The sequence below is a fragment of the Ruditapes philippinarum genome, unplaced genomic scaffold, assembly GCF_026571515.1.
Source record: "Ruditapes philippinarum isolate M1 unplaced genomic scaffold, ASM2657151v2 ctg667_1_1_1_1, whole genome shotgun sequence".
Lineage (NCBI taxonomy): Eukaryota > Metazoa > Mollusca > Bivalvia > Venerida > Veneridae > Ruditapes > Ruditapes philippinarum.
The window spans coordinates 339,361-408,776 of record NW_026859933.1 but is presented as its reverse complement, the minus strand read 5'-3'; the positions used below and the strand labels follow the sequence as shown (position 1 = coordinate 408,776).

The 69,416-nt window shown below is 31.6% G+C and overlaps 2 protein-coding genes across 3 annotated transcripts; both read left to right on the top strand.

Moving 5' to 3' along the window:
- The first annotated feature begins 12,954 nt into the window (after positions 1–12,954).
- Positions 12,955–61,660, top strand: LOC132758331 (peroxidasin-like). 2 transcript variants are annotated; one of them, XM_060749918.1, is made up of 22 exons: positions 12,955–13,673; positions 45,532–45,603; positions 46,157–46,228; positions 47,691–47,762; positions 49,870–49,941; positions 50,556–50,719; positions 50,835–50,909; positions 51,393–51,510; positions 51,741–52,030; positions 52,380–52,646; positions 53,102–53,218; positions 53,485–53,646; positions 54,150–54,419; positions 54,668–54,931; positions 55,068–55,301; positions 55,452–56,570; positions 57,067–57,240; positions 57,537–57,654; positions 57,952–58,160; positions 58,455–58,702; positions 58,870–58,986; positions 59,571–61,660. In XM_060749918.1, exons 1-22 carry the CDS (start codon positions 13,501–13,503, stop codon positions 59,661–59,663), a joined length of 4,500 nt encoding a protein of 1,499 aa, XP_060605901.1. In that variant the 5' UTR covers positions 12,955–13,500; the 3' UTR covers positions 59,664–61,660. The 2 variants fall into 2 exon arrangements, with proteins under 2 accessions (XP_060605901.1, XP_060605903.1); XM_060749920.1 differs by lacking the exon at positions 50,835–50,909 and having other exon boundaries at positions 12,956–13,673.
- Positions 61,661–65,283: 3,623 nt separating this feature from the next.
- LOC132758342 (uncharacterized) lies at positions 65,284–66,779 on the top strand. The gene is made up of 3 exons (XM_060749958.1): positions 65,284–65,290; positions 65,467–65,542; positions 65,924–66,779. Exons 1-3 carry the CDS (start codon positions 65,284–65,286, stop codon positions 66,588–66,590), a joined length of 750 nt encoding a protein of 249 aa, XP_060605941.1. The 3' UTR covers positions 66,591–66,779.
- Positions 66,780–69,416: the final 2,637 nt, after the last annotated feature.

The window sequence follows — 69,416 nt, the reverse complement described above, 5'->3', positions numbered from 1 at the left end:
TTAAAGAAATGAATTTAAGAACTACTACCGTGGCACGTGAATAATGTTTTATTGAACTTTTAATTAAACATAATTTTGATATATCTCATAATGAACTAATTTCGCTCCCAATATCATCTTACCGTGCAAAATCATATGAATTCCTTCAAATTGAACATATATCTTATGACCTGTTGACAACTGAATATCTGTCTTAATGAATGAATAGTGTGACTATCCAATACCTGTACTAATGAACTATTGAAGCACTTTCATGAGAATACATGTCTTTTTTAACTTATGCCATGGTTATATACTTATGTCTTATGTTTTTACTTATGTCGGAGTTTACTTTTCCTCAACACCTGCATAAAATGTCAGAATCTATGAAACGAGTACTGATTACACTGTTGACTTCACTCTATAATTTGATGCCATTAAAATAAGATTGTTACTTTAAAATATTTTATGCAAAAGTTCTCTTATATTGGTCAGAAATCTGGGGTTTACAAAAGCATAAATGTCTAGAGCAAATTCATAATTATGTACATTTGTATGTAAAAGATTTCTTTCTGTGCCACAATATGCTTTGTAACACCGCACTTTGGGGTCAAACGCACTTTGGGGTTCGACCCCAAAGTGCGTTAAACTTCGCACCGCACTTTGGGGTCAAACGCACTTTGGGGTCAAAATCGAGAAATTGACCCCAAAGTGCGTTAATATGCTACATATCAACGCACTTTGGGTTCCAGAGGTCCAAAGGTGTAATTTGAGTTCTGCTTAAATACTGAGAACTGACTTATTTTCGATCTGCGACATTGAAATATTTGAGGTGGAGTTCAAGATGGCGGTCAATACTTTGATGATTCTTAAGTAATAAAAGTTTAAAAGTTACCACTTGAAATATCCAAAAATTGTGGTCATACAACAAAATTACGGTGGCATAAAAGTGACATTTGCATTTTTTTTATTTAAGTTTTGCATACATATTTTTATTTAAGTTTTTTTGAGTTTTGCATTCATATTTTATTGTAGATTTTCGTACATATTTTATTTTTTGTACATATTTTAGCCAACAAACAGCCTTCACATCTCATAACAGTCCATAGTTGAGTATAAAACTAGCACAGTGGTTTGGTCACATTTCGGCCCATTTCTGGAATCGGTCCAGTCGTTTTTGGCCGCGCAAGTCTGGTTTCGCCCGACCTTTTTCGGTCCATTTTTTAAATCATATGTATTTAATATAATTATTGTTTTTTAATTATTATATGCTATTATAGTAGTGTCTATTTGGAAAGGGCTGTTGATTGGTGATCAGTTATTATTCCATGAATATGCACCACTCAACGTCACTCCCTGAGAATAGCGGGGGCATTGACTTTAAACCAAGCCGACCACTGGTAAAATCTTTGCCCTGCGGGGGATATTCAGATTATAACATTCCTGCCTTATGCCCCGGAACAGTGCAGACATCAAAACACGATTCCTTTTTAACCCGCACTCCCCCTGGGGCAAGGGAGTTGGTTACAAATGACTGGTGTATTACAATAATGCACAATAAAAGATCTAAATAGGTCGTTATATTTCACAGATTTAGAAAACAATATATATACATGTATATATATGTATATATACTAAAAAGTGTTGTTATCTTTTTGATATCTCCAGAAATGAAAATGTTGGTATTTGCAAATGGCGTTTGCAAATGGGGTACTGTAATTTACAGATGGCGAAGTGTTTGAAAATGGTGTTTTACAAATGGCGTAATTATCCAAACCTCTACTTTGCAAATGGCGTCATGTAAAAATTTGTACGAAAAAAGTAAAAAACAAAACAAAAAATAAAATATGTACAAAAAACTCAAATAAAATATGTATGCAAAACTAAAATAAAATATGTATGCAAAACTAAAAAAGAATTTGTATGCAAAACTAAAAAATAATATGTATGCAGAACTAAAAAAAGTATGTATTCAAAACTAAAAAAAAATATGAACGACCACGGATTTATATTATATATAAATCCGTGGTACGACAAACAAAAAAAACCCCAAAAATATGTACGAAAAAAAAAGTTGCAAAAACAAAAAAAAGTTGCAAATGTCACTTTTATGCCACCGTTGAAAATACTCTAGTACAGAAATTGTGTATTCCTAAAGTTAAAAGATGCTGGGAAAAATATCCCGTTCTGTCAGTCATTTACTTGATAACTTTTGGTGCCATGTTGAGCCCCTTTTTAAAATTTGTTGGGAATGAAATAAAATGCAGTTAATTTTTTTTTCCAAAGAACTTTAAATATACTCTATTGCAATGTTCTGGTGAAACATCAAGTTTTTCGATCGGACTATAAATAGTGATTTTTACAAATACATTATTAAGCTTATCAACACACTTAAGGGTTTTTTTTAAGCTCCGTAACAACCGTTCACCAGAGGCTTTTTTAATAGGAAATCTTACATACTTCTTTAGAAAGAGCAAACATGAATTTTATAATGTTAAAATAATGGTATCAGAGAAATGTAAGATGCTTGTTACCTGAATAAAGTAGTGATAGATGTGAAATTATTTTTCATAAAAATAGTCAAAACAATGTAATATTTCTATATCAAATACTTATTCACTATAACTGTACTCATCATTGTCAAAAAGCAACAGATGAAAAGGATGGTTCAGGTAATTGACCAATGTGTATTTTTCATAATATAAAAGAACATCAAAATAAAAAAGCTTTTAAGAAAAACAAATAAAAGCATAATGGGCCTTTAAAAGGTTATTTTTAACCCTCGGGGGGATCGATACCCCACATCACCTCTCTACCCCCAGTGAGAATTTTACATTATTCTGAAGCTCCGCTCTTAATGTGCGACTACTTAAATAGTTGATATTTTAGTAATGCCTGTACGGACTACTACTTAAAGCCGCATCTACACCTAGTCAAGTTTCTTATGTGTCACATTTAGCTAAATAAATGGCTATTTTAACATATTATCAGGCATTTTTTTTACTGAAATGTCTTACTAAGATTACCCAGAATTTATACCTTTGTCTATGCTAAGACTATCATATTTCTGTAAAAAGTGTAAATAACAAACGGGAAAATGATGCATTAAGCTAAAAACAATGGAGTTAATGAAAGGTGTACATTCTTTTAAAATAAATGGAAAATTTGAGAAAAACATATTTTAAGCTTAATAATTGATACAAATTCTTTATTTGGTGATTTATTTAGTGAAAGTCCTTCACTTACTAATCAAGACCATTTAAATCCCTATTGATTCAGGGCACATGTTTTATGTCTATTTAATACCTTGATTTTTGTTTACCATTGGTTTTGACTACACTATATTATTTAAAACATAATGAACATAAATTTTCTCTGACCCCAAAGTGCGGTCGTTTGCCTGATGTTAAAAAATGCATATGTACCTGTTTAACGCACTTTGGGGTCGAAATTAGACCCCAAAGTGCGTAACGCACTTTGGGGTCGGACCCCAAAGTACGTAACGCACTTTGGGGTCGGACCCCAAAGTGCGTTTGACCCCAAAGTGCGGTGTTACAATGCTTGCAATGCAGCTGTTTTAAGCGACTGTGGTCGATTTCCAATGTTTATATTGACTTGTAAACGTGCTGTTTGTTATTGGCTTAAATTGTTAAAAATACCAAAACATAGATTGATTAAACGTGTTATATCATGCTAAAATCACTAGATTCCGTAGGACATACAAATTGGGTAACTCATTTAAGAAAAAACTTATGTCAAATGGTTTTTCATATGTATGGAATGCACAATATGTGGTTTTGCATATGTATGGAATGCACAATATGTGGTTTTTCATATGTATGGAATGCACAATATGTTGTTAATGAAAAGTTTTTTTTGTCTGAATAATGTGCAAAGACTTAAGGATCAATATATAAAAATATGGACCAGTAAATGTTTAGATAGTCCAAAACTAATTTCTTTCTCTGGGTATAAAACATCTTTTGAGTCTGAATCATATGTAAATTATCTACTAATCAGGAAATATAGGAATGTATATAGTTGTTTAAGATGTTCTGCTCATAGTTTAGAAATTGAACGTGGGTGATATCAAAATGTTAATAGAGATGCTCGTATGTGTCCATATGGTAAAACAACTGTAGAGTCAGAATTTCACTTGTTGTTAGTATGTACTTTATATGATAATATAAAAACTGTGTACATTGATAAAAAGATCTATGAAATGCCAGATATGAATAAGTTTAATGCGCTTATGTCAAGAAGTAATGAAAATATTTAAAGCTTTGAAAATTACAGATACATTTGTAACAAATAAATTTTTTTAATACTATCTAAAATCTAACTTATGTTTTTAAATTAATTGAGATTGCTTGATAATTGTATTGTATTTACTAATTTGTTTATTTTAACTTTATCTACGCATAGTGAATATGTTTTATTCTCATTTGTTGAATATACTGCTGACATGAAATGTTTATATTTTGAAATGTACATGTTTGCATGGGCCGGTGGCCTTGAAGTTAAAAAATGTTTGTTTGTTTATATATCTGTACTAAAGGATATATATCATGTGAATATATATTGAACTGAAATATCTAGGGATTACATATCCTAACCAACATCTATGATGTGGTCATGTCTTTATGATATATAATATCATGCGAATACCGGACATAAATAACAAATATAATTCGAGTATTTTTCCTATCGTTCTATTTGCATGTGAAATCTTTATGAACTTTTATCAATTGTATACATGTCCTAATTAATATCAAACAAATGTCTGTCCTAATTTATTCAATACGTGTCTTTAACGAACGATTCTATGTCTTGTATGAATTAATACCGGATGCTCAAATTCTTCTGTCTATTCAAAAGTAAGTACGAAAAGATAGATACGGAGTCTGTGTCTTAGACTGCTTGGGAAAAAAAAATTTTTTTTTTGGGGTTAATATTTTTTAAAATTATTTACAATAAAAATTTTAAAAATTTTAAAAATTGTTTTTAAAGTGCTTCCATTTTAAAAATTAAGGGGGTTTTTTTTAAAATTTTTTTAAATTTTTCTATTTTTTTATTAAAAAAACTGTAAATCAAAATTTCCCTTTTTTGAAAATTTTAAAAAATTTTTAAACTTGAAAAAGAAAAAAAAATTTAAATTTTCCCAAAATTTTTAATAATTTTTATGGGTATTAAAAAAAAAAAATTTAAAAGTTTAAAAATTAAGTACATTTGGGTCAAAAAATTTTTTTAAAAATTTTAAAAAGGGTAAAATTTTATTTTTAAATTTTTAATTTGGGGGTTTTTAATTTTTATTTTTTAAAATTTTTTTTTTAAATTTTAATTGGGGGCTTTTTGAAAGTTTAAAATTTTTTTTTCCATGAAAAAAAATTTTTATTTTTTAATTTTAAGGGCGGGGGGTTTTTAAGGGGTTAAAAAATTTTGGGGTTTATAAAATTTTTAAAAAAGGGTTTTATTTTTTTTTTAAAATTTAAAAATTTAAATTTTCTGGGTTACATTTTAAAAAAATTTTTTATTTTTTCCTTTTTTTTAAATTTTTAAACTTTTTTTTAAAAAAAAAATTTTTCAAATTTTAAAATTTGAATTTTAAAATTTTTTTTTCAGGAAATCTTTAGAAAAAATTTTTTAAAACATTTTTTTTTTTTTAAAAAATTAAAAATTTTTTAAATTAAAATTTTTTTAAAACAACGCCCTTTTTTTTAAAAATTTTAATACCCAATGCAAATTCTTTTTCTTTAAAAAAAATAATCTAAAAAAAAAAAACCCGGGGCTTAAAATTTTTTTTTCAGTTTGTTTTTTTTCATTTTTATTTTAATTATTTTTTTTTTTAAATTTTAATTTTCAATAAATTTTTTTAAAACTTTTTTAAAGTTTTTTAAAAGGGGATTTTCCCCAAAATTTTAAAGGGTTTTTTTCCCCAAAATGATTTTATTTTTTTTTTATTTTAAATTAAAAATTTTTTTTTTTTAAAAAATTTTAAATAATATTTTTACTTTTTTATTTTTTTTTTTTTTAAAAAAATTTTTAAAAAATAACCTTATTTTTTTTGGCCCACATTTTTTAAACCACATTTATTTTTTTAAAATTTTTTAAAAATTTTTTTAAAAATTTATTTTGGGTTTTTAAATTTGGATAATTTTAAATATTTTCTAAAAAAAAATTTTAAAATTTTTTAAAAAAAAATTAAAAAAATTTTTGGGTTTCCTTTTAAAATTTTATTTTAAAAAAAAAAGGTTTTAAAAAAATTATTTTGGGTTTCAAATTTTTTTAAAAATTTTTTTTTAAAATTTAAAAATTTTATTTAATTTTTTTAAACTTTTTTTGGGGGGGTTTTTTTTTAAAAACCCCCCAATAAATGATGCCTTTGTTTTTTAAAAAAAATAAAAAAAAAAAAAGGTTTCCCCTTTTTCGTTACCCAAAAAAATTATGTTTTATTTTGTTGGGGGAAAAATTTTTAAAAAAGCATTTTTTTGGGGGAAAAAAAAATTTTTCCTTTTTTTTAAGGGTTTGTATTTTTAAAAAATTTTGTTTAATTTTTTGTTTTTTATTTTTTAAAAAAGGGTTTTTTTTTAAAAAATTTTTGGTCCCTTTAAATTTGGTTTTAAAATTTTATTTTAAAATTTTTTTTTTCGGCCCCTTTAAAAAATGTTTGTTTCTTTTATTTTTTTTTTAAAAAATTTTAACTTTTTTATGGGGGTTCTTTTATTTAAAAGGGTACTATTTAATTTTTTTTTTTTTAAAAAAAAAAAAAAAATAAAAATTAAATTTTTAAAAAAAAAATTAAAAAAAAATTTTTTTTTCCCCAAAAAAAGTTAAATTTTAAAATTTTAAAATTATTAATTTTAAAAAACCCCCCCTTTAAAAATTGAAAAAAAATTTTTTAAACCATTTTTTAAAAAATTACTTATAAATATTGTCAAAAATAAAAAATTTTAAATTTTATTTTTTTAAAAAACCAATTAAAAAAAAAATAAAACACCTTTTTTTTGGGTTTTTCCCCCTTTACAGAGTTGAAAAAAAAATGAAATTTTTTTTCCCTTTAAAAAATTTATGATTTTTTTCACCATTATAAAGTAATTTTTCCCCCATTAAAAAATTTTTTATTTTTTTCCCCATTTAAAAATGTTGTTTTTTTAACTTTTTTATAAAATTTGAGGGGTTTTTAACCATTTATTTAAATGTTGATTTTCACCATTTATAAATTTTTTTTCCCCATTTAATTTTTTTTTTTTGTTTTTTCCCTTTTAAAAAATTTTTTATTTTTTTCCCATTTAAAAATTTGTTTTATAATTTTTAAAAATTAATTTTTCCCCATTTTTTTTTAATATTTTTTCCCATTTTAAATGTTATTTTTTACCTTTTTATATTTGTATGATTGTTTACCTTTTTATAATTTTTTTTTTTTAATTTTTAAATTTAATTTTTTCCCCCCCTTTATAAAGTTTGGAATTTTTTTAATTTAAAAATTTGTTATTGGTTTTTCACATTTAAATGTATATTGTTCACCTTTATAATTGTTTTTTTCCCAAAATTTTTTTTAATGTATTTTTTCACCTTTAAAAATGTTATTTTTAATTTTTATTTTTTGTAATTTATGAGGGGTTCCACAAAGTAAAAAACCTTAAAAAAAAAATTTAAATTAAAACCAAAATTTAAAAAAATTTTTTGTAAATTATTTATCTTTTGTGCAAAAAGTTGAAAAAGGATACAAAAAGTAAATTTTTAATTTATCCCCCCAAAACCCAAAATTTTAAATTTTATTTTTTGTGAAAAAAATACAAAATTATTTGACGTGCAAAGAATTTTTCTAAGGTCAGTAGGATCTGAGTCATCGGAAGAAATAATGTGTATTTTATTTGGAGTTGTTTTCGTACTTGTTGAATTGTCTTAAACTTATATTTGATAGTTAATTATAACCATTTCAAAGCAAGTCTTCGTTGCACAAACTACTAATGCTATACATAATATTTAGATAGAATAAAAATTGTATAAAAGCATCAATCTGAGTACCTTTGTCGTGAATACACAATCTATGTAATACAGTGCATTTATTATGTTATACTTCTTTCTTTGATACCATTTTCTGTTGAAAATAGTTATATAAAAGAAACAAATAAATGTCAATAAAAATGTTAATTCAGCTAGAAATCAATTCAACAGGATACGCGGTTTAACGCAGAAATTATGTTGTCTACAAACATTACTTTCACCATCTCTGCAGCCACAGCCCTGAAATTCACTAAAGAAAGGTACTTTCGTGAACTACATATAGCTTGTGTCAATGTGGTAGGCTGAGTATTTCCCGTCCTTAAAACCAAACACTTTCTTAAAAGTCTTTTTGTCGTTTTTTTAACGTTTCGTTTGATATAGTACAGTTTAGCATTCGAGTGAAACGTTTAATAGAGAGAACATATTGTCCACTCTTTTCTATAATTATATACTTAATTGCTTACCATTTTATTCCTATGAATTAAGTAAGGCTAAATTTAGAAAACATTACAACATGACAATTGATTTACTTCGACCATCAATGCACAAAGAACGTTTTCATCAAAACAATACAGTATTTTATTATCGTGAATGTTAGTATATATATTTAGTCAAACATGTTTCTATGGGAAATAAAACGAGAGTTAGTGTACGTTAGATAAATATTTACTGATCTTGGCAATTACAGAGACATGTTGTGACTCCTCATTGTTGAATCTCTTCCTGTATATATAATATACGGAGTGTTTAGTCAACACAACATATAGAACCTTGTCATATAATCTAAGATTATACAGTAGAGACGTGGCATTTAACACAAGCTCCCTTAAATGTATCAAATTTAAATTATACTAGAAGGTCCAGGAAGTATGTGTCGAATGCGATGTTATTGCAATGAATAGAGTTACACCAAATTCCATTTCCTTCAAGGTTTTTTCCACTTATTTAATCTATTTTATTTCATATGTTATTTTATAGCAGTTGTTGTTGTTTTCCCTGTTCTATTCTGACCTGTGCTGCTGTAACAACGTATCTCATTTTCACTTTACAATTGGTCCACAAGCCTTTGATAAAAACTGCCATTTCTGAACAAAATGCATCTTAAGGTTCGTACCTTAACTTTACTGTAATCATCATGGTCACCATTACTTCCACCACTATCATCATCATCATCATCATCATCATTTTATTATAATCATCCTCTAAACACATTCATACAAAGTTACATTGTTTTTATGTACAAAAGTGCAATAATTAAACCCTTCCTTTTTCTAATTACAGCTGCTTTAAACGTAAATAGGTAGAATATACAAATACTACTATTGAATGACCTTTATACTCATTAGTAAATGTAACGCTCAGTATCAGATGATGAACGATGGAATTGTTTTAGCAGATTTTTAAAAACTTGACAGAGGAGCGTTCCAAACATTGAACGCTGCTCATTTTTGACCAATGACATTGTGACCTGCTACCGCAACATATAGACTTTGGACTGCTTATTTAAGGGTAAGTAGCTTGTACTTTACTAGGTATTTATAACTAGTAACCAATTAAGTTCCTTCAGTATAGAATACAAAATGCCTTATTAAACACCTTTACACTGTCTTATAACTGTATGCTCTCTCACATGGAGGTATTTTAAATCAGAGATATAAGACATTTATCCCTCTGTGTTAATGATACACCTTATAGTATTTCTTTTGTTAATGTACAAATTAGTGTGTCCTTTATTCATTGTATGATATAAAATAAGTTACTGTAACATGAGAAGTGACCGTTTAAAAATGAAGGTATTTACCGTATAATTTAACAAGTCAAAGCTATATATATGCGGTAAAGGTTCATAATAAGACTTTTTTTCTCCCATATCTTAGAACAGTTTTAGCACATTTTTCATTTATATTTACAATGATTATTTTCATTAGATGTTTATTAGTTTAGGATAAAAATATTTTATGAGATGTTTTACAGTTATATTGTTTTAGTGGTTATAAATATAAATCATGTTGTATTGTAGGAGTCGAGAGCTCATATTATCATGTATGAAAAGATTGCACAAACGAATTACTGACATTACTAAAATTACTTGATCAGCTAGAATACTAACCTGAGAAAGACTAACTTCGTTCTGAGTGCTGCTTTTGTTTTAATAGGCAAATATTTTATATAAATATTTTCCAGACTCGGGAGGATTTTAAAAATACGTCTATTTTGCTGGCTCAATTAATGACCTCGTATTATATGATCAAACAAAATTTATTTAAATAAATGTGCAATCCCCGAAGGCGTATATAAATCAGTTAAAGTTACAGTTTCAGTCACTTTCTTTTTATACGATTTTGAGAGACAGTATAATAATCTCACGACCATCTGAAAAACTAAATAAAGGTTTCACACTTGTTACTATTCTTTTCAGACAGATTGACTGTTGCAAATTTTAAAGTTGGTCATCAAGTGTGTATTTTACTTGTATTATAAAATTATAATCACACATTCTATTGACCCGGTCTGTAAATGTAGTATAGCATTATGTAAGAAAGACCAAATTGCTTTAATGTTTAAAAGACTGAAATGGAAAAAAATCAAATATTTAGAGAAAATTAAATGTATGAACTTATCGCAAAGTTAACGTCAAAAGTGTTAATAAGCTAACTAACAAACCTAAATACTTAGTTTTCAAACGGTTCTTTTTGTTAATGTCTATTTAAAAGTCTATATTTAAAGGTTTGAAACAGAAGAATATATAAATAAATTTAATTCTACGTTTACGTTTATTTTTTCAAATGGTTTTTCGTGAAATTTGTTATGATAGGATAATTAATTAATTATTATCAACATTATTAATATGCTCGTTATGAAATATTTTGTTTGTGAAAGTACTTAGTACCCAAAAACATGTAAGGGGCGACTACTATGGTTTGATTTTTTTTCAGTTACTACATTCATCGGATTCACAAAAATTATTTATTCCGATAAAATTTCGTTCCTCTATCAAAGTTTCCTAACATTGCTCTTCTGTTTATCTTTCTATTCAAAAGAAATACTTATTTAAAAGATAAACTTATCTTAATTAAGCGTAAACAGTGTTTAATGTGTATTTATACATGCATTAATCTAAAGTTGATAACACTTGTATAAAAGTGATATCAATTAGAAACGATTACAAATATTTTATTATAAGTTATCAATTGGCAAGATGTGTAATAATTTAACAGAAACGAAAATCTTACCATTTTTAAAGAAAAATATATTTCGTTCGTTCGTTCGTGCTTGCGAGTGTGCGTACGTGCGTGCGTGCGTTCGTTCGTTCATTTCAGTTCAGTTCAATTCAAGTCATTCATTCGTTCGTTCGTTCATTCATTCATTCATTCATTCATTCATTCATTCATTCATTCATTCATTCATTCATTCATTCATTCATTCATTCATTTTGTAGTAGACATATAATTTTGTGACTAAGTTGCTATTACAGATCGTAGTTGCACTAATAAAAGAAAAGATAATGTACTTTCCGTTCACTGACCCACCGTGTAATGCTACTTGACACCGCCGACAGATTGACATGTTAAATTGTGAACATGATCAAAAAATTCAATTCGTTAGTCAGCTGGGTTCAGTAACCCAAGAAATCTTCTAAAATAATTCTTTGTTATTAGAGTTTATAAGGAGCGTTTTTATCTTACTTTTTATCAAATAGATTCAGAGAATTTCCAAGCATTTCGTCATAACAAAACTTCAAATGTGTAGAAAGATATCAAAACAAATTAAGATCGTTAACGGATATGTACATTTATAGAAATACGTGAAAATAATACATCTTTAATATAGAAATCAATTAAAACACAAAAATTGAACAACTGTCAGGTGCTCTAACTCTATATATGAACTGTATAGCTTCATTATTATTTCATGTGTGATACCTGACAATGGTGAAATAAGAGCCATTAAAGTAACAAAAAATGTTAAATTATACACGACCTATTTGGAGAATTTGAAAATGAAATAGTTAAAATACAATCAATTATTATTATTTGATACTTTAACAAGGACTATTTTGTCCACAAGTTGACAATATGTTTTACATATTGTATTTTATGATTATTTTATGAAGGTAATTGAAGGGTGTCAGTAGAGCTGTCATAGTGGCGATAAGGATCTAAGAAAATAATACCGCCCTATGTTTATCAACTTCTGTCCCCTGTCAAAAACCAACAAGATACGCATACAAATACCGACAAAATCAAAGAAAATATTTTGACACGCGCAATGAAAACATTAGAGAAAAAAATAGAGAAAGACCAAATGAGACATTGTAATAACAGGTTACAACTTTTTCGCCTCTAATTAAAGACTGTTCGCCTTTCAGAGGTAAATTTAATTGTAGAAAAAAGTGACCTGGTCACCGAGGCAAGCATTTTATTAAAATGAACGATAAAAGCAATAACGTTTGCGGCGTTCCTCGTCGCTTGTTGTGATGAGCCGTTTGGAGAACATGGTTGATAAGGGTTTAATCAACGGGTATTCTATTTAAATAAAGGGACACGGTGACATTAGAACCTGTTTGAAATGACACTTAGATTATTTGAATATTTCATTGAACATTTTGGCTTATCGCATTTCCATTGCTGTTATGATAATGAATTCTTTAGACGTCAGTACGTATAAGTATTTGATCAAATATATACATATTGTTAGCAGTGTTTGAATGTCTGGAGTTTGTCTTTGTAATCCATCTATTAGCCACTCGCCACTTTGACCGTGTTTGACCCCCTATAATAAGCCGGCTCCGTATTTTAATTAATTTAGCTTCTTTGTAGAAATTTTGTTCTTGATGTGTGTGATTTATCCCCAACGAAATAAAGTCCAAGTGGAGACGATCGGGAGATTAACGGTTAAGTGAATGACATCCGTATACTTGAAATGGTTTTAAACATATACTGAAGATGATTCATAATATTTACAGTAGGTGAGCGTGAAATTATACCGCTTCAATCTTAGTTCGTCAGTAGTCTCTCGTTGGGTACATTTCTCATTGATGAAGGCAGTACTTTGTTAGGATTTAAGATATTATAGCGAAGCCGACATCGAGAGAGAATACGTTGTATTATCAAGAATACTTGTAATATAGATAGATAGACGTACTCTGCATGTTTTGTGCAGTGAATAAGACGAGTGCGGAATGTGGGAGATAAAACGACTGGCGGAGTTTAAGTCATTACATGAGTATTTTTACTGATCGTAGGTGGATGTGGGTATTTATTGCGGAAAATAAAGTGATTGTTTTAAAATTTGAAGGAATATGTTCATTATCTGATAAGAAAATGATAAATGTGAAATGATGATATTCTGATTTACGAATATTTTATTGATTGATCTGTGCGTAAAGGTTATTGGAAATATTAAATAGTTTAAATAGACGTGAAATAATATCACTTTACAAAGTGGTACTAAAGTGTAAGTGATTAAGCTAAGTCAGGATTTAGGAACGGTGAAGATTAATTCTGTATAGATATGAACGGTTTAAACGTAATGAAAGGCTGTGTTACGTTGAGTGTATTATGCGGTCTTATGTTAGCGGTTCGAGCCCAGTGCCCGAGCAAGTGTCAGTGTTTTGGCACGACTGCACGGTGCATGTTTCTGCAGTTGGAGACTATACCTGACGTACCGAGGACAACAACAATTCTGTAAGTATTTAGACTTAAGATATAAAATTTCCCCAAACTTTTATTTACACACTTCTTATATACAATCAATACATTTACGACCCGGTGAAGTGATATTAATGATAGGGACATTAAATAAACGTGCAGATTAAAGGTAGTGTGTTTTTGGAGGTGTATATAGTGAAACTTTATTGAGAAGATTTACACTATGTACATGGTGAACATATTACAATTTAATAAAATAAAATCATAGAGTGCAGCTTATTACATACCCGAGTAGACATCTTGGTTAAGTTTTATAAAACTAGAATCCTGTTTAAATAAGTATGTGTTAATTAAATGTTTTCTCGTTTATATATAAAGTTTGTCATGTTAAAAAGTATGATTGCATGTGTTTTAAAGTAATTTATCGATGCTATCTGAGTGAAAATAAAAATAAAGTAAAAGTTAGTGTGTGGCAAGGAGGGGGTTACCATGTTTTATAACATTAACTTGTGTAACCTTAAACATGTTAAGCTATGCTATTAAACGTGCTGATAAGATCTTAAAACATAATGTAACCGATAGTTAAATACGTTCACCAGACATACACATTATATCCACCTATGACATGAGCTACATGCCAACGAAAGTTGTAATGAATAGAAACATTTGTTTTAGAAATAACATCGACCTTATTTTGAATATATTGTAGGGGCTATTTAACTGACAAAATAAGAAATAACTATTTATATCATTTAATATTATTATTAACAGTAATAGGATAAGGAGACCATATTCGTGCTACTTTTCTCTCTCTTTAAATTAAAAATAGTCGAATAAACGCACACAATGCCGATTTTATTGAAGTAACTCAATAAAGGTTTATATTAAACATAGAGAGTGTTTTATCTTGACATTGAGTGATGGGTTTTACATTGTTTTAAACACATTTTCGCCTAACATGCTCCGGGTTAAGAGGTAATTAGTAAGGCAAGCAGTAGTTAAATACACCAGTCTAAATGTGTCTGCTTTCATTAAGCTACGGAGCGAGTTTATTAATGAACAAAAAGTTACCGCGAATGACTCATTTCATTGCACAGTGTATTACCTTTTTTCATTATCAAATTCATATGCAAATTTATGTAGTTTTAATAGGTTGTTTGTCGTTATAATTTAGAAAATTCGAACATTCAGCTTTTTTGCACAAACTATGATAGCCATCTGACCCTATCGTTTAAACATTTAGAAAGGCATGGTTACATTTTGATAAAATCAGATGTCAGAGATGTTTCAAATTGTTACAAAATATTTGATATGAAACAAGCTGGTTTGTAAGGGAATGTTCTGTCGGTGAGAGTTAATTGTATAAGTGTTAGTTTTATTATGAAGTAATCATGAAGAAATGCACGGTTTCATTTTGATATAGCTCCTCATTGCCTTGTCCACAACTCAAAGTTCCTAAATTCTATATGCTTGTTTGCTCCAACTGAAAGTCAATAAAGTACACCGGATAGTGACCATCTGCTAATTTTATGGGCAATTCTTCTAGTTTAAATGCTAGTACTTCATGAGTAGTGCGTACTGAATGTGCCTACTGCCAGTTATGTCAATATGGTTTGACTGAGTCAATGATTCGGTGATAAAGTCTATATGAGCCGCGTCATGACAAAACCAACATAATGGATTTGCGACTACCATGGATCCAGACCAGCCTGCGCGTCCGCGCAGTCTGATCAGGATCCATGCTGTTCGCTATCAGTTTCTTTACTTTTTTAGGGTATGTGTAAGCGAACAGCATGTATCCTGATCAGACTGCGCGGATGCGCAGGCTGGTCTGGATCCATGCTGGTCGCAAACACATTATGTTGGTTTTGTCATGGCGCGGCTCATATACATGTACACGTTTACGAAATGTTAGATGGGGCGTTGGTATTGGTGCCTCATATAATTATACTTGTTTTGACTCACTCAAAGAGACGAAAGCAAAAATTATTATATTTTCTTAAGAAGATTTAAAACAGAAAAAAGAGTATCTAAAGAATTCCCAAAACGACAAAATGGAAAAAAACCTTCATGCTCGGTTTGATTGAGCCTGTTCATGAATGGTATAATGGTAAATGTAAGTTCTGTCTTTGCTATATACAAATATATCAGGAACTTGAATTGTTTTGTCATTGCGATATGCAAACCTTATTTTAATTCGTATTTTTTTTATTAATAAAACATGTTTCGCTGTATGAAATACTCAGCAACACTTTATTTTTTCTAGATTAAATCTACTATAAAACTGTAAAATAAAATGAATTTAATTACATCCCCACCTATATAGTAAAGACGAAACATTAAAACAATCTTTTTCTTCTTTTTTCTCATTTTTTTTAAATGCTCTTTTCTTTAATCCATAATGTTAAATTACACTTGAACTGCGCTTGTATCAAAGTCTATTCACTTAGTCACAGTATGGTAGAGGTTTTCGCATTCCCTCACCGAGAGTATATTGACTTTTGATCCGGCTATGATTTTCATAATCTTGTGTGCTGTCAAATAAATCATAGCAAAGTTGTCAGCTTAAAGTTACGTTCAAAAGAATAATTTTATATTAATCTGTAATATTGACACGATTAAGATAAAACCTTGATAACAGACTATCTAATAAAAGTATTTGCTTAGGGAGAAGAAAAATATCATTCCATTAAACATTGTTTGTTATATTTTATGAAATGATAATCTATTATTAAACTTGCAGACGACAAAATAGTTTTTATAAATGTATTACATTATGTGTATTGATTGACCTATAAAGATAGTATGTCTTAAAATGTCAGCGTTAAGCCTTAACATGCATTATCATTCAAATTTGACATGTTATCATTAAATTTCACGTCGTCTGCTGTGTTGAAACATTAGTCAAATTACCAGCTTCCGGAATGTCGTGTGTGTCTATAACTTCACTGTGAGAATATTACTGGAAAAAAACAACCCACCATTATTCACAACACGTGAAAATAGGGGCCAGTATAACAATTTCTGTGTCAGCGTCCCAGAAACTTCCACTCCATTGTAAAACGTTGATAATCTTTACTAAATGGGCTAGATATTTAAGTTTAAACTCTTTGAAATCAAATATTTAAAAAAGCATTCAATTTTCCCAGGATTTGTTCTTTTTAAATAGAGCATAAATTTCAAATATACATAACACGTTTTAAGGTACAAATTGACATGAAAGTCCAGATTTTTTTTATCTCACATGGATTAATGTTAACCAAAAAGGGTAATTTTGACTGACAGCAGCAACATTATCAGAAGTCAATTAAAATTAACTGTGTTGGTCGATCAGATGTCTATAAATTTAACAAGATTGATAGGCTAAATTAGACAGTCATAAATAATGCATTATTATATTTGCATACAATCAATTGTTAGCCTTGAAATTCACTTTTCCCACCAACAGTTTTATACTCATTTGCATACACACTGCGCTATGAACCAAGAAGCCTAGCTAGTGACGATTTGCTATGTTGTCGTATGCTATAGAAGGATTCATTGACTTGTTTATTCATCCGATTGTCTGTTCCTAATTATTAAAAATAATACTGCCAGGAATAATTAAATTATATTATTATTGTTTTATTATTTATTATGTTGTCGTTTGCAGCAATTTGTCCCATCATTACAGTGTGTGCCAAAATCCATGGCAACTTACCATCCATGTCTACTTAACGTCCATAGTCCATAGGACGATATTTATAGTCACAACAACATGTTAACATTTTGAGATGAAACCTTCGAACATTAACAAAGATAATTTTAGACCGACTTTGGTCCGTAATGGAATAAATGCACTTTTAAATCATAATGGTTACTGATTATCATGTAAAACACTATATAACTAACGATAATGAGATAATGGTTTGTCGTTCCAAATCTCCTAAAATGATACATAAACCGATAACACCGTTGACTTTTCTTCAAGAAAGAACATCTCACCACGTGCTCAGCGGCGGCTCAGCACGAGATCCGATTCCAAAATATATAGAGACGTCAATCATTGTTAAAGATACATTTGATGAGGAAATATGTTTTATGTCAGATTCTTGGACAGGTTTCCCCGGATTTCCTCACACCTGGTTTTTAGTTTCTTTGTAGTTAATATTTTCATAGACACAATCTGTTGTTCTGTTCACAGATTACTTGCTGTGCTGCTTGTTGAGAAAGGTTAACAAAACTCAGATAATCGGAAATTGGAAACTTGATTATAATAGGTATACAAGAATTTTGAGGATTTAGCAATACAATCACGTGTCCTTTGTTTCATCAGTCCTTTTCAGTCTTCATTCGGATGATTTGCTTGTTTGTGTCAATTACCACAACACATAATTATAGTTATTTCAATCAAATAACGTCAGACGGATTAGACTCGATTCTTTATCAAAATCTAACTTATTTTAAGAACATGTCCTGTGCTTTCGAATGTAATCAATTCAGACCAAGACAACAGCACAATTTGCTAATCATACCTGAACACACTTATTCACAGACATACATGCAAAATATTGATATACGTAAACGTGAAAGTGATTGACATTTTGTAGGATATGCAGAAATGCAGACCAATAATAATAACAATTGCATGACGGCTTAAACAATTACCTGTTCGAGTATATAAAGACGCAATTCATTAGCGAGGATAAACTAGTTTTGTTATACGTTGTATATCATAATATTGTAATGATAATATCATTTGATTCCGCACATATTTCTTCACATACTGTAGAAAGCTCATGTTACATATTTGTTGCCTATATACTTCATCAATCTAGAAGTAAGTCTACTGAATTTCATTTTTAATGTAACACTTAATGTAAAAAATCATGTTTCGGTACCATATAAATCTTTGTTAAAGTCTTTTCTCTCACAAAAATAGTGTTTTTTTGTGAAATAGTCCCCCGGTTTCTTTATCTTTTAATCAAATTTCTTAACAAAGCGTCTCGTTTAGCCCATTAAACTGTATCAAAATATGAAACTAGATACTTTCTTTGGTATGGACACATTTCTCTAAGCGTTTAATGTGTTCAAAACTAATTCATACATCTTTATAAATATGAACGGTGCATTATAAGATATTCATATCAAAAGAGATGTTTGTCTGTATTTCAATCACTTGAATTATGAAGGAGAAAATATGTTTCAAACCAGTAGGTGGCAATAAAGAAATTTAAGCTGCGCAGTGAAATTCATTAAACCTTCTTAACTTGTATAATAAACGGTTAGAATACTGGAGTGTTCGTGACATGTTCACATTTTGCTGAGTTGAAAATAACAGGCAATTCAGTTATAATTCCTTTAGTTCTTCAGTAAAAACACGGCAACAGTCATTCATTTATTGGTAAGTGAAAATCTTTATGCTTTCAAAAGTGTAAACCTACTTAAATAAATGTCCCAAAATCATTGATCAGACGTAATGCGATACTTAATGTCCCAGATGTTATAGTCATATTAAACCTAAACAATTGTCCGTCATTTTGTACGTTTTCAATCGTTCCCTTCTCATACTACAGCACAACGCCGTTCTTTGTTATAAAGTGTTACAAAAAGAGAAATAGACGATTATGTTCATTATGGAGCAAATCAGTGCTAAAAATGTAATACATTATAAAAGTTGAGCTTCAAAGAAACCTTCAAACAGCCAGTCATATTCATTGTTAATTCAACCTCTTTACTCACTAACTTTTAAGAAAACATCTAAGTAATAAACAAAACAAATAAATCTTCAAAGATTAATGAGTAAGTAATCGTCTGTCTTTGTGTCTGTTTTTGTGTTGTTTTACCTGTAGTCGATAGACGTAAATAAATAGATGAGGCTGTGTTGTTAGGCAGATGTAACCTAAGTTGTTGAGTGATATAATTGAAACATGAGGTAATATTTGCATTTATATCATACTTTTGAAGTGATACAAAAACTAGAAAATATTATTTGCCAAGTTTTTTTTATATAGAAAACCGTAAAATCTGCGTACAATATAGCCTAACAAAGAAAGGTGAAACGAGAGCACTTTTATGTGTAGAAACGATTGGTAAATAATAATACGACCTAGTGAGACATGATATTTTGCTGCTTTAAAGCTTAATTTCACTCCACAAAATTCGTCAGTTACCATTTATTTTTGATTATAAGTGGTAATTTATGATATAATAATTCTTGTGGTGTTCAATATTGATTGAAGCAGAACAAATAACTTACTTGAGCCTAAATTAAATACATATGTATATACAAACTAGATTTGCAAATGCTTGACATATAAAATGAAAAAAAGTCTTTTGATTCTTTTTCCTTTTTAACCATTTAACTTCCCCAACATTCTTTATTGACAAGAGAATACCATAATGCGACATCGAAACCGGCACAGATCGAGCCGTTGGCATTTAAGTCTTAGGGACGATTGAAAACAATACACTTTAAATTTCATTCTTTTTTAGATTTTTTTTCGAAGGAAAATAACACTATGTCGAGAAGTTATCTCAAATAATGATCTCTGGCGCATTAACAACACATAAATTCAATGAATACTAATAAACAAAACAGACCTATTCCGAACTGATTGAGTTTTTTAAGCTAAAGTCAATAAGCACTTAGAATAAATCAAATAAATCTCTTGAACAAAAATATTAATATCTATGTCTGTTTACAAAATATTCAAGCATTCTACGAAATGGTAAAAAGAAATGTATTTTGCATTGTTAAGTCACAACAGTAAAATAATACAACAATTTAGTAAAAAGATAAGATAAAATAAAATTTACTGAACAGTGGTATTTTAATTAAGAAAAAATTATCTCAACAATGTACTTGATAAGATGACAGTCAACCTTTTGAATGCGACTTTGGTGCGAGATTCTAGGCGTAGTGCCTCATGAGCAGTGTTCCAGAATCATACATCGTAATTTCTAATCAATTGAGAACTATTAATTTTTCTATTAGACATTGTTCCAAAATTAGATTTATTGAATAAGGAAAAGTGTCCGACTAGCATTTTGATTGGTGATATTGGTACATAACAATTATGACATCCTGCTATCTAATATCACATCGACACGTTGTTTCTTTGAACCTTGTCTTATAGGGCATGCCCTTGTCCCCTACATGCATTAAACTGTTTTTAATTGTGATACGTACATGGAAGAAAACTTGCATATTATTTCTTGTGCACGTATAAGACAATTTTTATGTGTACCATCGACTACAACCTTACAAAATGTATCTAATAACTAAGACAATTTACATGTAAAATAGAGAAAAACAGAATCCGAACGTACGAAACTACAAAATTGAAAATGTTGCAGGCTCGGTTTGATTGGTTTGATTGAGCCTATTCATGGACGGTAAATGGAAAGTGCAAATTACTGTCCACACCCCAGCACCGGCTTTAGTTAGAAAACTTTCATTTTTATTTTAACCACGAGTTATCTACAGATACTGAAAGCATGCATGCATGAGAGTTTTGTAACTGCTGTTTTTTGTTTTTTTGTTGTTTTTGTTTTTTGTTTTTTTTTCATTTTACGTGGAAAAATCAGAAGTGTAATCTAACCTTGTAATATTTGTCAACATTGTTTACAAGAAGTTACGTAATAGAAATGAACATATTCAAACAGTGTCGTACCTGATGTAGCTCGAACAAGGCCTCCTACTAGGAAGGAATGTGAACTTTTAGATCTAGCCAATAATACGTGCCACGTGTATGCTGATAAAACTAATCTTTTACCTGTAATTTGTTACCTAAATCTAAACTTAAATAATTAAATAGATTTATCTGTCTGTAAAAAGTGTAGTATCGTAAATGTTATAGATGAATCTTAATTGAATTAACAGTTAAATACGATGTTGTCTCTATTTGATTAAAATTGCATGACGATTGGGGCATGTTCTGTATATCAATGGAATATTTATTAATTTCACTGGACCTTTAAGTTGGTATCTTTAAGGCTGATATAAATTCAGATAATCTGCACGAGAATTAAATTTGCGATATGTGTGATCATGTCATCCCAGACTGTGTAGAAAAATCTATAATTATGCTATATTTATCATTATATTTTGTATTATTAATAAAATATGATAAACAAGATCAACAAGGAAAGGCGGCGTTCAATGAACGCAACCCCCACATGACCCAGCAACAAGAATCACAGTAATGTGCAAAAGAGAAAACGATAGACCAGAGATATAATTCTTATCTCGTCTTAGACGATTTTAATAAAATCTATAACGAAATATTACTTCCGTTGGTGACTAAAAACTTCATTTTCTTAGAGCAAATGAGAGATTACTTTAAAAATAGAGAGACATGTAGATACTTAGTTAACTTCTTTTCCATTTTTATCTGGAGAGGAAGTGAAAAAATAGTTACTCAAAGCTACCAACATTTTCGTACATTTTCAAGTATTGCTGTTCATCCTTAAATGATAGAAAATATACCAACACTACTTCATAACATGGCAAAACTTATTTTGACAATACTTTAAAAGCAGCTTGACATAAGCCAAAAAATTTATGTTTTGCAGGAATTGTTCGCAGTTCTCAGAGTTAATATTATTTTTCCAGGAATTATTTTATTGTTGTCTGCTTCTAAAGTAGCTCTTGAAGGATTTATAATTTCCTAATTTTATATTCCTGGATCTCTTGTCTATCACTTGATTATAGTGTAGAAAAAAACACATTTTGAGAAAGTATTAACGGGACTTAACCATGACAATGTAAGAAAATATGGGAAACACATTAAGAGATCCTTATGCATTCACTTAAAATTAACGTTTTACCATAAAATTGTGGTTTTGAAAAAAACGTTATCGAGCCTGTTACAACTCATGTTTTACAAGATATCATCTTAATATGTAACAAAAACACGTTCCTTAATAAGATAACGTGTATATGTCTTGCTATATGACTTTGATGTTGGCAACAAGTATAGATTTGAGATTTTTTTTTAATTTCAGTTTTTGTAATTGTTTTTTTTATCGGTTACGATTTTACATTATTCATGTTTCAGATCGGAGTATGTTTAATGCGAACATACTGATGTAACTGATTTGTATTGTATTATGTGTATACATGTTATATAGTTAGTGCAATCTCAGACAGGACCATCAATGTAAGGTCTTTGTATATGGGTTGATGTTTATACTAAGTTGTATAAGATGCGGATACTGGGAAAATGTTTATATTGAGTTTTATAAGATGCGGATGCGCCTATATTAGTTTACCAATGCCTCTAGCTATATCTAGTTTAACATCGTCTATCTCCTGTAAATGTTCTTTATCACAAACTATCTCTTTATCATATCTAACAAGTTAATTAACACTACCGCAAAATGATTTGATTCATGCATGGATACCCTTGTATTTATCTACGCCAAATCCTCTAATATACCAAAACTGTATAAATAAGAAGTGTCTCTAATGAATCTAATGTATTATTTAATCGCTATCATCTAGAGTTTCTGAGAAACCAGTTGCTCACATCCAGGTTATAGTTGATTTCAAATTATCATAATGACTAAATGATTAGATGTAAGGCATCAAATTAGTAAAATAACTATGAAATAATGCTTATCTCAAGCAACAAATTTGAAGTAAGTAACGGCAGTTGTGATATATTTTGGCATGTGTTGTGGTAGATATTTACAAGGTAATTATGTCGTGTTATAAAATGTTTAACATCTTAATAGACTTGGCAATAACAAAATAAAATCTAATAAGGAATAACGTCAAACATGTTTGTCATTTTATATGATATATTATATAATGAAGTCTACCCCAACTTGTGTGGTATTACCTTACATTACAAATTAATTAGATACACTTAAAATGAGGAAGGGTTAGATTTAGGAATGTTTCAAGTACATATACGTCATAATTATGTATGTTTATTATAATGTTATAATGTTATTCCTTTCGGTTACATCAATTGATATTATTTGACATACGTAAAGCGCAAAAATGACCGCACAATTAATAGTTTATATTCTCCGAACTTATATACATGTATTTCTTTAAGTACATCAACTTCACGAGTTCAAAGAGAACTTTTCATTTTCGATGAAAAATATATGACTTATGTTTTACAAGTGTTTATAAACTGACATCAATCTTACAGTTATAACCAGTGAAATGCAACTTACTTTATTATCTTTTTTAATGGAAAGAGCGAGAAAATAGGCAAGAATGTATTTAAATAAACATTTGACTGCTGCGTTATTTCCTCATTTTCAACATTGAAATGATAATACTTTACTGGTATGCAGTTCACTTGAAAAGTAAATTAGATAGTACGTGCATTACAAGAGTGTTTGTAAATAGCCAGATGTTTTTTGTTGGTTTTTTTTTTAAATAAAAAAACTATGTTTGAAGATAATCAAGCCGTTATTTATTGCTGAAAACCTGATTGTTAGCAAGATGGGGCAGATTTGTTTTTATTTTTGTAGAGAAGTTTCTCATCTAAGTAGTATGACTTTAAAAGAGAAAACTTAATTCTTGCCAACGCTGCAATCAAAATTTAAAAACAAATATCTTTTCTCCTTTTTTTGTTTTTTTCAGAAAAATATGATAAATTTTAACTGTATTCTTACACGTGCATTTTAAAAAATATTATAAAAGAATGAAATTATCACAAAAGTCCAATGAACTTATGTACAGAAATGCTGAAATACGAAGTTTATAAATAAATGATTAGTTTTGACATTGTGGTTGGTTTCAATAAAAATCAGAGGTTACAGCTGCGATTTCCTACTGAGTCATACCATTATAATAAATATAAATAAATATGATCTAGTATAAATTGGTTATTTCCTGCATGAAGGTGATAGGTCTTTAGGTATCGAAGTCGGTATGAGTATATGATTGAAGTAGGTAAACATGTAAATATCATTTCAAGTTAACCCTGCCATGAGTTTAGATTACCTATAAAACTGACAGATTTTTTTTTCAGCCGACGCTATAATCAAACATACTTCATAGATCCATATTTCAACTTCGTTATTAGTTTAAACATTAAAATGTTCAACGCTGTTTGGAGTGTCACTAATCCGTAATTTTCTTTCCCGGTCAGGGCCTTGATTTAATAGTCAAATGGAATATTACTTTTTTTGTGAATATATCATTGAATGTATAGGTATCTGTAAGTATACACATTCCATTCGACATTATAAATATTCAGGTATGCTGAGTTAAGTCAAGAGGAGGCATTTAAAGATATGTGGAAACCCCGGTAATGATATTCAAATTAAACATTCTTATACGAGCATGAAATTGTTCTGAACCTAAAAATGATTTTTCTTTTCTTTTCACCATTCGAGTGAAAACTATTTCTCTTGTACAGGTTTGTAATTAACTTTCGAAATCAGGGAAACATGCAATTTACAATCAGTGGTTACCAGGTTCTATAGAAATTGACTGAACACTTGCCAATTATTGTCGTGCTGTCGGGTCACACAGTGGATGTCTATCTAACACTCTTGAATATGCCAATATCTAAACCCATTGATGACCCTGCCTTAAGTAGCTTTCCTTTTGTTGAAACGTTTGATATAGACATAAGTAAGTTCACAGTGGAGACTTTGTCTATTTCAACATCACTGAAATAATTTATTGATGACGATATGAAGATATTTCCGTTAACATTCTTCTGTTAACATTGATGGACAATTGTTAAGGCCAATGTATAATATAGACGGCATGGAAAGATAACAACAGAATGAGACATTGAATCTTGGGCTGTCATCTGCCTTATTATATATATCATGACAGATATGTGAAAGATGCTCGTGCTATTCATGATTTGCATGTCAAGAAATAAAGTTTAGTGATTATTAGTAACAGGATATAATGCATTATTTGACTGCAGGCTGTATAAACCTTAACTTACTCGTCTTTTTAAGAAAACTTTTCTGCATCTTTGAATATTGTTTTGGTAACCATATACACTAAGACAGTGTGTCTTATCTTATCTGAATTGCCATCTTAATTGGACGCCAACGCTCATGGAACTGGTGCATCACATGTAAATGCTCCTCCATTATACGTATTCATATACATCTTCATTATATTAACATACTTCTGAATGAAATTAATTGAAAATGAAGACAATCAACATACAATTACTGTTTTTAGTGATTCACTGGGTCTATGTTGGTAGAACTTGGATGCCTTCAATGATATCATCAGCAGCCAAGACATTGTCATGTTTGGTGTCTGCAATGTCAGTTGCACTATACTATATGTAAAAAGAACTAGTTCCTAACTTCGGGAACCTGAAAAATAATCTGTAAGCGGACGATGAGAGTGAAACTGTTTCTATAGGAATAAGAATATATCTAGTTGAACTTCTATCATAGGTGATTAATATAAAAACTGAGTTAGCAATAAGTTGGCATCCGAATGTTTCTGTATTGACTTCATGAATAAATAATTGTACAGAAATTAATCTGGTAAATTAATACAAGTGACTCATATGCATTGATGGTAAAATATCTCTTTTTCTGATATTCCCTCGAGACTTTTGGCATTGCACTATGAAAATGTTAATTTTGTAATCATAGAAAGTGCATTTTGCTCAGTTTTAACAAAGCAAGATTTACGGCACCGAAACAAACTGAAAAAAGTACAGAAAATTCATGAAACATCAGTATTTGGGAAGTTAGCAGTGAACATTTATATCATTTAAAAGTATCTTAAAAGAATTACCTATCATTTAAGCAACTATCAATTCAATGCAATTATTTTACAGATATTTTATCTGGTTTTGGAACGTATATCATTTAATAGAAACCTTTGAAAAAAGTTTGATGAATTACATTGGTGTTTACCTTTTTGCGTTGATGTGTCTTTTTCCAGCATTGTGAAAGGATTGTTCTCCAGTGTAGTATTGTTTTGGTGTCCGTGGCATGGACAGGGTGCTGTAGGAGGCTACGTTCTGTGAATGTTGTTCTAAACGTCTCTTAATGAAGCCTTCATGTTTATACTAATATCCTGTTCAATCGTCACAAAAATAAGTGAAGTGCAAACAACAGCAATTTTCTGCACATGCTAATGGTATATAAATGTATAACAAATGTCTATCATTATGTTGTAACAATAATAAACAACAAAAAAGAGTGATATGCATGTGGTTAAACAAGTTTGTAATAATATTGAGTCTAGCTGTACCAGGATATAAGATAATAAAAATTCAGACATAATAGTCAAACTTTGCTTCAAATATCGTATCTATGTAATACCCTCTAATTTATGCTAACGGTTATTTACAATAAGCACAATGGTCTATGATATATATTTATTTATTTCACACCTTATACAATGTAACTAATGAACTTCCAGCACGTGATGTTCCAATATAAATCATTATTGAATCCAATCATATCGATTTATCCTTGTTTTCTTCCCGTTGTTCGAATGCATCTTATTTAAATGCATATTATTCCATCTAGGCTCGTTTTCATTTTCCGAGTCCAAATACATCGAATCTATATCAAACCTATAGTGTACTCTATTTAGCCTCGATTTCATATTTCGAGTTAATAAGTTCTATATGAAATCCATTTTGTTCTGTAACTATATATTTAATGTTGATTTTGAGTGTTTCCTTAAATTTAATATGTTTTCTCCAAGTAAGAACTGGTGGTTTGAAATAAAAACTGTACTGATTCTATTGGACTCGTATACAGTTTCAAAACCTATATCTGAATTGAATCCAATATAAGTTTTAGATCTGTCAACCCCTCCAGTAGAATTCAATATTGTACTCAACAATCTTTGCAAACCTCATAATGTATGAACAAAACAATGTGTAGAACCACTGCCTACAGGGATGTTTCATTTGCATGGGAAATGTAACAATAACAGATGATATTTGGAGAGGAAACACAGTAATTCTGGAATGCATCACAAATTCTCCAATAAGCTTGCCAGATTAAGCACCGTGTCATTCCTTTTGTTTTTATCAGAATCTGTTTCTTCGCACCGTTTAAGAAGATTAGCTAAGAATTAATTGTGTATGGTAACTCTGAGTCGTTTTTTCATCCATTTGTCAAGGAATAAAGAGGGCAAAAAAGAACATCACAGTATTTTTATGCTTATTGACAGTAAACATGTGGAAATAAGTGCTTTTGTTGTTTTTTAAAAGTTTACATGATTATTCATAGCATATTCTGTTCTCTTAACAACTAAATGTAGTCATACAATAATGTCAGAAAATGTAAAACTGTCGCAAATTAGCATGCATTTAAATAAAATCATATACATATGATTTAATGAATTGTTATTTAATAAATATATTACATCGCAAATATATTTTTATTGTATGAATATTACATCGTAAATATATATGTATTTTATGAACATATTTTATCGAAAATATATTGATATTTTATGAATATATTACATCTCAAATTTATTTGTATTATATGGCTAAATTAAATCGGAAATAAATAACCATTATATGAATATGTTAGGTTATCAATATATTGTTACAATGTACTATATTAACACATTACATCGCCAATGTATTGGTATCATATGCACATATTAAATCGCTAGGATATTTTTAAAATGTTAAACAGACAGTCTTACTTCACAGTACGGGTTCCTTACAGAATTTACAGCATTTTTACGAAGATTAAATATTTCAAATACAGAAAGATGAAGCTTATTTTTGATTATAATTAATCCAGTTATATCTAGGATGCTGTCTATTAAATAAAGCCTGGCTTATAAAGGATCACCATAAAATATGTTGTGTATCGTGAACGTAAGTTTTCCTTTCTAACCTTTGCTTATTTGTTTTAACTTTAAAATATGAGTGAATGCGCTATCTGAGAGAACTCGATGGATAATGTTTGTAAAGTGAGGGTCCATTAAAAAAATCTTTGCAGGAACATATAGGTAACTGATAAGTAGATATATAAATTATATACATTAGATGTATTATTTATTTTTATTACCAAAATCGTACACATAATTTAATTTACCAAGACTAAACAAGCATACAGTTAGATATGAGTAACAAAGAATATTTTATGGGTCGTCATTTCATTATCATATGTGAAGATAAAATGGTTTAAGAAATAGATCTATCGACTTAAATTATAGCTTAACATGCATAACGGCCACTATACCAACAAGTAATAATTAAACGTTAAAAAAATGAGTGTGCAATAGCAATTGTGCTACGAGGATACGCGTAAGACTCAATCTCTTATAATGAACACATGGCTTTATATTCACATTGTATTTTCATGTTTTTATGTATGTCTAAATAATCATTTTCCTGTTTTATTTACAAATTTTCCTCATTTTGGATCTAAATAAATCATTCTCTAGCTAACAATTGTAACATTCATGGATTTATTTGAATGATTTTCCTACTTGTGTACTTATTTTGATCACTTTTTTGCGGATGAGGAACTAAGAACCAGTCCAAAATAAAATAAACGTTTTGTTTTGAGTTGTTCTGTTATATCATGATATCTTAAATTGTTTTCACAATTTAACATATTTATAGATGATTCATACTGACGTCGTTCAGTCTGTTAATAGCTATTTGATGTTAATGAATAAAGAATGCATTTTAACTTATATGTTGAACACATATTTAGAAACATTTCAATTATCTTAATTACAATACAAAACTGCTGCACTCGTTTATTTTGTTTAGAAACATCTTACAATCTCAAATTATATTCATTTTGATAAATCAAGTTTAATATTACAAGGCATGTTAAATGATTTATGTCACGTCTATTAAACACTTAATATATGCAAGGAATTTGGAATTTCATAATAATGATTATTTTATTGCTTAAACCTGCCAGTCATTATCATAATAGCAATAAATGAAACCGCTAGTTAACCACGCTTTTTAATATTGCAAGGCGCTTGAAACATTTTCCTTTTTTTTGTAAATATTATTTATATATTTATTAAATTTCTATCTATAAACTTTGGATAAAACAATAAAATTATGCCACTAAGTGTATACAATTATAACTTAAACGCAACATATGTTAACCATTTCGGATTATTAATATATGTTTGTAGCTTCTTTAGTACTAATAAGTTAAAAGCGTAAATATAACCAAATATTTTAAGCAAAACCCAATGAGATTCTAAATAAATAATAATTGACCGAATATTTTGCAAATATGAACTCGTTTTTTGTGTGTGAAGGGAGAGGTGGAGCACGAAACATATAAAAGTAGTCATTTCAAATGTACACTTTAAGGAAGCAGTTTCTGCAATTCATTCACATACACTGCATTTCCGAGACAAGCGTTCAATCACGATAATCACGTGCAAAATCTTATCTTTACCGACATCTTAATTAAATGCCACGTCTAATAAATCTACCGTATCCCTACCACCACCAGCATGCACATTACTCACTTCTGAAGAAACTCGTGATATCTGAGTTGTCTTTGTAAACTATAGTTATTGTGAATGCATAAATTCGGCTAAGAATCTGTGTTTTTATATGTTGTTTATGCCTTGAAAATTCAATTTCACCGTATTAGTAAAAATGATATTGTAAGAGTGATATTTGACAAAAGAACGAAAAGCCTACATGACCTTTTTCATCACCCCGAACATTTAAGTTTAGAACTTGTTTTCAATGTATTGAATGACTTATTTTCACTTACTGCTTTCAATGTAAAGTTTACTACAATAATTATTATCATATCAATAGAACAAGAGCCAAGTACAGCTGACTTATATATGTTGTAGACATGTTGTAGACAATATGGCAGACGTTACTGTAGGTGTAAGTTATGTTGTTATTTATAGTAAATCATTAATAAACACGTCATTAACACGTGTTAGTTTCTGGCTATCTGTTCTTGTAAATATACAGAAACAGACAATTATCATTTCACGAACAGATTCAATAAAAAAAATATATTTCTTGATAATAAGCGATGAAAAACCCTATTATAGTGACTTGTCTAGTCAAACTACGAGTATAAAACGTGAAGTCTATAAACTTTCAAGTGAATAAGGGATTCAGGACTCTTCTGTAAATATATCACACAAATATTAATACTCATACAATTATGAAGCAATAAAATCAAAATGCTTAACTTTGCAATACGTAATATAACTATCATAAAACCAACAGTACATGTTGTGATACTTTTAAAAACACTTTCTTTGCATTCAGTGATTAAAACTTAAACTAAGTTTGTATAATAAAAATAATACAATGATTAATTATTAACATTTCAAGGACCTAACCATCATCTTCTGACCTTTCCTATGGACAACTAGAAATGCTATATATGGTAATTTCAAAATGTGACTAATAGTATTTTCTCTAATAACCATATTACGAAACTAAACAACATAATTATTTGCTGTTTACTTTTGTTTGCCCCTTTTCCCCATATATATATCTTTAATGAATACAGCCAGAACATCAGTAATCGAAATTCTTAATCTGATCATTTCTAACATTGTATGGCTTTTAAAAAAGCACACACTTTATTCAGATACATAAACTTGCGCAGCAATCAATTAAGTAAAGTAATCTTTATAATAAATTGGTAAAGATATCAAACATGTTAAGAGAATGTTACAAAATAAATCACGTGCAATAAACAGATTTTTATACAGCCAGAAATTTGAAAAATGTTACGTTTGAAGTCTTTCCTCTCGATGTTTTTTGCTTGTCAGTTTTCATCAAGAAGGAGACTACTTCACAGCAAGCCTCATTTCCCAGTGTTATTACTTAGGGGATTCTTCAAAGAAAACAAAATATAGATGTGTTAAATGTTGAAAACAAAGGAATGTCTTCATAATGCTACCTGCGCACAAATTGTTTGTTAATTGTCTTCATAATAACATACAATTAACTGCGTGCATTCCATTTCGATTTTTTGTTAAGCGTATAACATATGCAGACGAATATTGTCAGACAAAATATTTTAAAAATATAATGACATTAACTATATTACAATAGACAGACCTTGGCATATGGACAAGTTAATAAAGTAATAATGATATAAAATGATGATGTTATATAATAGTATTTCAGTTAAGTGAAAAAGACATAGTAGGAAAATATAGAAGGTAGTCCAGTAAAGGCCCTGTCACACTAGAATGCGCTTTCACTGCGTTCGCACGGCGTTGTTAAATTTTACAAAGCGCCGCGAGGTCGCAATAAAAAATGTGATATTGTTGATGTCATGAAGACTTCACGGCGTCTTCACGGCGTCCTCACGGCGATCATGGCGATGCTACGGAGCTTCGACGGCGTTTTAGTTGGCGATTGTCTACGTTCGGACTGCGCTTCTATGACGTTCTTTGCGCTTTCACTGCGCATTTATGGCGCTCATACGACGCTCTCGCGGCGCTCACACTTCGTTGAAATCTTAAAGCTCCGTAAAAGCGTCGTGCACACGCAGTTTAAGCGCGGTAAAGATGTCGCACAGTCTCCGTACAAGCGCCGTTGATAACCACGGCGTTCATTCGGCGTTCCTTTTGCGCTTTCGCAGCGCTCCTGTTGCGTTGTAGGAGATGCTACTGGGTTGCTACGGCGTCCTTACTGCGATGCTACTGCGCTCATTTTAGAACGCCGAGTGACGGCGTTTGTTTTGAGCATGTTCAAAATGCGCGCCGTTGGTCGGCGTTTTATGCGATGCCACTACGATGCTACGGCGATGCTGTGGCGATGTTTGCGATCTTACTGCGCTCACCTTGGCGTTCTGAATTTTCTTTGGACGCCGTGAGAACGCCGTCCTAGTGTGACAGGGGTTTTAAATGTGTAATTCTTTTATCCTACTTTTTGAGAATAAAAGTATGTGCAGTATATATTTTGTTCAAACATAATAATGTCAGATATACGAAAATATAATAAGGTTTCAACAAAACATTACACAAAATTTCACACGTTAGAGACTATGTAAAATTTATGCTAATTTATTCGAAAAAACATTTAATATGTTTAGAAATCTACCTGTCAAAAGATTATTATCACAAATGTATTTGTCATATAATGAATTAATTCAGCAAGAAATAACATAATATCGGTTTATCTGATATAAAAATATATTTACGTACATACTACTTTGTTAGAAAGAACTCAAACAACAAGGGTTTACGGTGTGCTTTTATTCCATAGCCTGTTTATAACAGAGCTGTGTTAGGCCACATGTGTCACAAATCACATTCGTCACAAGTTTTTATGAATTTGTGACGAATGTGATCACATTCGTCACAAATGACTTTTGTGACGAATGTGATTGACCAAAATCGGGTAAAAATGCCAATCACAAACGTCACAAGCAAAATTGAGAATTTTTAAACAGGCGAATCACAAATGTCACAAGTTTATTTTTCAATATGTGATACACGGAATATCATAAGGACAATCGTGGTTATATCAGTGCGATAGTACAAGGGCGACAATGCAATAAATCGATATTGTGATGTCGACATCACGATACCAATATCTTTTCACCACCATTGCATTATCGCCATCGTACTAACTTGTTGCAATATCGTATCGTCGGCATTGTATTGTCTTCATAGAACTGTCGCATTGTCGTAATGGTATTGCTATCAAGTCGTCTTACGTTCTCGAAACCTTCAAAAAATTTTGGTGACAATGCACGGCATAGTATCAGACTTCAACTGGAAGTGATCTTTTACCTCTGTGAACCCTCAAATTTCTTCCCACCATACAGCGACAGTCTAAAGGAATCTCACAGACTTAATCTTAGTTTCAGTACAAATTTATGACCATATTTACACCAATGAGACCATATATGATTGTTTGGGAAGTAGCTGAGACCCCCGTTGACTTTTCAGGATATCTAATTAGAGATTAGGACCTTTTGACATCAATGAACCTTTTTTGGTCTGACAGACTTTTGACTTCCGCAGACTTTCAGGAATCTTGGTTCAATTAAAGAGTATGACATTTTGACATCTAGGAACCTTCTTTCCTGAGACGATTTTGCAAGTCTGTGCCAATTGCTTGCAGACGCTCTATGGAACTTTCCATATCTATTCCACTAGTAATAATAATATAGTTAATTCGTTTAAACAGATCGTGTCTTTGTGGCGGGGCCGCTTTATCGTTTCGACGCGTCTTAGCTTTTTTCGCCTTTTATGATTAGATAGTTTCAAACGACGGTGTTTAGTGAATTTTATAGAGGATATTTGTTTGTTTTGAGTGAATATGAAATATATTTCACTGAGAAGTGAGAAAAAAAATGAAATATGTATCACGAGCGCGTAGCGCGAGTGAAAATATGAACATTTTCTCACTTCGATGTGAGATATAGTTCATATTCACGAAAAGCAAACACATTTTCTTTTTATTTTATGTGCCTTTTGAAAAGTGCTTTTAGACCGTTTACTACTGAAGCGCGGAGACTACGCGCGCGTAAACAATATGACGGCAAACGTTAACGCTGCAAGCAAATAATCCTTATTTATTTATATTTCTTTTTGCGGTCTCATTGTCAACAATCTTACAAAATTACGGACATTTGAATCGAGAAATATGTCATTTAGAATGAAATTAAACAGTTATTTTTAATGCATGTTTAGGGAATCCAGACTTATAAATACGTACGCAGAGTGGGCGTGGCTTATATCACCCAAATCTATATCACCACACTGTGACTGATATAATATGAATATATTTCATTGATAGAACAGTATTTCATTAGTTAGCATCAAATAAATATAGGATATTACATGAGTGTCTTTTCATATTGAATTTATTAAACGAGTTTGATAAAATAATAAATTGCGAGGCTCTGCCGAGCATTTTATTATTTTATTCAACGAGTTTAATAAATTCAATGTTAAAAGACACGAATGTAATATTCTTTTTATCACAGGTAAACTTTTGCCGCCGAAAAAGCGAAAACTTGTCGTTATTTTCCCTTATAAGCGCGGTAAAATTAAGCAACGTCCGCTAACGTAGATAGATATTTTATTTCCTTCAGTATACATGAAGAGCACGTCAAAACGATATTACACTAGTGTAATATGGAAAATATGTAATGGCTTTATTCCACTCCCAATGGCCGGATAGTGCGGAAACTAAATCTGGACTGACAGGCGGACGAACACGCTAAAACAGTCCCATCACTCCCGATTTCATCAGCGGGGGAGGGGATAAAAATGTCTGTAGTTTTAGTTCCAATAATTGATTTCAGTCCTAAAAATTTGTGACGTTTGTGACTCAGTGAAAAGCATTGAAGAAAACAATATTTATCTCAAATTTGTGACATTTGTGATTTTAAACTCGTGACGAATGTGATTGTCTAAAACATTGGATCACATGCATCACAAAATTTGTGACGAATGTGATCTCATTCTTCACAATTGTGACGAATGTGATTTGTGACACATGTGGCCTTACAGAGCTGCAATAAAAGTGTATGGCGTCTAGTGCAAAATTATTATAATATAATCTACTTGACAGTGTAGTGATAATATCACGTCACAATATTTTCTGCTGGAACCACTTGTGTAATGTGTAAATGCCGGGTCCTCTTTTACGGGGTCTTTAAGTGGTTCTTCAGAAAATATGTTTATAGCGGTAAACAACGTTGATATCATGTTTATAGCACGAATATTGTTAGAAAGTGACAACTACAATCGAAATGGCACAAGAGTATCCTCAGATTTAAGTTATCGTTTGAAATTAGTATGATTTGATAGATGATAAAGAAAATTGGCAGTAAAGCTGAAATTTGTATGCTATACAATGGAAACATGATTTGTCTAGTGTTTCTGCTCTAGGAGGTAGCTTGTTTAAAAAGATTTATAAATATTTTGACATATCCCACAGAGGATAGTCCGCCTTTGCCAAATATCACGAATCGTAATCAAACTTTGCTCAACAGAAAACCATCGTCTGTGAAGACAATGAGGACTGGTAAAGTTTTAGAACATCTTTTTTCTGGTGATGTAACATTCAAGGCGGAACGATAACATTTTTACATTTATATCAACATCTGTTAAACATATAAAGCAGAAATATAAAAATCACAGATAAAATAAGGTATCAATTCTCCATAAATCAAAGGGGGGAAAAACACAAGAAAAGTAATGGAATGTTTTGTACAACTGTTATGATAGACCTCTTCAATGTAGACTTAAATTGTACAAAAACGTATCCGAACATATAAATAATTTAATTAGAATTTCAAACAATACATTTCCACAATGAATCTCTTCAGTATTTTGAATTTCAAATTTGGGGGTACATTCATAGTTTCAAAGTTCTACGTTTATTTCAATTTATTGACTTATACGTACATAACATCGTCATAATTATATACTAACTTGAATTATATATAACCATAAAGTCGCTAAATAAACACTTTTTCAGTTTGTATGATAAGATTATCCTTGATAATCGTAGATGCAGTTAACATTAACAAAGTTATATCTGACATCCGAGGAAAGACAATATGAGTATATCATTCAAAATATTTGGCAATGTCTTGACATTGGCAAGATTTTTTCTTGTATGGAATGTTGACGGGAAAAGAAATCACTGACTAACATTTTATTTATGTTACCGTAACATACTGTCCGCTGCATGAAGAAAAACGTTAACTATAGTAACTAACAGTGGAATAAGATTTGCCTTATTGCTTAGTTCTACATGAACCCATTTTATTGAATAAAATGTTGGTGTTTTTGTTGTTGTTTTTGTTTTTTGTTGTTGTTTGTTTTTTGTTGTTGTTTGTTTTTTGTTAATTGCTATTATTATTATTATTATTATTATTATTATTATTATTATTATTATTATTATTATAAATACTTTAAAACGTGAATCTGATTAGGTGTGTTGATAATGAACAATTACGGACTCTATAAAATATTTCTTTGTTAAAATACACTTTTGATGACTCATTGGTATGAGATGTTTCGATGACGTCACCCACACATATGAATAATTATTGAAAAATATGTGTTGTCAAGGATTTAGTTACAATAAATTCTTTGAAGTTTGTTTTATTGCATGCTAACTATATCATATCTTTATTAAGAAAACACGTTTTCCAAGCTGACATCTTTTCCCCTTCAAATTATGAACACTTTTCTGCCTTCATACGTAATCTTTAGTGATCGTTAATCTGATAGTGGTAGAAGCATTACTATCCCACGATGAAAACATTCCTAAAAACTCAACCTTTTTGGGAAAGAAGAGGAAAAAACAACAGCTGGCAGGACATTTTGCCAGTGGGTTTTGTTATTTATTTTAAATAAATTTTGAAAATCAACAATTTGACAAGGCAGGGTGTAGGAAGTAAAAAGTTTCAAGTTTGATACTGTGCCTTTTGTGTTATTGTCTGCTTTAAAATTTTACGAGAGTTATGAAAAAGAGTAATTAAAATAAATTTCAAAATATCTGAAAATTTTCAGGTTCATAATCAGTGGAAATAACTTAAAAAAAAGGAAATTAAACGTTAAATATAAGGCTAAATCTTTATAATGCAAAATTAAAAATGTAAAATAAAAAACCACAAGTGGAACACCCCAAAAAGCAAAATTGTGAAAAATTATTGTAGGGACGATTTGTTTAAGTCTGTTTATGCACAGAAGTGCAAGCTACCGTCCACGCCTCCTTGCACCGTTTCAGCAGAACCGGCGAAAAGGGGCATTTGGTCCCCAGATAAATTAATGCTTATAACCTTAATAAATTTGACACATTAAAACTAAGTAAATATTTATTAGTTGCATTATAATTAACTTGTGAGCAAAACCTTTTTATGTTTCCTTAAAGTAATTGCAAATATTGTTAAAAAATTAACTATGTTTTGAGGCAGGTTTCAAGATAAAACAGAAAAGTATATTTTTGAAACATCTTGCTTTTTGAAATGTATACATTTTAAAATTCTTTTTACCAAATCTGATGACCTATTTGGATTCTTTCCGCCAAACATATGTTCTTTACTTATTTCCATAGCACGTTTAATATAAACAATATAAAGAGATAAAGTCTAATAAAATTGATGTTATCTGGTTCAAATCTTTACATAGGAAACAAACATCTACTTGAGACCGTCCTGATGTTGCCAGGTCAACTAGTGGGTGTCTGTCATCACACTTGAAGCTGTCAATATATAAAGCCTATTGATGGACACACTTAGTGGATTTCCTTTTTAGTTGGATTATCGTGTTTAGTAACAAGATCTTTGAGTAAACGCTTTGTTGTAACAAAGATAACATGTTTATGTAGCAATTCTTATGTTTGAGAATGGTTTGTTAATTTATATAGATAGTATATACACGCATCCTTATATTTCTAGAACTATGTGTGCAAAAATAAAATAAGGCAATTCAAAAAAACGTAGTGCTTAGCTATCATCATTGCAATTAATCTTGATTTGTATCCAAATATAAAATGCCCCACTTTTACTGAGATAATTAAATTGTCTTTTATCATTCTGTCCCAAGAAAGGATTTTCTTATATCTCACAACTGCCAACTTGTGCTGTTTCTTCCATGAGGAAATTAAGAAAGAAAAAATATGATTATGTGATTAGAAAGAATGTAATGTTGTTATAGAATTAAAAATGTAATGAATTGTTAGGGATAACTTTCAGATACTCCAGAAAAAACCCGCAATACTGGAACATAGAAATCTAAATTAAAATACAACGTGCATTTTGTTTTAATGCGTCGATATGTATTTTTTCATCATTAAGCAGATAATATTCATTTCAGATGTTTATCATAAAATGCAAGATGATATGTTTAAAATGGTACATTCTGTGATATTTATTCACAAAACGTGATTATTTTTCATAAATATTATATAAATTGATAAATAGAATTTTGAAATGTATACATTTATAGGGCAAGACGTTTGAAAAGTATTATATTCTTCTTATTTTTTTTTGGAAAAATGGCCTAAAACATAGCTGAATGTGCAATAATAAATTCTTGGGTTGTATATATAAAGCGTGAGTATTTTATTAAAAATGCCAACTTGATTTATGTTTTTATTCATCTTTCAATATTATGTAACATGATAACATCATGTTATTGTTGAGCTTATTCCAAAGATTTGGGTGAATGTTACGGTGTTCCGTTTGGACACGTTTGGACAATTTATTCTGTACCCGCGATGCACGATGGTACGATGGTGAAAACGCGATGGCACGATGGTACGATGGTGAAAACACGATGGTACGATGGTGAAATCACGATGGTACGATGGTGAAATCGCGATGGCGCGATAGTACGATGGTGAAAACGCCGATGTTACATCGCGTTTTCACCATCGTACCATCGTGATTTCACCATCGTACCAATCGCGTTTTCACCATCGTACCATCGCACCATCGCGCCATCGCGCTTTCACCATCGTACCATCGCGTTTTCACCATCGTGCCATCGCGATTTCACCATCGTACCATCGCGTTTTCACCATCGTGCCATCGCGATTTCACCATCGTACCATCGCGCTTTCACCATCGTGCCATCGCGTTTTCACCATCGTGCCATCGCGATTTCACCATCGTACCATCGCGTTATCACCATCGTGCCATCGCTTCCGGTGGACATGCGCATTGTAAATCTTTATCAACAATGGATGAATGCATAACTATGTATAATGTGAGAGGCTATACGTATCGAGACATTTTAAATATAGTGAGGCTTAAAACGGGATTTGATCTCACTATTAATCACAGACTATTTAACCCATTACGTTATATACACGCCTTTTAACGCCTTTTTCAACCCCCCCCTTTTTGTTGTCTCAATTGGTAAAAAAATGCCTTATTTAGGCCCCCAACACTTGTTTTTGTTTTAGAAATGTTGTTAAAAAAAGTGACCTCTTTTTCGGCGCGGCCCCCCAACCAAAAGATACCTCAGGGGGTTGCCAGAAGGGGGATGTGCCCCCTTCTGTTTGGGGGGTTTGAACGGGGGCGGAGTCCCCTCATCGCCAAGAAAATTTTGGACTTGTGAGAGGCTATAAATGACCCCAGATTGATCATAAGGTAACGTGTAACCAACGCTGAAAAGCATTTGACTCTATCTCAATCCATTGAGAAGTTGCAGCACTTTGAAATCAATTTTGATGAAAAAACATCAACGCAAAATAGTGATTTTTGGCAATTTTTTGAGATGTCCCCTCGTTGCCATGGTAACAGAAAATTTAAGCCTGAACATGTTGTTGCAAAGGGCAATGGTCCAGTCAACATTTGTGCCAAGTTTGATTAGTGTTGAAGCATTTTTTATAAGTATTATAGCAATTTGAACTTGTAACGGAGACTTTTTCAATGAAAACAGCCATATTTCACAAAATGCTCATGAAGTAATGGGTTAATAAGTGTTGTGTATTAAGATTCAATCATTATACAACCTTTATGCACTGTGCTTAATTCATCTTGTTACGGTAAACAAGATGAATTAAGCAACAGTGCATAAAGGTTTAAAAATGATTGAATCTTTAATACACAACACTTATTAAATAGTCTGTGATTAATAGTGAGATCAAATCCCGTTTTAAAAAGCCTCACTATATCTAAAATGTCTCGATAACGTATAGCCTCTCACATAATTTACATAGTTAATGCATTCATTCCATTGTTGATAAAGAGATGTACAATGCGCATTGTCCACTCCGGAAGGGCGATGGCACGATGGTGATAACGCGATGGTACGATGGTGAAATCGCGATGGCACGATGGTGAAAACGCGATGGCACGATGGTGAAAGCGCGATGGTACGATGGTGAAATCGCGATGGCACGATGGTGAAAACGCGATGGTACGATGGTGAAAATCGCGATGGCACGATGGCGAAAACGCGATGGTACGGATGGTGAAAGCGCGATGGCGCGATGGTACGATGGTGAAAACGCGATGGTACGATGGTGAAATCACGATGGTACGATGGTGAAAACGCGATGTAACATCGCGTTTTCACCATCGTACGTATCGCGCCATCGCGATTTCACCATCGTACCATCGCGTTTTCACCATCGTACCATCATGCCATCGCGTTTTCACCATCGTACCATCGTGCATCGCGGGTACAGAATAAATAAAATGTCACGATTGTCCAAACGTGTCCAAACTACGGTGTTCCGTTTGGACACGTTTGGACAATCGTGACATTTTATTTATTCTGTACCCGCGATGCACGATGGTACGATGGTGAAAACGCGATGGCACGATTGTACGATGGTGAAAACACGATGGTACGATGGTGAAATCACGATGGTACGATGGTGAAATCGCGATGGCGCGATAGTACGATGGTGAAAACGCGATTGTTACATCGCGTTTTCACCATCGTACCATCGTGATTTCACCATCGTACCATCGCGTTTTCACCATCGTACCATCGCACCATCGCGCCATCGCGCTTTCACCATCGTACCATCGCGTTTTCACCATCGTGCCATCGCGATTTCACCATCGTACCATCGCGTTTTCACCATCGTGCCATCGCGATTTCACCATCGTACCATCGCGCTTTCCACCATCGTGCCATCGCGTTTTCACCATCGTGCCATCGCGATTTCACCATCGTACCATCGCGTTTTCACCATCGTGCCATCGCCTTCCGGTGGACATGCGCATTGTACATCTTTATCAACAATGGATGAATGCATAACTATGTATTATGTGAGAGGCTATACGTATCGAGACATTTTAAATATGGTGAGGCTTAAAACGGGATTTTGATCTCACTATTTAATCACAGACTATTTAACCCATTACGTTATATACACGCCTTTTAACGCCTTTTTCACAACCCCCCCCCCCTTTTTGTTGTCTCAATTGGTGAAAAAATGCCTTATTTTAGGCCCCCAACACTTGTTTTTTGTTTGAGAAATGTTGTTTAAAAAAAGTGACCTCTTTTTTCGGCGCGGCCCCCCAACCAAAAGATACCTCAGGGGGTTGCCAGAAGGGGGATGTGCCCCATTCTGTTTGGGGGGTTTGAAGGGGGGCGGAGTCCCCCTCATCGCCAAGAAAATTTTGGACTTGTGAGAGGCTATAAATGACCCTAATTGATCATAAGGTAACGTGTAACCAACGCTGAAAAGCATTTGACTCTATCTCAATCCATTGAGAAGTTGCAGCACTTTGAAATCAATTTTGATGTAAAAAATCAACGCAAAATAGTGATTTTTGGCAATTTTGAGATGTCCCCTCGTTGCCATGGTAACAGAAAATTTAAGCCTGAGCATGCTGTTGCAAGGGCAATGGTCCAGTCAACATTTGTGCCAAGTTTGATTAGTGTTGAAGCATTTTTTTATAGTATTATAGCAATTTGAACTTGTAACGGGAGACTTTTCAATGAAAACAGCCATTTTTCACAAAGTGCTCATGAAGTAATGGGTTAATAAGTGTTGTGTATTAAGATTCAATCATTATAAAAACCTTTATGCACTTGTGCTTAATTCATCTTGTTAACGGTAAAACAAGATGAATTAAGCACAGTGCATAAAGGTTTTAAAATTATTGAATCTTAATACACAACACTTATTTAATAGTCTGTGATTAATAGTGAGATCAAATCCCGTTTTAAAGCCTCACTTATATTTTAAAATGTCTCGATACGTATAGCCTCTCACATAATACATAGTTATGCATTCATCCATTTTTGATAAAGATGTACAATGCGCAATGTCCACCGGAAGGCGATGGCACGAAGGTGATAACGCGATGGTACGATGGTGAAATCGCGATGGCACGAAGTGGTGAAAACGCGATGGCACGATGGTGAAAGCGCGATGGGTACGATGGTGAATCGCGATGGCACGATGGTGAAAAACGCGATGGTGACGATGATGAATTCGCGATGGCACGATGGTGAAAACGAGATGGTACGATGGTGAAAGCGCGATGGTGCGATGGTACGATGGTGAAAACGCGATGGTACGATGGTGAAATCACGATGGTACGATGGTGAAAACGCGATGTAACATCGCGTTTTCACCATCGTACTATCGCGCCATCGCGATTTCAAACCCTGGTCCCCTCGTGATTTCCCCCATCGTACCATCGTGTTTCACCCCTCGGGACAAAGCGTGCCATCGGGGGTTTTCACCCTTTGTACCAAAGTGCATCGCGGGGACAGAATAAAAAAAAAATGTTTACGATTGTCCAAAAAGTGTCCCAAAGGGAAAACCCGTACCAAAAGGGCCCGGGAGGAATGTTGGGAAAGCACTAGTCAGGTTTAAATTTGTACCAAAAACCAAAGTGAAAAGAGGAAAATTTAAAAGGGTTTCGCAGTGGGCCCAACACCCTTTTATAAATTCCATTAAGTACTTTATTAAAAAAATGATATGGCGTGCTTTTAAAAATATTTGGCCGTGCACAAAAAAACCAACAAGGGGGGTTTTGGGCCCGCATGGATTCCCGACCAAACCTGCGATCCGCCATCAGCCTTGATTAGGATCCATGCTGTTCGCTATCCGTTTCTCTACTTGTAATAGAGTTGGTAAGCGAACAGCATGGATCCTGATCAGACTGCGCGGATGCGCAGGCTGGTCTGGATCCATGCTGGTCGCAAATCCACTATGTTGGTTTTGTCGTGACGCGGCTCATATGTTGATATGTTTGATCTTTTTTTAACAAAGGCTTATATGATATGGAACATCGGTCACTTGGTGCGTAATAGATCATTTAAGTATTACATCATCAGTGTATGAAATAATGATCATTATTCCCATTAACACGTGCTTTTGTTAAAAGAATTAGAGATAGTTTAAAGTTCAAGTAGCCACCTACAAGAAACAATAACGCTTTTTCCTAAAAGTACAGCGATACACATATTTCCGTTAACAGATATTTGTTGTATGACGAAGACAAATATGTTATGTTGTAGCATATTGATACCAATTTTCGTTGAATAAATTCCTACACCTGTTCAAGCCTAACTATATCAACAACGGGTATTTTAGAAATAAGTTTTGTAAGCTTGAGGATCTCAGTTGTTATTTATGGGTGTATCATACAATGTATAAAATATAACTTTGTCATTAATATGCATGACACGACGAAGGTGTTTATGAAAATAGCTCCATTTCTATCAGAAAAAAAATACAGAGCATACATTAATCAGAGTGGTATATTTGAATGATATTCGATTATCATATATTTGGGTTAAAACGACCATCGATAATGTCATGGAGTGAAAATTTAAACTATTAATATTCACGATATCTTTTTAGTCAATCGAATGTTTTGTACAAGGCATGTACCATTGTATAAATGTTTTAATTCTATGATTATGATTGTGAATGTAGCTATAAACAACGTGCACTAACATTAAACGTGTTAATATTTTAATGTAAAAAACGAAATATAATCATTTAAATCTTCAAAAGAGTTTTAATTGATTTGATGGTCTTTGAACATTTGCTTAAATATTCTACGGTAAATTTAATTTAACTTGAGTGCGATGACTTTTCATTTTAACTACAACGCCTGTAATGTTCAGAGGTTCATGATTCAAAAATGATGCTTTCCATCCTAGTGTCTTCCAGAACTGTTTATAAAGTGCTTTATTGTTAGTAAGTACCAAACCATTAAACTAAAGTACACAGCATGGTGTGTCTACAGGATGATTATCCCCTTTTTTGCTCAATTTTAGGGGATAGGTAAAGTGGCGATAATTATTTTATCAAAAACAAATATAATATAATAAAAGTGATATAAAAAAAAACTTTGTGTGCATTATGTTTTATTAGAAATAAACAAACAAATCCTGCTGCACCGATAAGATATAAGGAGGCATACCTATACAATTTCTGTTACAGCATTTTCTTGCATAACAAAACAACAAATAATTACCACGTTGCTTAATTACCATGACTTCTGAAATATGTGCAATATCAAATCCGAAATAAAATGAGGTTTTTACTTTGTTTAAATTGTTTACTTAAAAGTCAGACGAAATATGTTTTTGGAGAAATAAAAACGGAATCAAGTTATTAAATAAACACAAATAAAACAAGATTGAAGAGAATACTTAAGCCGAGATTTATCGTGTCACTGAAATTAGAAATGTTTTTATTTTAAGTCTCGACATAATGAAAACATGGAGAAGGAATATGAAAGGTTAAGTTCAAAAACAAAGAAAACAATTTCCCAGGAAAAGTATAAAACAAAAGCAAAAATGAAAATAAAATCAAACAAAATAAAACTACAGAAGCTAAATTACTGTTATTGCAAGACATCTTAATTGCTGTAATTAATTAAAGCGTTTTAAATTTGAAAATTATCTCATTTTAGAAGTCTAATAAAATATGAAGAAATACAAAATATATTCGGGTTGATAAATTAATGTAAACAGCTGGTTTATCACTCAAGAGTAAGGAAAACAAAACTGAAAAAATTGTAAATGGCAGGCTCGATATGATTAAGTCTGTTTTGAAGAGATATTTACAGGTCCAACATTCCTCACGCAGCCCTAGCACCAGGGTGAACTGGCCTTGTAGTTATAAAACTTTTTTCTGAGATCCATCTCAAATCATAGGATTTTCATTGGTTAGTGTACCTTCTGTGGGAGTTTCAGACCAATCAAATACCTGAGATCTGAGTTTGAGCTTAGACATTATCTTTATAACCTCTGACCCTGGTTTCAATCATAAACGCAAGAAATGAACAAGAAATAGCACGGGGAGGAAGTAATAAAGGGGTAACTTCTCTAGCTGTTTCTTAGCATTAACTCGTGCTGTTGAGCAATATAGATAATATTTAAAAAGTTGAATATCGCAGACTCGGTTTGATTGAATCTGTTCATGAGCTATACATTATCATATACTTAAGCACCAGTGCTTTAGTCACAGAAAATTGCATGTTTTCCCGAAGGTAATTAATTATACATTTTATTTTATTTTTCTAATTTCAGAGATCTGAGATTTAATGCGATAAAAGACATTCCGAGAGGTGCGTTAAGAAATGTACCGAGACTAGAAACATTGTAAGTACATTTATTAATTTGATTCAAGAACGTGTTGGTCATGATTCATCACGTGTCACAACTCATATAGTAGCTACGCCTTCTTATCCACAGCTGCTACAAAATACTTGATCTCTTCTTTTTATCTCACTTTCTTGTCCACTTGACATTTGACAATGATTACCACACGTTATAAGATATTGCACAATTTTATATCTCTAAGAGGACACTTGAAGTATCGGTACATTGTTGCATTATTTTTGTAGTTTTTACGTTAACAGACAGAGAATTACTCATTATGTAGGAAATTGATATTTATTATCGCTTTATTTAGTTACCACGTGCTACTTTCAAATTATATCAAATTTATGATATCAGAAATTCCTCTCTGTTTCCTGCAGTGTATAAAGATAACAGGGTATTAGTTAAAGATGATTTAATTTGGTATCATATTTGTAACATTATAAATTTCTTCAGATATCATACAGATTCGACGTCTTGGCAAAGGCTTCCCTATAGGTAGAAATGAGCATGTCACAGTAAATCAAACATTGTTTTATCTTTTGACTTTCAGACTCTTAAATAACAACGAGCTGAAAGTTATCAAATCAGGTGCATTTGAAGGTCTACGTGAATTGAGATTTTTGTAAGTATGAACAGTTTGCATTAAATCTTCTAGTTTCATTAGAATCAGACATCTCATACTAAATACAAATTAATTGTCATTTTAATGCCATGAAGTGATTTAAGAACATTTAATTCGCTATAACTATTTATCTGTGTACATTACATCTGTATATAATACTGGAAGGCCTATAAAATGAATACAAATGCTAAAGACGCAAATGCAGTTACTGATTGTTGAGGGATCTCGTGGCGGATTAACTATTATCTCGTGTAGACCCTCAAGAAATGCATATATTTAATTCCTGTCTCAATAGACTGTGAAGTTTAGAAGTACAACAACAGTTAAAACTTACAACGTACAAGCAAAGTTACATAAGTGAAGGCCAATCACTTCTTTAATTCGTGAAACTCAAGAAAGAGGCATCGATGACAAGCGACATATCTCCAAATAATCCTCTAGGAATGAAATTTTAGAACAATTAGGGCTCAAATGCAAACATAACAGTGAGGTTGCAAAACAAATGGGGAGCCCGATTTGGGTGATGTACGAATCTCAAATATTTTTTAAAGGATATAGACTGAGAACTTGAAAAAATAGGAGAATTTCTTTCATGAGATTTTTTCACATGAAGATAAAACAAATCCCCGTAAGACCACAACATAGAACAATCTTAGGGTTCCGAAATGCTCTCTCGTCTGCCTCTTTAACATTATCTTTAGTTGGTTTATACCAACAATTAAAATATTTAATACAGTAATAATATTGTTTAGATACTACAATGGATACTTTTGAAGGAAAATGTTTTAAAAGAGAAACATGGTGATTCATATAATATAAATTTGTGTTGTACATCTAAACCCTACATTGCTTGAAGGACTGCTTGAAGGACTGCCGTTTTTGAGCTGGCATTGGTACCTTCAATTTATAGCCACGTCATTAATTTAAGAATGTTTGGCTCTTTTCTTCCTGAAAAGTTATATAAAACAGTTTTATTCATTAGATTTGTCTGTAAGAAACTGTGGACGTCTTTTAAATGATACATGAAAAAAATACATATATTAACGTCATTTTTTAGTTTTTATTTTTAATTCTGCGCTACACATCATATCGGGTGAGTTATAGTGTTGTATATTTTCGTATTACATAGTTGCGTCTTCACGCAAGTGAACAAATGATTGATGAACTTGTTAGAAGATTGTAAATTCCTCAAATTTCCTGGCACCTTGCAGATTTACACGACTTTTTAAAGATTTATTCGCAGATATAAGACCGAACAGCTGTGATTTAATTATTTTTTCATTCTGTTTTAATGGCAACTTGAACAGCAAACTGACATCCTCCCACATTTTAATGATATCACGTTTATATGTCAGATAAAGTTATTATATTTTATCATTTGCTGTCATCTCCTTTCTAGGTAGCAAGTATTGGTGAAAGACGGACCGTGTTTTTTTAAAGATTGTGTTCTTGTATATTTCAGATACTTATACAAGAATAAAATTGAAGCGATTGAACCAGATGTATTCAATCATTTACACAAGTTGGAACAATTGTAAGCTATATATATTACGCTTGTATGTCTTTAATATAAAAATGACTTGCCGTCCTCCCTTACAGGAAATATGTATATATTTACTACTTGTGGAAGTACTTTAACTTGTTTAACTGAATTTGTCCAGAACAACAAGCAGAAGAAGAAGAGTTTCAGGGTTTCAGGTCTTACTGAGATAGATGTTAAATTATATTTTATGAATAAATGCGAGAAAAATTGTCCAATAAAAGATTAATACAACGTTTTGTCCTATTTGATTAACTTGGATTATTAGCTTTTATTTTATGCTTTTCAGTGGATTACTGATTTATCCGTGAAAATTATATTTGATAATTTCACAGTGAAAATTATCAAAATATAATTTCACACTTTTCAATGACGAAGCTACTTTTTTAAGATTTTCCCCATGTGGCACCTCAATTTTATTTTTGCTGACTATTCCGACAATGTCAGGCTGTTTAAAGAAAAGCAAAGCTGAAACTGATAAATAACTTATATGTCACAAGTAATAAAAAGAAGAAAACTTACAGTAAGTTACTTCTATTCATTCAAGTTACCAATCACCAAATATCGTCTCTTTAATTTTTTGTTTCATTTTTACAGTCTGAAAAATACATTCCTTCCACATGCAAAACTGCTCTTGATGACATTTGGGAATATTTAAGTATCCTACGAGCAATAACTGCCGTATGCTTTATGAAAACTTGAAAAGCATTGGCAGCTTTCAGTCGAAGAATATGTAAACAACCCAGCGTTCGTAAGGCTTCCGAGTTCTCCAATTTCCTATCCACTTTTTTGAATGTTTACACATCTGTCAACACTTATTTATTGTCTGTTACAATCCTCAAATAAGTTTTCTTTCTTTTAAAAATGTGTATGACTAACAAATCCAAATGATATCCCTCTGAATCAAACACAATTATTTTCATCCAGTGAAATACACAACTTAAAAATGGCGGCCGCTTACATTTAACACAGCCAGGTCTAATATAAATTCGCAGTCAGTAACAGAAATATGGATGGATGGTTGGACTTTTTCTCCTACTAGAAATGTTTGTTTTTATTATTTGGACAAGCGATCAGACATATTTTTTTAATAAAATGAATACTATCGCCACCATTTAAAGTTGATTGTGGAACTTATTTTTCAGCCCATGACTTCTTGTATTTAATGAGAAATTCGACTTTTTTGAGGCTCTAAATGGGGAAAACAGATTTTAATATTAACGTAAATATTAAGGAAATTTCGTTTTAACTTGTTTTTAAGCATAAAATAAAAAGAAAATTTGTTTGTTTGTTGTGTAAGATGTAATTTTATTTCATCTCGTGAACTTTAAAAACAGTATTCTCACTCGTGGCTACGCCACTCGTGAGAATACTGTTTTTAAAGCCCACTCGATGAAATAAAATTTCATCTTACACACAAACAAACAAATATCCTCTATGTCTAGTAACCTTAGTTGCATTGTCGCTTTGTAAAATAAACATGTTTTATTTACATATAAGTTAGCAATATGTATATGTACCTGAATACTAATAATACAAAAACGTCCTTGTCCCCGAGAGCATATCAAAATTATCTAATTAAATCAGGTAATTATTAAATCTTGCTGGATCAAATTATCTGTATATGAATGACGCCAAGAAATCAAAAGTTTAAATTATATTTAATTAAGATTGATCAGATTTGGTAGAGCGGGCACGGTATAAATTCATTTGAAATATAAGATTTAGAAGTGTGGTACCTTTTTCTTTGTGTTTCACAGATTTTCGTTTTAAAGACATTTGATATTAAGATGACACGATATCAAATAAATATATGATGTAAGAGGGCTAAGATTTTGTTTTTCCTGAGGGTGCATTGCAATAGATACAAAATTTAGCATTATAAAATTTGAGCGTCATGTCAGAGCAACAAATTGCATACATTTGTATATTAATTATACCCTGGTGTAATTATTAGATTAGAGCAGTTTAAAGTGAATACATTAAAGCATTCATCTTGGTTATGTCAATGAAATAAATTGCTTTTAGAGTACTGAATCTGTTTTAAACTATACATCAGTACAGAAAACTAATGATTAATTTTGTAATGTAATTATTTCAGATTTTTGCACGGCAATTATTTAAAGAGATTGCCACCTGGTCTATTCTCGTCAAATAGAAATTTAAAACGATTGTAAGTATTGTGAATCACGTCTTTACTATATAACATAACGTTTAACTCTCATTTTAATGCATAGATACACAAACAAAAAGCATGTCAAGCGACTTATCAGTGTCAAATAAGTAATTACACCCCATGTAATGGGAAATAAAAACCTGCATTCTTTATAAGAAAAAAACTGTATCTAAAATATGCATTCAGCTCTGGGAATTGACTGGTTTTATATTGGTTATCTAAAGTTTGACACGAAACTGAAATATAGGGCAGTGATTTTGAGAATAAAAAAGCTTTTAAGTTAGATGACTTTTAATATTTGAAGAAGTCGTAAAATTATTTATGATATCATTTGTATCTGATTAACTATTATAGGAGAAATATTTATGATCATAGGTAAACGCATGATGCTGTTTGTTTAAAACATCTACTTCCCGTATTCACATATTTATTGTAATCAAGTTGTTTAGCTTGGATTCAAATCAAGCTGGTAATATATGTTCTTTTTTATGAAAAACATTAGGCCGAATAATCATGTCGGACATTTAAAATTTGTCATAAAATCATTACCAAACATAATGCACCCTTTTCTATAACTCAAATTAATCCAAGATTTCTCACATTTTAAACAGACGGTTGGATTCAAACGCTTTGATATGTGACTGTGAAATGGTATGGTTAGCACAGATGTTAAAGAACAATTTAGCCGAGACTCAGGCAGCAGCTATTTGTGAATATCCGGGTAATTTAAAGGGCAAATCACTCATGGAGATCAGTATGTCCGAATTCAATTGCGGTATGTATTACTATTACTCGTCACGAAAATTTTTGCGAGCCCTTTTATTTACAAAAGCTATGTCAGTTAAGATTCAGTCAATGGTATTCATCAGTTTGTGTATCATTCATTTTAGCCAAGGACATCAACTCTATCATAGAATCGCCAAGTGCAACGCAGAGAAAGTTACTTGTTTTTACAGACATTAGAGGTACATTGTCTGACGAATACATGCATGTTACCTCAAGCGCCGCTATCAATAACTGCTTTTCTAAAAACGAAATGAACATTTTTAGAAATACCCTTGTGCTTTAACTATTTTTGTTCTGCTTTGACTTTATGATAACAAAAAACTTGCTTCAACATTTTCAACTACATTGTATTTTCATTTATTGTTACTTGCATAGGCATATACATATTAGAATTCTGAGCTTTGAACATTTTTACCATCTGCATGTTACTGCAGTAACTCTTTTTGTAAGAAAAAGAAATGAAATAAATAAGCAATTGAATGGTTTGCTGTTATATTTTCGTTTTCCTTCAAGTATAAAGTTATGTATTAGATTGATTTTTCATTCAACTGTATTTTCCAAATGTTTATTCATATTATTAATTATGGGATCATTTGGTTAATTATTTTGATTCACTTATTTCAAAATAAGAAACTACATGTATATAGCTGTCTATTTTATAGATACACCTGTAATAACAAATGAACCTACAGATGTAGAAGTAAATTTCGGAAACACTGCTTACTTCCGGTGCAGAGCAGAAGGAAGTCCAACACCGGAAATAGTTTGGGTAAAAAACAAGTAAGTCACTATCAACAAACGTTAACCAGTTTTCTTCATACAACCACATTTGAATTTAATGTAAATAAATTATTTCTCTAATATTTAAGTTTTATATGAAATTTTAAATCCAGTTCGCATTTGATCAGTATTGAAAAGCATCCTCATTTGTCCGTATGCTTCCAGAACGCAAATGCATACAAAACATATTGGATGCTTTAACATATAATTCAATATTCTATTGCCAACAGTCAAATACTGGACACAACAGAAGGGCGATACAATGTTCTAGAAGACGGTACACTTATGATCCAAGATGCACGAGATACGGACAGAGGATTTTACGAATGTATCGCCAGGAATACTGCTGGCGAGGTGAAAACTAATGCTGTAGAATTACGAATGAATGATCAACATCATCATCATAATCAAAATCATCACAATGATAATCATCAACATCAGAATCGAGATCATGGTCGACAGCTTAATAATCAGATTGAAAGACATCCTGGTCGCCGGCACGAGCAACCACGACATAATGGTATTCATATATTATGTGTTTAAATATTTTTGACGATATAATGTATACATGATTACAAACTTAAGTCTTTCATTTGACATTTTTCTGAATAGTTTCTAGATGTCACTGTCCATAATTTGCTTACTGTCTTCCTGAGATACATATATAAATAACCTGAAAAATATTAATAACCTGGGTCCTGTTGCAGTAATTGTTGACCTGCAAAAGGTCTACGTTGAACGTTATAACAAATTCTATTGCTAATTAGGTATCGAGTAATTATGCTGCACGTAACTTAGTTAAACAGTAGATATTGTGTAAAATGTTATCGCACTTCTGAAATTACATTGACATTTTTTATGATTAACAGTGGCACCAACTTTTCTTACCAGACCATCAGATGTTAATGCAGACCTTGGAGACACAATAGATTTGCCATGCTCTGCGACCGGATATCCTCAACCGGAAATCACGTGGACATTAAATGGGAACACAATTCGTCTTAACTCACGTGTAAGCTTAGTCGGTGGAGGTTTACATATAATCAGTGTACGAGATGACGACAGGGGAGACTATCGATGCCGGGCTGAAAATGATGAAGGAATAATAACTGCTTCGGCAAGACTAATTGTCCAAGGTAAATTGGTGCATAATTAGCCTTTATCATAATTTAACCTCAATTTCATATTGAACAACAGATATTAAAATTGCTACTTTGGGCATCCCCAGGGGACATTATTGTTCCCTCTTTTATTCTGCTTTATACAAATGGCTTACCTCTGTAATGGTGAATAGTTTTAACACCGATTTGTACGCAGAAGTTATATGGAAGTGACTTTTCCGTCGGAAAAATATAAGCAATGTTTTAGAATTTAAAAAAGGTTGAATATTGCTTTTTACTTAGTAATATGGCATTGATTACAAACAAACAGAAATGTGTAATTAAGGCTCTCTTTATAAAACCACATTTGATAAAATTAGGCCCTTGTCACCTTTTAATTACTTTTACAATTTCAATTTTAATGTTGACATTGTGCCACTACTCAGTTGCTATGAAAAGTTGTACATTACTAAATGCATTCTATATTTAAGTGGCCCCTCATTTTGTGTTACGACCAGTCGATATTATTCTACCAGAGGACAGCACTGCTGTGTTCCAGTGTGACGCAATGGGAGAACCAACGCCGCTAATTTCTTGGTTTAGAAATAGTAAGTTTATTTTTGAATATAATATCTCAAGTAAAGATCACAGACGAATGTCGATTTTATACGATTAACAAATAACTGTGGTCTCCTACGATATAAAAAGCCTCAATTGTATAACCCACCATTTGATGAATATGGAAAAACAATGAAATATAACAGCATAAAATTTCTCATCATATAATACTTATCCATTTTAACATTATCATTTCCACATTAATATCATATTTATTATATCATTAGAAGATTAAATAGAGAATATGTATTTACAGACGACCCGTTACCTAACAATGGTAGATTCCAGATATTAGACTCCGGTAGAACAATGAGAATCACCAGAATACAACCGTCTGACAGTGACATTTATGTTTGTAGAGCCGAGAGTGCAGCTGGAAGAATGGAAGCTCAGGCAGAGTTACAAATTTCCTCAAGAAGTAATTAATTAAATGATTTTAACTGTCTAAAAGTGGGACTTCTTTTTCACCATTTTCATGTTTAAATGTTGAATTCTGCTTAAGCCGGTGCTAGGGGGCGTAGACGGTAGTTTGCTCCATGAACAGGCTCAATCAAACCGAGCCTGCAATATTTTTTAATTTTGTTGTTTTATACTTTCTTTAGGGGTTCTTATTTTCTCAATTCTAATATTGGCGTTGCCGATTTAAAGTAAAATATCAAAAGATTAGCAATTAATCTAAGTATATAATACGACACAATCACAGTTCAATTGGCAGCTATATCTTATCACGTTTGTCATGAAGTACATATTTGGAGTGCAATTTTATGTAGTTTTTGCGAAAATTGTAGAATATAGGTATTAGATTTATGCCGACATTCTACATTTCAAATTTTGAGGTTTGATAATGTCAAAATTCGCCATTTTAAAACCAGGTTGTGGTCGTTGAGGTTTTTATCAATCCAAATCATCTTCTAATTGCAGCTGTCCCAAATTTTGGTCGAAGAGAAGTAGAGGAGAAATATGTGGAAGAGGGTACAGATGTGAGTTTAGACTGTACCCAAGATGGACAACCATCACCACAATTTAGATGGATAAAATCTGGTAACACTTTACGTAACGGAAGGAAATATTTAGTGGAGGGAAGTATTCTTACCATCAGGCGGGCTATAAACAGTGATGAAGGACTATACGAGTGTTTCGCGGAAAACTCATTAGGTTTTGCTCGACATTCAGTGAGACTGGTCGTGAGAGGTATAATTTTCCTACTAGTATTTCAAGCCAAATATATTTCTGAATAAAAGCATTGGAAATGTATCTAACACATGTGACTAATTCTACTCTACATAATATTTCTAAACATTCTATTTTGAAAATCAAACGATTTGGTAAAAATGAACTTGACAAAGACAGTTTGTCTCTGTTTGTATGTATGTCAATAACATGCTTGTTTATATTGAATGTGATTTCTGAGTATAAATGTATGTTGTTTATGTCTATAGATGCTGTTGTTAGACCAGGTGATCCTTTTGTAAATGAGGCAATATCATCAGCAACATCTCAAGTACAAAATGCTATCAACATTACGAGAAGCGAACTATTTGACAGAGGAAAAACACACAATGTCGAAGACCTTCTTTCTTTGTTCAGATATCCTTCCGCAGAAACGCTGGAAATAGCTCGAGCAGAAGAAATATTTGAGCAAACTTTGGAGATTATTCACAGACATGTTGCAGACGGTCATTCTTATAACTTGGAAGGAAATGGTTAGTTTAATTTAATAACACCATTTATTCAGTAAATTATTCAATTAAATAATAGGTTATTATTATCAAATTTATATAGATACCTTACCTATTAATTCATAATGTCTATGTTATTTTTTCTTTTATCATGTTTTAGAATTAAACTACCAAGAGATCGTTTCACCAGCTCATCTTTCCTTGATTGCGAATATGTCCGGATGTTTCCGCCGAAACTTACTACAAAAATGTACCAACATGTGTTTTCATAAGAAATATAGAACAATGGATGGCACGTGTAACAACCTACAGAATCCAAGCTGGGGATCCGCCAACTCTGCTCTGAAAAGACTTCTTCCGGCAGAATATGAAAATGGTTTTAACTCACCTAAAGGTAGGAACCAGATGTCAAATTACTCTTACATTTTCATAATGCTAATAAATGTCATATACAGCGGTGCTCAATTATTTGCTTGAAATGTGTTATTTTGATTTCTGCTGTCCTTTTTAAAATTTTCTTAACTTTTTATGTTCGCTTCTTCAGGCTGGAATAGAGCTCGATTATATAACGGGAAACATCTTCCAAGTGCTCGGTTAATCTCTTCAGTAATGATGACTGCTGACAGTGTGTCTACAGATAGTAAAGATACTCACATGGTGATGCAATGGGGCCAGTTTATTGACCATGACATAGACCTTACACCTCAGTCCGTTAGCCAGCATATATTTAACGATGGTCGACGTTGTAATGAGACATGTGAAAATAGCTTCCCTTGTTTCCCTATACCCGTCCCACCCAGTGATCAGAGAGTAAGGGGGCAGTCATGTTTAGGGTTCCACAGAAGTAGCGCAACCTGTAATACTGGGACCACATCTATATTTTTCAAAACATTTTCTCATAGGCAACAGTTAAATGCATTAACAAGTTATATCGATGGAAGTCAAATTTATGGTAGTAGTGATAGTTTAGCTGAGAGATTGAGAGACGTCTCTCATGAACATGGTCATTTATTGGTGGGATCTTTATATGAATCAGGAAAGCGACAGCTACCGTATGACTTCCATGGAATAATTGGACCAGCAGATTGTCAGATTGAGAGTAGTAAAAGATATATACCATGTTTCCTAACAGGAGATAGTCGGGCTAACGAGCATCTAGGCTTAACAGCTATGCATACTTTATGGATGCGCGAACATAATAGAATAGCTACAGAATTGTCAGATATTAATCCACACTGGGATGGTAATATGTTATATCACGAAGCTAGGAAGATTGTAGGAGCTATGATGCAACATATAACGTATACAGAGTGGTTACCAAAAATAATAGGTCCTGAGGGAATGAGAATGCTAGGAGAATATAAAGGATATAAACCTTCCGTTGAGTCAACAGTTACTAATGAGTTTGCTACAGCCGCTATGAGATTTGGCCACTCATTGGTTCAACCTGTTTTATTCAGACTAAACTCAACCTTTCAACCAATTTCCGAAGGCAATTTACCACTGCATAAAGCATTTTTCTCTCCCTATAGAATAGTGGAGGAGGGTGGAATTGACCCAGTTCTAAGAGGACTGTTCGCTCAAGGAGCTAAAATGAGAATGCCAAATGAAATCATGAACTCTGAACTGACGGAGAGATTATTTTCGTTGGCAAACAGAATAGGTAAATAACTGCATGGGGCATGTCTTGTATGTTTGTTTTTTCCTAAATCTTGTGAATAAATATTAATTTGCAAACTTTTATAACTTTTCTGTATAAAGAAATAGCAAATTTATGCAAACGGTGTTTGATTACCTCTAAAAAATATAGTTAATTAAGACAGAATAGGCGGTATAGATCAAAGAAGTTTAAATGATTTAACTAACTGGTAAGTTCGCCAATTAAATATCATTTGAGCCGCGTCACGACAAAACCAACATAATGGGATTGCGACCAGCATGGATCCAGACCAGCCTGCGCATCCGCGCAGTCTGATCAGGATCCATGCTGTTTGCTATATGTTTCTCTACTTGTTATAGAGTTTGTAAGCGAACAGCATGAATCCTGATCAGACTGCGCGGATGCGCTGGCTGATCTGGATCCATGCTGGTCGCAAACCCATCATGTTGGTTTTGTCGTGACGCGGCTCATCTTATTATTCAACATTTTGTGCATACAGGGCAGGATCTCGCTTCATTAAATATTCAGCGAGGAAGAGATCATGGTTTACCTTTCTACAATGAGTACAGAAAAATGATAAACTTGACAAATGCGAGATCCATCAACGATTTACGCAATGAGATACAAGACAGGAATACTAGAGAAAGTCTCGATCTCTTGTACGGACATGTTGGTATGAAACACACATTCTAATTATTTCATTCAGTCCATAGGAACTTTTTCAAGTACATTTTAAAATACATGTATATGTTCACATTGGAAAAAAAACTGTTAAATGTAAACATTTATAGAATGTCCCGAATGTCATTTTTGTTAGTAAAAAGAAGTGGACAGTTCGAAGGCTTACTTTTTTGATATTGCTAACATTTTTTCTTTAACCCACGTTTCATGTGTGATAATATTTTTTCCTGTTACATGTTTAAGTGTTAAAGCATTTATTTCATATTTTGTTTGTTTGTACTTTTTCAGATAATATTGACTTGTTTGTGGGCGGTATGGCGGAAACGCCTTTAGAAGGCGCCAAAGTCGGTCCAACATTTTTACATATACTTGTTGACCAATTTAAGAGATTGCGAGATGGGGATAGGTTTGTTTATTCTTTATGTTTTGGTGTTGTTGTTTTACAAACGATTTAAACCATTCTAATGTATGTATCCGCAATATATCAAATTCAGTTCTATTCTAATTTTTGTATCACATTGATATCGAAATGACCGAAAAGTGTTTTTCATAGAAAGGTCATTTGATATTATTTACAAAACTCTGTGATGCAAATAAATTTTGAATTACTCAACACTTTCATTGCATCCTTTTCGACGTCTGATTGTAAGAATATATGTATCTGCTCTTTAAATTTTCATACTCCATTTATTTCATATTTTAGATTTTGGTACGAGAATCCTATGGTGTTTAGTTCAGATCAGCTAGTTCAGTTGAAACAATTTTCTTTATCACGTGTTCTATGTGACAGTAGTGATTCAATAACACGTGTTCAACGTGACGTATTTTCAATGGTGCATTCACGTGACGAGTATATCTCATGTAGTGACATTCCAAAAATTGATCTCAAAATGTGGACTGACTGCTGTATGGGTGAGTTTATCCTGATGGTCGTCTAGAAAAGACTTTAGTAAAGCTAGTTTCATCTCGATCTGTTCTATAACACTTAGTTCCGTATCAATATTGTTATTTTTAACTGTGAATGATAACAAATTATCAATCATTGGTTCAGTAATTGTTTTGTTTTTATGGTTGCTGCTATCATGTGTTGATGCAATTTAGTACCGAACATTATGAGAGGTTTTGTTATAAGAAATATTTGTTTTTCAAAACAATTTTTACATTTAAAAAAATAAAATTTATTCAAATGCTATTGTTATTTTACAGACTGTGGGAAAGCAGGTGATTTTAGATCAATAACAAGTCATTTTAGAAGACGACGAGCACATGACTTCAGTTACCAGTCAGACAGTGCCAGTGATGGTGAAGCGTTAGAGATGCTTGAAAACATCCGTGAACAGATGTACAACCGACAGGAAATCGATATTAAGATGCATGACATGGAAAACAGGCTTAAAGACATGCAGGGCATCATGCAGGCCATGGACCATTCTATGAAGAAAATGAAACGAAATGTAAATACTTACAATATTATAATAGTGATTGTGCAAAATGTTAAGATATCGTTTAACTGAATAGTAGTATAGGCTTGTATTAATTTCTCGAAACATTTTACTGCAATGATAATATTTGTAATGATGCTTGATTATTCTTAAGTCTTGATGTTTTCTTGCTGCTTCAGATGCGTACAATGATGAGTCACTCGGCACAAGATTTAATGTGTATGGACAGTGATGGACAGAAACATCCACATGGAGATAAATGGAATAAAGATGATTGTACAAGATGTAAATGTAGAGTAAGTAGTCGATATACCTTTCAACATAATTCTTCAATTTGGTGTGGACAATGGTGTGGACCATGCTAGGTTGAAATTGTGGGAAACTGATGCATTTAAATGCATGCCAATAGATGTACATTATATATTAATTCATTAAATGTAATATGACAATTCCTTCGGTATTTGGAGCAATGTTCAGTATTTCCCTTTCGTCATAAGTTTATTATAGATATATTACGCTATGTTGTTGATCACATGATGATTTTTAATTATCTAAACAGACAAAATCCTAGCTTTAAGTTAGGGGAATTATAAGAGTACAATAAAATGACTTTCTGATGACTTCGTGAACATGGTTTTAATCCTTTGTAATCTGCTGAATTTATGCAATGGTCCTGTCCTACGTTGCATTTGGAACAGTCCATAAAAAAGAAATAAGGGATTTCAATATCAAAATACAGACAAATAAGCTGCTAAATATAGTATAGAGCCAGGCTAGCCTGCCTATATGTGCAGTTCGTCTGAGACAAAATCTACCAGCATGTTAGATGGTTATAAAATATGCATGTAATTAAGATGACAGCCGTGTTCTTTCCTTTCAGATGGGTAAAATTAGATGCAAGACAAAAACTTGCTCGACACCAAATTGTGCTTTTCCAAAGAAGATGGCAGGACAGTGTTGTATGATTTGCTGACACGGACTTTCGTCTCTAGGTGTACAATTTTAAATCTACACAAAGTGTAATAAAACACAAGGTGTATACACATGCATCGGACATCTGTGTATGCAACTTCAATACGCAATATGATATTATGTATGGAAGGTCTTTCAATAACGCAGGAGCGAAAAATTATTCTGTTTAAAAAGACCTCTTGGATAAAGATGTCGCCTCAAAAACAATAACTTTTTACACACAAAATAATAAAATAATTATTCCATTATATTTTTGATTTTGTGTTATCCTTACTTGTGTCGATTTGCAAACCCTGTTGTAACAACATATAACTTAATATATTGTCAGTTTGACAACTTACATTTGAAACGAAATTATACATCAGCCAAAATTATGAAATTCTATTAAAACGTTATTTGCACAAATGAACAAAATTTGGTGTCTGCTCATCGACAAACGTTGTGTGAAATGCTCTCCCTTGTGATAAACGTCGTCAGGTACAATAAATATTTATTTTTATTGCATGAAATCCAGAATAATTAGACTAGTAGTAAACATTATACATGCTTCTAATCATATACTCTTAAAAAGGAAACTTTTTTACTCTTTGGTAAACGTTTTGTATGGTATGGCGTTCGTACATATGTAAAATTAATGTTTAGTGATTAGATCTGATTTTTGAGACTATTTTGTGTGACGTTACTGAACTATGTCTTAAGATTGATGAATTTGATATAAGTGCTCCTTTATACCGCATTAGTGTGAACATGTGTACCATTATTATGATTTTGTATGTTTTTGCATTCTACATTTGTATAACAAAGCTGCTTTTAGAAATTACTGTATACATTTAGCACTTATATTTTATATGAATGAAAGGATATGTGCATAACCATTTAAATAGGGACATACCAATATAACATGATTACCAGAAAATGTCTCCGTCTGACTTCTGTAAAAAGGTGTAGATTACTGAATAATATTTTTTTGGATAGACAGAGATTGAGATATTTACTGATGTAGTAAGTGACGTCGTTCAATTTAGAACGTAAATCAACTCCATGTTTCTCTGTCTGTAATGCTTTCTTTCTGGAATATATTTGTTTATACAGATGTGATGTTGGCATAGGAAAATTATTTCTGTTTCTTTTTTCCTGTTTTCTTCTCTTTTTTAAGGACGTGACTTACAAATTCAAAATGTAGTTAGTGTACATTTTAAATAAATTTCATATAAACATCGTTTCATCCACGACCGAAAACGTATGCGTCAGATGCCAATACATTTGAACCAAAATTTAGTGTGTGTTTTTTTAAAGTTCTTTTTCATCTGATATATTACTTATTTTATAATCTATGTAATATGCTTATGGTCATTTGTTCAAAATTAGAATCGTTTTTCTTGTTATGTTAACATAATATTCTATTTTTTGTATATTTACTTTTTCTTAATGAGATTATTTTTCTTTGATTTCAAACTCATTTCATTCCGCAGAATTTAGCGCATTTTTCATCTTTTTTCCTATATTAAATAGATTCAATAAATAAATCAATGCCACCTGTTTTTGATTTAGGAATTTTGGTTGTATACTTCTAATTTTCATACGAGTGAATGTCTTGTCATTTATATGTGTTTGTATGAGAGGCTTTATACTGTATATTTCGCTGTATGATTTGGCCAGTAGGTGTGGTAGGCAGTTAGTTTAGATTTTAATGTATTATTTACAGCGTAATAGCCATTTGATAAATATTTTTAAGTATTACTGTAAATTCTCATCAAATGAGGATTGAACCTTTCATGTTGAAATCTTTCCTTGATGTAGAAAATGATATATCGCAGTTAATGGTGATTCAACACTTGATGACCTCAGTAACTTCATCTACATAGAATGACACAATTTACAATCATGATATGTTTTAACATGTGTATACGTTAGCTATATTTCTTTTAGAAGCCTTTTTATATTTCATCTTTTAAATACATTTTGAAAAAAATAAATAAAACTGAAATATCACTATAATGCTTTAGTTGTTTTTGTATTTATTTCTCGCTTGTTTCAAGTAACTCACATATTGCACGGTAAGTCAATCCATCTCCTTAATAAATTATAGGATATCCTTGTTTACTGGTAGAGGATGTGCAATGTTTCTCATCCCAATAAACTGACACTATTGACATTACGGTATTAGAAACATGGTTAATAATGTTGCTCTTCCAGGAACAAAACGTTTAGCAGTTAGGAACCTTCACTTGTCCCTTTCGCTCGGTGAACTGCTTAGATTTTAAGATTCTGCTGATTACCAGCTATAGAATACATAAAACATGATAGTGATAAATGTGTATGGCGGAGCGCCCAGAAGCAAATAAAATGACGTAAAGAATTACAATACATGTAAAGCCGATAAGTAACTTGTATGTTCAAGACTCATACCCTGAAAAAAATAAACCCGAAAAAAATAAACCCGATGCAGCGGGAATCAAATGGATGAGATAAACCACCCTCAGTACATTATATTATATATTGTATACTTTATTGTTCAACAGTTATACCCTGACAAATACATGGTATTCGTAAAAAACGGTCTTTTTTCTATCAATCGGAGTCAAAAGAAATAATACCATATATCTCTAGTTTGGAACAATATGCTATATACTAATAGACAAGAGAACACAACTGTTTTTTCTTGTGAATAAATCATGAAATTGAACCCCATTAAATATGTATAAATATAAAGGGACGTGCTTTGATTTTCTAAAGACGAAAAACTTTTATTCTGAAGAAACTGAAAGGTTGATCAAAATTTTTTTAAATTGACGTACTTTCAAACAAAAAGTCATAGAAAGCGACGAAAATATTATTTATTTGGCATGAGTAATAAGAAATGAGATAAAAAATGATGGAGTGTCCAGAAGCAAATAACATGATATATGGAGATAAAATGCAGCGAATTTAATAACCCTAACTACGAAATATTAAAACACAAACGTGAAACGTATTGAAACGTATGTGATAGAGTTCCAACCATTCAATAATATTTAAACTATTTATTTTAGGAAAATATAATATTATAAACAATAAAAAGACATGCCAATGTGTCAATGTTTCTAAATTGTCATGGATCTTCCCCTAACTACATTGTATCAAGTATATCCTGTTATTGGCGATAGTTCTACAAATATCATTAAATTATCAAAGTAAGGATAACATTATCAATGGAAGACCGATACCAATTTAACAACACTAGCACCTGCAATAGATGATAATGTTTTGTTTACAGTGTCAACTCTTGTCATTAATATACTGTAAACGTTATAATGTAAATATAAATTTAACTTATATCCTAAATTCATTGAGCACGATTGGAAATGGAAGCATTACTTTCTAAAATAGAATTAGTGTTGTTGTTTTCATTAATTACCTTTTCACAAGGAGGTAAGTTTTTGCCAGTTTTATTGTTCATTAGTACTTGATGTGTCGGTATTTTACCTATTTCTTTAACCTAAACACCCTGAATATACATTGCATTATATTAGAACAATAAGTTTTAACAGGATTAAAGCAAATTTAAGTAAGAAATGTAAGAGAAAAGTAAGAAATATCATCCAGAAATATTTCTTAACGTATTATTTCAGATAATACTATATTAATGGATAACAAAACCCACTTTTAAAGTGGGTTACATACACCGGTTACAGAAAAAGCCATTAAAAGATAAAATGTAAGAATGAATAGTACTCCCTAAATTCTGCTTAAATACAAAGGAATGCCATGGTAATACATATTATATTTTCATAACTTATTGTAATTGTAATGATGGAAACATAAAAATAGACCGTCGTAGCAGGCAATTAACCAGATTATAATATATAGACCTGTTTTTTAACTCCATGCTGCACGTTTTGTTTTACAGATTCTCTATTCTCAATTGAATGTAGTCACACGTTTGATCTAAATCTTAATCTAGCTCAGATTTTAGATCTAAATACCAGCACAAATATACGAATAATTAACTCCTACACATCTGAGATCTTTGTCAAGTCGCCATGCTGTCAAAACATCACTTTCGTCTCTAATGGAATAAAATGTTCATTGTGCTCTGAAAATGGGATAAAAGTGTGTAATATTTCTGAAGAAACGATTCATATCAGCAGTATTAAAAATGCGGAGTGTGAGATTAGGTCCGATATAAATTTATCCTGCACGAGCCGGGTATGTCCATCCAGAAATAATACAGAGAATAACGTGGTGTTTAGACCAGGAGAGGAGACTGGCTGCTTGACTAACAACAAAACATACACGTGTACTAAATACGGAAACTGGACAGACGCAAGTTGTTCACACGAAGGTACTGTAAACTTGAATTTTGTTGTGATTAATGCCTCCGAGGGATCACATTGTTTCCAGATATTTAAACGGCATACTGCTTACGTGATATATAGTGTTAAAACAATATTGCTTAAGCCGGTGCTGGGGGCGTGGACGGTAACTTGCACTTTACAGTATCATCCATGGACAGGCTCAATCAAACCGAGCCTGCAACCTCAATTTTACCGTGCTGGGTTGTATTTAGGGATTCTGTTTTATCTATTTGGTTTCTATAAATATATACTATAAATGTATACTTGTTTAAATATGTAATGCGTTTGTTAGTTGTTACATGACTATTGCAAAAATTAAAGTGTTTGTCAGTGTTGTCTTTTATAACTATAGCAACCTTTAAACACTACAATGAACAAATATTTAATATAATAGCTATAACGTGCTTTTGCTAACAATTTATACTTGCTCATTAGATTATTTGATATATTTCTGGTCATTAAAATGACTTCAGTTTCAGTATTCTTAAAAATATCAATACTTACAATTCAACTTTTTATCATAATTGTTCATACTGTTTTATACCTTATAAACCATATTGAATAACAAACTTTACTGACGTCTACTCTTATATCAACAAATACGCCACTGTCAACAAACACAGAAGAGACAGCCACATCTGTAAACACCACAGCAGAGAACAACGTGGGCAATGACATCACAACAGTTGATACGACAACACCATATGAGCTGTCCAATACAACTCTTCAAAATACACTCTATAACATAGATACATTGATGAATGGACCCGATGTGTCAAATGGTAAAATCAAAATAATAACTTTCAGCTCTGAAAAAGTAAATAAAATAAGTAAAACTGATGAAATATGGGACAGATAAGGATTACTAAATATTTCCATTGCTTTGTTGTCTATCATAAACTTTTACATATTTTCTGATCTTTTATAACTGTCAGAAAATATCATGATTGCATTACCAATACGATTGTAGTTAGAAACAAAGTTATCAGAAATCCTGCGTGCCACAGTAGCAGAGTGGCAATGGTTGCAGATGTTTTTACTTAAATTAATATTACCTTTTTTCATGCCAACAAAATGTATATTCTTTTAATCTTATATTTGACTGATGCACCGCTTTACCAAAAGCACCGCTTTACCAAAAGAAAAAAATGTCTGTGTTTTAAATTTATAAAATACTACTGTAACACTTATTAAAGCGTTTTAAATTAGTCGTTGTGCATTGATTTTTTATTATCATTCTGGTTTTCAGAAACTGTAACAGAGAAATTCGAACCGGCAGAAGCTATGAAAGGTATAAGTTATAAAAAAGTTTTAAACTTAAAACAATCTTCTTTTTACAATGCACATAAAAAGAATTATCAGCAAGCACTCAATTACTTTTGTTCATTTTTGTTTTATTGCCTTCTCTTTTGTATTGTCTTGTTTAACAAGTTCATGAAAAAATACTTTGGTGTTATATTTTTACAGCTTTATATACGTTCCTCATTGTCCTGGGTGTCGTTCTGGTACTGGTTACTATTCTAGTTTGTGGTTTCTTCATAAGGTCAGTCCTTCTTTTCTATTCATTGAATATGCCTAATCGCTATCATAGAAACTTTTTAATATATTACACTTTTAACTGCGTATTTCTCACTTTACACGTTTGTAACATAAAGATCACCAGAAAGCCGTGCAGAAGTCCCATTACGCCCGCTAAAACAAACTCATAAAGATTTGATTAAATTGCATTGAATATCAATAAATAAATTGGCATTGTCATTGTCATTGAATTGTGACAATAGCATATACTGGCTTGCTTCTATATTTTTGTCTGTATGTATCTAATGGTGAGATACATCATATTGATAATACAATGCAATTTTAGGTTCAATAACGTTAATTGTTCATGCTTAGTTTTTAAATAAATCTGCACTATATATTTCAGGAAAAAGAAAGATAAAGTATCGATCAGTCATGTTGACTATCCTCTAGAATACTGGAATGATCGAGAATATATTGATAACATCGTAGAGAAACGATACACGCCGAGTTCTACGTTCACCGTCAATCCTGTCTTTGACAATAAAAGCTATGGTCAAACTAGATATAAGAAAAAGGAGGAATCAGATTATAAGAAACGAAAAGGCACGTCTACTAAAGACCAGATCAGTGGTGGAAACGAGAAACCAAAGAGATCAAATGCTTTTAGAACTGTTTCTAATGGTTCTGCGTCTAGTAACACCGATCGTCCGAGGAAAACAAAGCATGATTATACTGACAAATACCTAGCTACTGCAACAGGAAGTAACTTTTACAACTACAATCCGACACAGACGCAAGACGTTGTCAAGAAAACTACAGACCTTGATGTATCTACGGAGGACGAATGTGACCGAGCACGTGGCCAAACTGACCAATCAGGAACAAGTTCGTTCACATCACCGAAAATAAAAGGAAAACAGAAAGGAAAACATGCTTCAAAAGGAGCTGGAAATGATGAGTGGAACGAACATTGTCCTGATGTTATTGAAGACAATCTGTATTCAATGAGCTATAAGGAACATCTCCGTCGCAGTCTGGATTACTGGTCAGCTGAGGAATCAGATGCTTAGATTTGTCTAATCAAAGTGATAAACCAGACAACACTTAAATGTGACAATTGCAAATATTTTTTATTATAATTGCAAACATCTATTTCTTTAATTATTAACCATTATTGAAAATGTTTCCTATATTAATTCATGATATTTAAATGTATATCGAGTACATAATTTCAATTTCAAGATATTTTAAGTTTTACAAGTTTGTTATCATAATTATTTTAAAGAATGTTATTAAATTATATATACTCTTGTCAAATAAAATTATTCAAATGATTTAGTTCATTTGCTAATTAAACAAAACAACTTCCTGAAATTTAATGCTATCACTTGACAGATATTTCACATCAATTATCATATAATTCGGTATTATGTAGTTAACATCGAAAACATTTTAAAATATGCTCTTATTAAAGCATGATATCTTATGACAAGATGGAATAATACAATGTCATTTGAATGAATAAGAAATTCCCTTAACGTTATCAATTTTATATTTATCAAGAAATAATGACATCACCTGTTAAATGGTACACCTGTCGAAAATATTCATAATATCATATCGGAACTTTGAGACATCTGCTCTGTGATAAAAGATATAAAAATATTTCTTTTTCAACTGTTGATAATATTTTATCGTATCAATGTTTTGCCATTGGAAAAGAATTACACACAAGAACTGAGGAAAAAGTCAATACAATTTATATATCTCCATTTTAAAAAAGACAAAACACAACAAGGAGATGTTTATTTTAATAATACTAGCAACTTGTTACGTTCTTCACACTGTTTATTCTGAAGGTAAGATTATTTTCTCTGCCTTTACTTACCGTCCAATATATTTATAAATCTTGTTATATTTGCTGAAAACAAAATGTCATAAATGTTGATTATTTCAAAGATTGCATATTTGCTTTGTATTTTATACATTTACAAATCATGTAATTTTCTTTTTTTGTCATATAAATGTCACATGCTGTTAATAATGTGACACATATCACTTATTTCAGATATATGCGATAGGGTCAACATAAAATATTATATTGGAAGAACAACGCCAATTCTAAATATTCCTGCAGAAGAAATATCTCAAATGCATGCGTCATGTTACAAAGAAGTCATAATTCCTGGCGCTAACAGAATACAACTGCGTGTTCAAGAAGCTGATTTTGGTTTCAATAAAGCATACATATATAATGGCTTAATTGGAACAGGCCAAACCCCCGTTTATGATAAGATAGAAATGTATATTGGAAATTGTTCAACCTTTACTAAAAAGATAGAGGTAAAAATAGGATTACAAGCGGAGTTTCATTCAGAAATTCTGTGTCTACATATTCAGCCTGAGGTAAAATATAGAACCCTGGGTGCACATATACCTGGCGGAAGAATTCGAATAGATGTTAGGGTCGACATCGCCATATGCCCAGGGTTGATACATCTTGATGAAAGAACGTGCCAACCTTTGTGTACTAAATATGGAAAGCTTCATAACTGCCAAAGAGGTATAAAATGATTTTTTGCATTATCATTTTGAAAACAAAAATAATATTTTTTTGGCAATTTCTTTTCCATTTTTAAAACTAGCATCTGGTATACAAAATAATTCAGCAATATATAGATATATACATGGTAAATAAATGAGTTAAATTTAAGCGACAAAACTACTGCGTACTTATTCGAATTATGCACCATTAAAATAATTTTGATTGTAGATTCAGGATCTACTATGCCATCAACCATATCTGTTATACAATCATCGACAATGCAAACATCGTTTACCAAAGCAACGTCTTACTTTACAACTATTGTGGACAACACGCCATCTTCAACAGATACAACATATTTGACAACAACAGTTAGAACTACGACTATGTCTGCTGTCAAAATATTATCGTCGCATGGCGCAACATCTACGGAAAGCATCCAGTATCCTAAGAGCCAAACCTTTCAGACCAAAGTAATAAACAAATTAACATCGGCAAACCCTACATATAGTACACAAAGTGGTCAAAATGAGACGTTACCACCTGTCACTGCAAGTACTTATAAAATGGTGACTAGGTACAGGTTTGAGACAGGGAAACCCAGCACCTCTACTGTTGTAACCACACAATCTCATGATGGTAATTCGCAAGTGGATCACGGAAACCCAAATTTTGGTAAATTTTACAATAATTTTAAAGCTTTAATTGTTTCTTGTTCTTGTACATGACTGATCAGATACTCAAATTTCTCTTTACGAGCATTCTCATACTAAGAAACATTGCAATAGGAAAGGAAAGTTCATTCTGCATTGATGCTTTGCCTAGTTCATACGATTTCTATTGAAAATTACTACGTAAAAATTTGATTAAATGTGAATAAAGTATGTTTTTTTTAATTTATATTCCGGCTCATTTACATCGGTAAGTAACCCATTAGAAATCCGACATACTATAATAAAAGAAAGTACAATTGAAATAAGTGAAATGCTACTTTCCTAATGATACATTGTTGTTTTATAATCCATATTTCATCTTTAACCTTCAACGCTACTGAGAATGCTATACGTAGATATTCACATATAATGACATAAACATAAGCAAGTGTCAAGATTGTTGTTATTTAATAACATTTTTTATATTTAATGTCCTTATCATGTTGTACTTTGTTTATTGAAGGTTTACTGGAAGGATTATACGTCATAGCATCCTGTATTGTTATATTGTTGCTATTTGGCATAATAGCGTTCCTTGTGTAAGTGCATTATAGCTAGTTTAACATGAATATCCTAAGTATGCCAATGAATATACAAATATATTACGTACAAGGTATTATTATATCGTATGTAAATAT

Bases quoted from the DNA above. Each gene is read 5' to 3' on its own strand.
- LOC132758331 (XM_060749918.1), top strand. From the start codon at position 13,501: ATGAACGGTTTAAACGTAATGAAAGGCTGTGTTACGTTGAGTGTATTA. The intron at 47,763-49,869 runs GTAAGCTATATA...TAATTATTTCAG, and splicing joins TTACACAAGTTGGAACAATT to ATTTTTGCACGGCAATTATT. The intron at 54,420-54,667 runs GTATAATTTTCC...TTATGTCTATAG, and splicing joins AGTGAGACTGGTCGTGAGAG to ATGCTGTTGTTAGACCAGGT.
- LOC132758342 (XM_060749958.1), top strand. The intron at 65,543-65,923 runs GTCAGTCCTTCT...TATATATTTCAG, and splicing joins GTTTGTGGTTTCTTCATAAG to GAAAAAGAAAGATAAAGTAT.